The sequence below is a fragment of the Hordeum vulgare genome, chromosome 7H (assembly GCF_904849725.1).
Source record: "Hordeum vulgare subsp. vulgare chromosome 7H, MorexV3_pseudomolecules_assembly, whole genome shotgun sequence".
NCBI classification, from domain to species: Eukaryota; Viridiplantae; Streptophyta; class Magnoliopsida; order Poales; family Poaceae; genus Hordeum; species Hordeum vulgare.
This window is the reverse complement of record NC_058524.1, coordinates 533,656,589-533,728,677: the sequence shown is the minus strand read 5'-3', so window position 1 is coordinate 533,728,677 and position 72,089 is coordinate 533,656,589.

Below are 72,089 nucleotides of genomic sequence, written 5' to 3'. Positions count from 1 at the left end.
CTCTAAGTTTTGAGTTGAAAGTGTGATGATCATCATTATTGGAGCATTGTCCCATGTGAGGAAATAAAAGAGGCCAAAGAAGCCCATAAAAAAAGAGGCCAAAGATCCCACCAAAAAAATGAGAGAACCAGAGAGAAGGGACAATGCTAACACTTTTTCCACACTTGCGCATTTTGAGCACCATGATCTTCATGATTGAGAGTCTCTCATTTTGTCACCACCATATAGCTAGTGGGAAATTCTCATTATATAACTTGGCTTGTATATTCCAATGATAGGCTTCCTGAAAATTGCCTTAGGTGTTCGTGAGCAAGCAAGTTGGATGCACATCCACTAGTTTTGTTTAAGAGCTTTCACATACTTGTAGCTCTACTGCATCATTTGTATGGCAATCCCTACTCATTCACATTGATATCTATTGACGAGCATCTCCACAGCTCATTGATATGCCTAGTTAATGTGACTATCTTCTCCTTTTTGTCTTCCAACTTCCACCACATTCCACACCATCTATAGTGCTATAACCATGGCTCACGCTCATGTATTACGTGAGAGTTGAAAATGTTTGAGAAAGTAAAGGTGTGAAACAATTACTTGGACAATACCGGGGTTGTGCATGATTTAAATTTGTTGTGCAATGATGATAGAGCATAGCCAGACTATATGCTTTTGTAGGGATAACTTTCTTTTGGCCTTGTTATTTTGAAAGTTCATGATTACTTTGCTAGTTTGCTTGAATTATTATTGTTTCCACGTCAATAGCAAACTATTGTTTTGAATCTAATGGATCTGAACATTCACGTCACATAAGAGGAATTACAAAGGACACCTATGCTAGGTAGCATGAAAGCATCAAAAATTCATTCTTATCACTTCCCTACTCGAGGACGAGCAGGAGTTAAGCTTGGGGATCCTTGATACGTCTCAAACGTATCTATAATTTTTGATGGTTTCACGCTGTTATCTTGCCTTCTTTGTATGTTTTATGTATCTTTTTATATATTTTGGGACTAACTTATTAATTCAGTGCCAAGTGCGAGTTCTTGTTTTTTCCGTGTTTTTGACTCTTTTCAGATCTTATTTTGGAACGGAGTCCAAACGGAAGAAAAACCCGGAAATCATTTTTCCCGAACGGAAGAAGTCCACGGGGCTTTTGGGCCAAGCCAGGTGGTCTCTAGGGAGCCCACAAGCCCCCACTCCGCCACCAGGGGGGAGGCGGAGGTGGGCAGGCTTGTGGCCTCCCTGACCGCCCCCTGACCTAGGACTTGCGCCTATATATTCCCAAATATTCCGCAAAAAATTAGGGGAGCCTCGAAAATACTTTTCCGCCGCCGCAAGCTTCCGCTTCCGCGAGATTTCATCTGGAGACCCTTCCCGGCACCCTGCCGGAGGGGACTTTGGAGGTGGATGGCTTCTTCATCATCATCATCGCCCCTCCAATGACTCGTGAGTAGTTCACTTCAGACCTACGGGTCCGTAGTTAGTAGCTAGATGGCTTCTTCTCTCTCTTAGATCTTCAATACAAAGTTCTCCATGATCTTCATGGAGATCTATCCGATGTAATCTTCTTTGGCGGTGTGTTTGTCGAGATCCGATGAATTGTGGACTTGTGATCAGATTATCTATGATATATATTTGAGTCTTTGCTGATTTCTTATATGCATGATTTGATATCCTTGTAAGTCTCTCCGAGTCTTGGGTTTTGGGAGAAGTGCTTGGTTTTGGGTTCTGCCATGTGGTGACCTTTCCCAGTGACAGTAGGGGCAGCAAGGCACACATCAAGCAGTTGCCATAAAGGGTAAAATGATGGGGTTTTTATCATTGGTTTGAGATTATACCTCTACATCATGTCATCTTGCTTAAGGTGTTACTCTGTTCTTATGGACTTAATACACTAGATGCATGCTGGATAGCGGTCGACGTCTGGAGTAATAGTAGTAGATGCAGAAAGTATCGGTCTACTTGTTTCAGACGTGATGCCTATAGAAATAATCATTGCATAGATATCGTCACGACTCTGCACAGTTCTATCAATTGCTCGACAGTAATTTGTTCACCCACCGTCTACTTGCTTCCATGAGAGAAGCCACTAGTAAACACTACGACCCCTGGGTCTATTCACATCCATCGTTTACATCTCCGCTTTTACTTTGCTTTGTTACTTTGTTGCTTTCAGTTCTCACTTAGCAAACAATCTATAAGGGATTGATAACCCCTTCATAGCGTTGGGTGCAAGCTTTTGTGTTTGTGCAGGATCTTGAGATACTCTTCCGCCGGATTGATATCTTGGTTCTCAAACTGAGGGAAATACTTATCGTCACTGTGCTACATCACCCTTTCCGCTTCGAGGGAACACCAACACAAGGCTCCAAGGCCACGGGGGAAATCCTTTGCATACTTGCCTAGGAAGTCCCTTAAGGCATAGCCGTAGCTGAAGGATTCCTCGTGCCGTCGACACCACTAGCGCCATTGCAAGGGATACACAACAAACATCAATGATGCATATTGAGGGCACAAAAATTCTGGAGTTGAAATAAGATTAAAAATGAAATGGCTTTGTAAGAGATGAGTATTCGTCGAGAACCCTTATACTTTATAGATATAGTCTAGTTTGTACAGGAAGTGCATCCTGTTTTGGCCGTAACCCTTCCAACTTTTTAGCACATGCCATGTGGGTGAAATGATGATACCATGCCAAGTTTCAGACTTTTCAGATTTGATCTGTAGCGCTTTTCAATTTCAGGGTCATTTAGCTAAAAAAATCATTTAATGCATGAAAAATAGCAAATGAGGTGAGAAAGGGATGAAAATTTATGAGGTGGCTTTGAATGATGCATATTGGGGGCACAAAAAGTCTGGAGTTGAAATAAGATTAAAAATGAAATGGCTTTGTAAGAGATGAGTATTCGTCGAGAACCCTGATACTTCGAAGGAGATAGTCCAGTTTGTACACGAAGTGCATCCTGTTTTTGCCGTAACCCTTCCAACTTTTTATATGAACGAGATACATAATGGTTCTTCGCGTTTCAAATGCCATAACACACACATATATATAGCCGGAAACTCACTAAGAAGAAAGTGATGACAGTGAAAGTCGGTCACATCCGAGATTGGGATGTTGGGGTATAAAAAATTTTCTTCGCGTGTGTCCCTTTGCACCATAACCATGGACAATCTTCATCATTTCATAGGATGCTTGGGTCAGTATTCTATGGGGACCCCACTTACGAGTCGAGATCACCGAATGAACATGCTCAGTGATCCCAGAGATCAATGCTCACCGAACACACATATACTGAATAATAAGAGTTTTACATCCAAGTACCGAATTATTACATCACATGACCGATTGGTCAAGTTCGCAAGGTAGGGCCGAAGGCCAAATCATACTGATACAACTAATAGTGGAAATCATAGGGCTAAGCGGGTGCCCATGCCATTAAGCCTACACCGACAGGCATTCTGACTAGGACGCGTCCTAGTTCGCAGGGGCTTCTCCGAAGACGTACTCATCTCCAAACTCCGGTCCTTCCTTGTCTAGTCAATAATATAACCAGTGGCAAGCCAATGAGTACTTTGAATGTACTCGCAAACAACCCATGATATGAACAATGAAAGTGAAGGATAACAATAACATGCATCTTTGGTGGAATTCTACTTGGTGGTAAATGTTCATGAATATGCATCAAGATAAAGAATTACTTTTGTAGAATAGGTTACAGATATCAAAATATCTGCCACGGGCTGAACCTTTCGGGTTCACCCAATATGCTAGGTCACCGAACTCGGTCATATCATTTCTTCCATAATAACACCATGTAACACATACGCACACATATATCCGGTGCACCACTTCACCAAAAGAGGCCACCCAACTCATCGTCACCCTCGGGCATTAGTGGCACCCGACGGGATTTTCATAAATATTTGATTCATACCAACAACCAACTCTAGCTTTACTTGTCAACATGATACTAGCATGACCCTCATAGGTGGTAGGATCAAGCTTAATGGATGTGTTCCAGCGGAGCCATCGGTAACATCACATCAATGATTTACCGGTACTTATTATCATATGCAAGTGAAATATTTGCTACAATAGCATGCATCATAACATATGCTCAAACATGGTCAAAGGGCTGCTTGCCTTGGTCAGCTAGGTATCCGGGGTCTTCGAGGTCTTCCGCTCCGATTCCCTCGTCACACGTATTTTCTATCGTCGACAAAAGAATAAATAAGAAATAGCTCACTCAAAAAGAGATCACAAAGTTATTTTAAAAATGTTGGTTATTTCTGATAAATCTAAGTTCTTATTTTAAAAAATATTTGCTTCTGATCCCAATGAAGGAATATTTTTAAAATCAACTAAACAGAAGCAAAACTATTCCAATTTAATCCTTTTTATTATTATAAAACAGAATAGTTGATGAAAAATTGAACCAATAGTCCTATTAAATACTACATATTTTTAGAAGAATATCAGTGGAAATTTTTTATTTTTACACTAGTTAAATATTTTTATAAAAAACTTTGATAATCCAGTTTAAAAACAAAATAAAAATGGGCTACAGCCCGTGGCCTCGCTTGGCCTGGGACTGGGCCGGCCCAAGGGTCAGCCAACAGCCTGCCCAGGCGCGCGTGTCGTCAGGTTTGTACCTGACATGCGGGGCCGTGCGGTCAGCAGCTACGGCAGCGAGGGAGAGGGGGTTGGGACACCGACAGCTAGGACACACATGTCGGGTTCGTCTCCTACCTCTGGCCAGAGAGGAGGAGGAGCACGCCGGTGAGGCTACCGACGTCCTCGGGCCCCAACGAAGATGGAAATGGGTCCGACTCGTCGCCGCCTACCTGCTGGTGGCCGGAACAACGACGGAGAGGCTCAGGTTAACCGGCGACGAGGAGGCCGCGGTGGAGGAGTTTCGGGAGATGGTTGGGAGGGTAGCTAGGGGCACGGATAAGCGTGGAAAAGTTGGGGGAAAGCTTCCTAAGGTCAAGGGAAGTGGTTTGGTGGGTCGAGGGACGCAGTAGCCGTTGTGTAGCCGGAGATCGACCGGAGCTCCGAGGCGGAGGGGCCTCGGGCAGTCTCGAGCACCGGGGCTCTGCTGGCTTCCTGGGTGGCTTGGGAGGTGCTAGTGGTTGAGGCGATGTTGTGTGAGGGGTGCTAGAGCGAGGGGGAGGGCTATAAATAGGCCCGCGACGGTGAGCCAACTCGGGAGCGCCGGTGACTCACCGTGGCGCGCATGGGGGTGCAGAGAGGAGCTGTGGTCGAAACCACAGTCTCGGGATGTGGTTTTGGACTGCCATAACCATCTGCAATAGAGGGAGAGAGAGAGGAGTCGAGCATCAGTGGTCGCGCAACTCTAGCCGGTTCTGATGCGCGCGGGTTATGCGTCGCATAAGCTCTAGCGCGGGAGAGGAGGGGCCCTGATGGTCACTTGATGCAGAGGGGTTGTCGGGGAAGAGGTTGGCCACATCAGGGGAGGCTGGAACTGGCTGAGAACGTCGCCCCCACCTCGGTGGCTTCCTGTAGCGCGCCCAGAGCGCAGTTTTGGCATGCCATGGCATGCTGGTGCGCTCTGAGGTGCTTTGGATGTGTCTAGCATCTCCTCGGCACTTACTGGGATGATGCTAGCCGTTGAAGTCCCGTGTGAGCTTCAGTTGGTCAAGGGAGAAAAGAGAAACAGGTGTTGTCAGCTTTGAGGTGAAGCTTAGAATGGATATTTTGGCATTTCTACTTTGAACCAGAGAGGGGCCAGTTGACTGGGGCTGGGCATTGATACTAGCCACCTAACCTGAGAGTTTGGAGCAAAGGGGTTGGGTTTAGCTATGGTTAAAGGGGCTTGTACCCATGTGTCAGAAGGTGCTCGACAGTGGTTTGGGGTGGTTGCACCCCACCACGGGATCTGCAACTTAACAGGTTTGGGTTTGGTGCTAAAATATGGGGTTTTACCAAGTTTGAGCTGCATTGGACAAGTTCAGCTTGGTAAACTTGAAAACTTGACCATTTGACCAGATATGTCCCTTCCGAAGAGAGTGTGGGCAAACTAAGTCCCACAAATCCCAATTTTTGGTGTGGAACCCTCAATTGAGGTATTATGCACTCCTACAAAGTTTCAACATCATTGGACCAACTTTGCTATGTAGAGTTGTTCTAACTTCAATCTGGACACAAGGGGTTTTGCAGTTATTTGGGGTTCTTATTCACCTTGGATCAAGGTGAAACTTTATGTGGACACCAAATATGGCTTAGGGATACCACTGGAATTTTCTAGGATTTTATTGAGAATGTTTCCTTTGGAAATATTTCAACAGGTCAAAACAGACAGAAATGGTTTTCAGGCTTTTACTCAACAATAATAATATAATTAGGGGTTAAAAATCTTATGTATGGGAACTATATGTCCTTCTGATCATCCCCAAATTTAATCAGATTTTTCTAAGGTAGAACATTTTTTCCATATAGGAATACCATTTCTGGCCTCAGAAATGGACATGCAAATAAATTAAGACAACAATTTACAAAATATTTATTTTGTGGTTTTGGAGCACTAAAATAAAGCTAAAATCAGATCACGAACTTTGGGTGAGAACACTCCTTGCCATCAAGGGCATGTAGTGCAACGCAAAGTAGGGTTTTACCTTAATCAGAAATAGGAAAAGGTTTTGGAAACAATTCAATATTGTGAAATGGCGTTTTTATAATCACATGATCAAACACACAAGCATACAATGACAATCATGGCACTCACAACATTAGTTTTGAAAAAGCTTTAACAAGCTCAGATTTTTGCATTACACACAAAGTGGTAGTGAAAACAGGGTGTGACAGACCTATCCCCCTTACAAGAATCTCGTCCCCGAGATTCCTAAGCTAAGTGCTAACAAGGTCCGGAAACTCAGATCGGAGATAGTCTTCACGCTCCCATGTTGCTTCGGCTTCGGTGTGGTTGCTCCACTGAACCTTGAAATACTTGATGGTGCGGCTTCTGGAGCAATGCTCTGTTTCATCCAGGATGCAGATCGGCTTCTCGCGGTAGGTGAGATATGGCTGAAGGTCCATGGCCTGGTGGTCAATGTCCTTGTAAAGATCGGGATGGTTTGGCGCTTGAAGACACTTCCGAAGTTGTGACACGTGGAAGACGTTGCGCGCACCCGAAAGTTCCGGAGGTAGCTCCAACTGGTAAGCAACTTCTCCACGCCTTGCCGTGATCTTAACAGGTCCAATGAACCCTGGAGCAAGTTTCCCTTTAGCATGGAAACACTTGGTTGCCTTGAGAGGGGTGACACGGAGGTACACCTGCTCTCCGGGAATGAACTCCACATCTCTGCGGTGAGAGTCCACATAGCTCTTTTGTCGCGACTTGGCTGCTTTTAGGTTTTCTCGGACAAGTTGCACCTTCTCTTTTGCCTTGTGCAAAAATTTCGGCCCAAAAATCAGCCCTTCACCGGTTTCGGACCAGTTGAGCGGGGTGTGGCACTTCCGTCCATACAACACTTCAAATGGGGCTATCTGGAGACTGGACTGGTAGCTGTTGTTGTATGAGAACTCAGCGAAGACGCAAGCGCGAAGCATATCTTCGAGTATCTGGTTTACTCTCTCCGTTTGTCCGCCCGTTTGCGGGTGGAAAGCGGTGCTGAAAGAGAGCTTGGTTCCGAGGGCTTCTTGGAACTTCTTCCAAAATCTTGAGGTGACCTGCGTGCCTCCATCAGATACAATCTCCTTGGGAACTCCGTGAAGGCTCACAATACGCTCAATATAGAGACTAGCCAACTTGTTCCCATCATAAGTGGTGTTGACTGGAATGAAATGGGCCACCTTGGTCAGATGGTCGACAATGACCCATATAGAGTGATGGCCTCTGCTAGACCTTGGTAAGCCGGTAACAAAGACCATGCCTATCTTGTCCCACTTCCATTCTGGCACCTGGAGAGGTTGTAGAAATCTAGTAGGTTGCTGATGCTCAGCCTTGACTCGCTGGCACACATCGCACTTGGCAACATAAGACGCTATTTCCCTCTTCAGGCCACGCCACTAGAATCTTCCTTGGACATCTTGATACATCTTGGTACCACCGGGGTGAATAGAGTAGGGTGCATCATGTGCTTCCTGTATGATCAAATCCTTGAGTTCAGCCTTGTTGGGTATGCATAAACGCTTCCCAAACCACACTACTCCTTGTTCATCCACTGAAAATCCTAGGGCCTTGCCTTCTTGAATCTTCTTCTAGATGCCTTCAATGCTCTTATGACCCTTCTGGGCCTCCTTGATATCATCAACCAGTGTCGATTTGACTTCGAGGTTACCTAGGAATCCTGCTTCCACTAACTCCAATCTGAAGTTCTCCATTTCTTCATATAAGGCGGGTTGCCTTACCTTGAGCATGACGTTCAAGGTGCTGGTCTTCCTGCTTAAGGCATCAACCACTACATTGGCCTTACCGGGGTGATATTGAATGCTGAGGTCGTAATCATTGATTAACTCCAACCATCTTCGTTGCCTCATATTCAATTCCCTTTGGGTGAAGATATACTTCAGACTTTTGTGGTCGGTGTATATTTCACATCGTTTCCCCAGAATGTAATGTCGCCATGTCTTCAGGGCATGTACTACTACTACCAACTCGAGGTCATGGGTGGCATAATTCTCCTCATGTGGGCGCATTTGTCGTGACAGATACGCCACAACTCTGCCGTCCTGCATTAGAACCCCACCGAGCCCGGTTCTGGAGGCATCACAATATATCACAAACTCCTTTCTGATATCTGGAGTGGCCAATACCGGGGAGATAGTTAGTCTCTTCTTCAACTCTTGGAAGCTTGCTTCACACCCCGGCGTCCATTCAAACTTCTTGCCTTTCTTCAAGAGCTGAGTCATGGGTCGGGTGATGCGGGAGAATCGCTCTACAAACTTGCGGTAATATCCCGCGAGTCCGAGGAAGCTCCTGACTTCCTTCACATCAATTAGTGATTCTCTGTTGGTCACCGTAGTAATCTTGGAGGGATCAACTGCCAATCCACTTGCCATCATGGTATGACCCAAGAATGCAACTTCGTTCAGCCAGAATTGGCACTTGCTGAACTTGGCATAGAGTTGATGCTCTCGAAGCTTTTCCAATACTAAGCTCAAGTGTTGCTCATGTTCTTCTTCGGATTTGGAAAAGATTAAGATGTCATCAATAAATACGACGACAAACTTATCCATGTATTCCATGAATACCTTGTTCATGAGGTACATGAAGTAAGCTGGAGCATTGGTCAATCCAATAGACATGACAGTGCATTCTTATAGATCGTACCGGGTCACGAACGCAGTCTTGGGTATGTCCTGAGGTCCGGTCTTCAGTTGGTAATACCCAGATCGGAGATCGATCTTGGAAAATACCTTAGCTCCATTTAACTGATCAAACAAGTCTTCAATCTTGGGGAGTGGATACTTGTTCTTGATCGTGACCTCATTGAGAGAACAGTAATCGACGCAGAGTCTGATAGTCCCATCCTTCTTGGACACGAATAGAACAGGTGATCCCCAAGGTGACGTACTCGGTCGAATGAACCCTTTCCTGAGTTGCTCATCCAGCTGCTTCTTCAGCTCCGCTAGCTCTTCAGATCCCATGCTGTAAGGCTTATTATAGATAGGCCTTGATCCGGGCATGAGCTCAATGATGAACTCGATGTCTCGGTCGGGAGGCATCCCTGGTAGCTCATGAGGAAAGACGTCCGGGTACTCATAGACTATTGGCACTTGATCGAGTTCCACCTTTGACAGGTTGTTAACCCGCAGTACTCGAGTGGTTACTGGCTCAGAGACATACTTGACTTTGACCCCTTGGTCTCTTGTCATGGTAATAGCCCTGTTGGCACAGTCGAAGATGCTCTGATGTTTGGCCTGCCAATCCATGCCGAGAATTACTTCTAGGCCTTGCGACTTAAGTACAATGAGGTCCGCTGAGAAGCTTATCCCATTGATAACAATTCCGACCTTCCTACATCCTAGGTTGGTCCTCAACACTGCTCCCGGGGTTTGAATTTCCATCTGCCCGCGCAGCAGAGTAGGCTTTAAACCACATTTTTTCGCAAATCCTTGTGTAACAAAAGAATGCGAAGCACCACAATCAAACAATACTGTTGCTGGGGTGGAGTTGACGAGGAACGTACCAAGAATGTAGTCCGGGGTGTTCATGTGCCTCTTCTGCGGAGATATGATTAATCCGCCCCTGCGGTGATACTGCTGATTGCAGGGAGCTTGGTTCCTGCCTGGTGCTCCTTGGCCTTGATTTTGCGCATTGGGGCGCGGTGCGTCGGGCTTCTTGTTGGGACACTGTCTGGAATAGTGCCCTGTCTGTCCACATCCGAAGCAGGTAACTTCTGTTGGAAGATTGGTCTTGACTCCGCTGTTGTTTGGTGGGTTGAATGCTGGCTTGGTGTTCGCTTGCTACTGAGGCTGGTAGTTCTAGGGAAACGTTGGAGTCTTGTACTGTTGTTCTTGAAAGTTGGTTCTTGGTGGAGCTGACTTCCATGGGCATGGCTTTGAGTTACTCGGTCCTCCACTACCCATTAGCTTCGCTTACGGGTGTCGTCCATAGCACGACGCTTATCCTCCAACATAAGGGCCTTATTAACCAGGTCACTAAAGGTCCGGCATTCACAAACAACCAGCTGATACTGGAGTGACTGATGTAGTCCTTCCATAAAGCGTTCCACTTTGGCGGCCTCAGTGTTGACATCTTCTGGTGCATACCTTGACAGGAGGTTGAACTTATGCAAATACTCCTTGACGGATCCACTGCCTTGCCTTAAGGCTCGGAATTCCCGGTTCTTAATGGTCATCATTCCAGGAGGAATGTGAGCACCGCGGAATCCATCTTTGCACACAACCCAAGTGATGACTTGTCCTGCTCGCATGATCTGAAATCCATCCCACCAAGCTACGGCTGTGCCTCCGGGACAATGAGAAGCATAGAGGACTTTCTCACGATCATCAGTGCATTTGACCAACACAAGGAGGTGTTTGATACGGATCCAGTCATCGGCATCCAATGGTTCAGTCGTCTCCGTGAATATGGGTGGCGTAGTTCGTATGAACTCAGAGAGAGTAGAGCGACCATTGTCATTCCCTTTTTGCGATGGGTTGTTCACCAAGGCTTGAGCCTACTGCTGAATAGCGACATTGTTGGCTTGACGTTCCAGTCGAAGAGCTTGAAGGAACTGAGCCATAGTCAAGATTTCAGGAGGAGGTGTGATACGTCCATTTTGCATCATGCTTTTATGTTGATATTTATCGCTTTATGGGCTATTATTACACTTCACGGTACAATACTTATGCCTTTTCTCTCTTATTTTATAAGGTTTACATGAAGAGGGAGAATGCCGGCAGCTGGAATTCTGGTCTAAAAAAGGAGCAAGTTTGAGATACTTATTCTGCGCAACTCCAAAAGCCGTGAAAATCAACGAGGAATTATTTTAGATTTTATAAAAGTACTGGGCAGAAGAAGTACCAGAAGGGAGCCACTAGGAGGCCACAATCCTGCCAGGCGCGGCCTACCCCTTGGCCGCGCCTAGGTGGCTTGTGGCCCCTTGTTGCCCCTCTGGCTCCCATCTTTTGTTATAAGGAGGGTTTCGTTCCAGAAAAAATCAAGAGGAGGCTTTCGGGAGGAATCGCCGCCGCCACAAGGTGGAACTTGAGCAGAACCAATCTAGAGTTCCGGCAGGGCCGTCCTGCCGGGGAAACTTCCCTCCCGGAGGGGGAAATCTTCACCATCCTCATCACCAACACTCCTCTCATCGGAGAGGACTCATCAGCATCAACATCTTCATCAGCACCATCTCATCTCCAAACCCTAGGTCATCTCTTGTAACCAATCTCCGTCTCGCGACTCCGATTGGTACTTGTAAGGTTGCTAGTAGTGTTAATTACTCTTTGAAGTTGATGCTAGTTGGATTACTCGGTGGAAGATCATATGTTCAGATATCTAATGCTATTCAATACCTCTCTGGTCATGAACATAATTATGCTTTGTGAGTAGTCACTTTTGTTCCGGAGGACATGGGATAAGTCTTGCTATAAGTAGTCATGTGAATTTGGCATTCGTTCGATATTTTGATGCGTTGTATGTTGTCTTTCCTCTAGTGGTGTTATGTGAACGTCGACTACATAACACTTCACCATTATTTGGGCCTATAGGAAGGCATTGGGAAGTAATAAGTAGATGATGGGTTGCTAGAGTGACAGAAGCTTAAACCCTAGTTTATGCGTTGCTTCGTAACGGGATGATTTGGATCCACTAGTTTAATGCTATGGTTAGACTTTGTCTTAATTCTTCTATCGTAGTTGGGGATGCTTGCGAGAGGGGTTAATCATAAGTGGGATGTTTGTCCAAGTAAGGGAAGCACCCAAGCACCGGTTCACCCACATATTAAACTATCAAAGTAGCGAACGCGAATCATATGAACATGATGAAAACTAGCTTGACAGAAATTCCCGTGTGTCCTCGGGAGCGCTTTACGTCCTATATGAGTTTGTCCAGGCTTGTCCCTTGCTACAAAAGGGATTGGGCTACTTTGCTGCACCTTTGTTACTATTGTTACTTGCTACGTGCTACGAATCATCTTATCACACAACTATTTGTTACCGATAATTTCAGTGCTTGCAGAGAATACATTGCTGAAAACCACTTGTCAGTTCCTTCTGCTCTTCGCTGGGTTCGACACTCTTACTTGTCGAAAGGACTACGATAGATCCCCTACACTTGTGGGTCATCAAGGTGGTGGCGGTGGAATAACGTCTTGCTGCTCGTGGTGATCTCCAGCTTGAGCTTCCCCTCCGGTTCCCTGCTGCTGACCTGAAGAGACAGAGCCGGGGTTGCCGAAGGTGCTGTTGCGAGTTGCATTCACCATCCTGTCACGGGAGTAGACAGGTCAATTTGCCAAACTGGCCGAAATCATAAGGGATCATGCTCTAGTAAAGAGGGATCTGGTGCGGTGCTAGTGTAAACATAATTTTTAACCCAAAGGTTTCTGAAAAAGTTCAATGCTTTAGATTAAAACAAGCGATGTAGTCGCTTACAAGCTGCCTAAGGCAGAATGCGACTTGCATCCAACATGCTTAGACAACACTCATAGTTCGCTTGAACCGATACATGAACTCCTACGCTCGGGGAGTAACTCCTAATTGCCTACGTTGATAATATTAAGAGGCAAACTGTGCGGTCTCATAGGTGGGTTCTCTGGGATCTTCGTCTTCATCTTCATCTTCATCTTCATCATTACTTCCCTCCTGTAAAGGAGTAGGAGAAGGAAGCGGTACATCATGGCGTCTCTTGGTTGGCAATGCAGAAAAGAGTTCGGTGTACTCTTTCGCGGTCAGGCGGTGACTCTGAAGAGGAGTGGCCTGAAGTGGTGGTATTTGCTATGGCAACAAAAGTCCTTCCCCGGCAGTGGTGCTAGAGATCCTTCTGTCGTCTCTTGAGCTTGCGTTGGTTTTTCCCTTGAAGAGGAAAGGGTGATGCAGCACAGGAGCAGTAAGTATTTCCCTCAGTTTGAGAACCAAGGTATCAATCCAATAGGAGAATCTCGTCAAGTCCAGAGTACCTACGCAAACACAAAAGAGCTTGCACCCAACACTTTAAAGGGGTTGTCAATCCCTTCAAGATTGTTTGCAAAGTGAGATCTGAAGGCGGAAAGTGCAACGAAGTAAAAAGTGTAAGGCTGAAAATATGGTGTGGAGTAGACCCGGGGGCCATAGTGTTCACTAGAGGCTTCTCTCAAAATAGCAAATATCACGGTGGGTGAACAAATTACTGTGGAGCAATTCATAGAACCGTGCAAAGTCATGACGATATCTAAGGCAATGATCATACATATAGGCATCACGTCCGAGACATGTAGACCGATACTTTCTGCATCTACTACTATTACTCCACACATCGACCGCTATCCAGCATGCATCTAGTGTATTGAGTTCATGACGAACAGAGTAACGCCTTTAGCAAGATGACATGATCTAGAGGGATAAACTCAAACCAATGATGTAAACCCCATCTTTTTACTCTTGATGGCAACAACATGATGTGTGCCTCGCTACCCCTTCTGTCATTGGGTGAGGTCACCGCACGGTATGAACCCAATACCAAGCACTTCTCCCATTGCAAGAATCATAGATCTAGTTGGCCAAACAAAACCCACAACTCGAAGAGAATTACAAGGATATGAAATCATGCATAAGAGAGATCAAAAGAAACTCAAATAAGATTCATAGATAATCTGATGAGAAATCCACAATTCATCGGATCTTGACAAACACACCACAAAAGAAGATTACATCGGATAGATCTCCATCAAGATCATGGAGAACTTTGTATTGAAGATCCAAGAGAGAGAAGAAGCCATCTAGTTACTAGCTATGGACCCGTAGGTCTATGATGAACTACTCACGCATCATCGAAGAGGTCATGGTGTTGATGAAGAAGCTCTCCGTATCCGAATCCCCCCTCCGGCAGGGCACCAGAACGTGCCCAGATGGGATCTTGTGGAGACAGAAGCTTGCGGCAGCGGAAAAGTACTTTCGATGATTTCCTGATTTTTTGTGGAATTTTTGGGGATATATCGGTGCAAAACCTAGGGCAAAGGGTGTCCAGGGGGGCCACAAGCCTGAGGGCCGCGGCCTCCCCCCTGGCCGCGGGGTGGGGGCTTGTGGGGCCCCTGGGTCCCCCTGCCTTGGCTCTCAAGTCTCCTGATCTTCTTCCGTTACGGAAAAAATCTTTTCGGGGATTTTATTCCGTTTGGACTCCGTTTCAAAATCTCCTCTGAAAGGGGTCAAAAACATGGAAAAAAACAGGAACTGGCACTTGGCACTGAGTTAATAAGTTAGTCCCGAAAAATATATAAAAGGCATGCAAAACATCCAAAGTTTGACAAGATAATAGCATGAAACCAACAAAAATGATAGATACGTTGGAGACGTATCAGTATTCCTCCTCAGAAGGCGATGCCAGATTGTCCTTCGAGTGCTCCTTCCTTCTTCACCTTGCGGTACTTCATCTTCTTCATGCGGAGTAGATCCTTGACTTGGTGCAGTGCTTGGCGAATCCTTGTTGACTCCTTGATCAAAAGGTGCATCAAAGTGTCGGAGGAGAGACTCAAGTAGGTCTGAAACCTCAGTGGTGTCCCGTTCTCAGAAGATGGGTTGAGTGTCCATCTCCCGTCTATCCCATCCTTAATGAAGGATAGGTGACGAGTAGATGGCGCGTCAGCCATCTCGGGAAGGATGTCGAGGAGTCGCACGAGCGCCTCTCGTGTTGCTGTCTCCACTGTCAACATCAGATCCTCCATCTGTGGTCCTTCAAAGAACCAGCTAGTCGGGGAGTCATTAGCCTTCACTATCATGTCCACGAGATACTCCTTAGTGTCGGCGTTGACCCAGTGCTCGTGGTAGAGGAAGATGGGCGTGCGGCGTTGATACGTCTCCGCCGTATATACTTTTCCAAACTCTTTTGCCCTTGTTTTGGACTCTAATTTGCATGATTTGAATGGAACTAACCCGTACTAACGCTGTTTTCAGCAGAATTGCCATGGTGTTTGTTTTTGTGCAAAAATAAAAGTTTTCGGAATGACCTGAAAATTTACGGAGAATTTTTCTGGAATAAAAGAAAAATACCTGCGCAAAGATCCACCGGAGGAGGTGAGCCAGCGGGCCACAAGCCCAGGGGGCGCGGCTACCCCCCTGGCCGCTCCGTGAGGGCTTGTGTGGACCACGTGGCTCCATCGCCTCCAAACTCAGCTCTATATATTTCGTTTTGCCCGGAAAAAAAATCAGGGAGAAGGATTCATCGCGTTTTACGATGCGGAGGCCCCGCCACGTCCTATTCTTTATCTGGAGGGCAGATTTGGAGTCTGTTTTGGGCTCCAGAGAGGGGAAATCATCACCATCGTCATCATCAACCTTCCTCCATCGCCAATTCCATGATGCTCTTCACCGTTCGTGAGTAATCTCATCGTAGGCTTGCTGGACGGTGATGAGTTGTATGGGATCTATCATGTAATCGAGTTAGTTTTGACGGGGATTGATCCCTAGTATCCACTATGTTCTGAGATTGATGTTGCTACTACTTTGCCATGCTTAATGCTTGTCACTAGGGCCCGAGTGATATGATTTCAGATCTGAACCTATTATGCTGTCGCCAATATATGTGTGTTTTAGATCCTATCTTGCAAGTTGTAGTCACCTACTATGTGTTATGACCTGGCATCCCCGGAGTGACAATAGCTGGAACTACTCCCGGAGATGACCATAGTATGAGGAGTTCATGTATTCACCAAGTGTTAATGCGTTGGTCCGGTTCTTTATTAAAAGGAGAACCTTAATATCCCGTAGTTTCCATTAGGACCCCGCTGCCACGGGAGGGATGGACAATAGATGGCATGCAAGTTCTTTTCCCTAAGCACGTATGTCTACATACAGAATACATGCCTACATTAGATTGACGAACGGGAGCTAGTTACATATCTATCCGCGTTGTAGCTTTTACATGATGAATCACATCCGACATAATCATCCATCACCGACCAATGCCTACGAGTCTTTTACTACTGGTCCTTGCTACGTTACTTTGCCGCTACTGCTGTTACTTTCTACTGCTGTCATTACTGCTGTTACTTGCTACTGTTGTCACTACTGCTATTACTTGTTACTTTGTTGTTACCTGCTGCAAGACTATTTTCTGGCGCCATTGATACAACAAGTCAGGAATAGCCTGTCGTCAACAGACCTTTTTCTGGCACCGTTGCTATCATACCACTTTGCTACTGATACTTTGCTTGGAGACACTAATCTTTTAGGTGTGGTTGAATTGACAACTCAGCTGCTAATACTTGAAAATATTCTTTCGCTTCCCCTTGAGTCGAATCAATAATTTTGGTTGAATACTCTACCCTTGAAAACTGTTGCGATCCCCTATACTTGAGGGTTATCAAGACATTTTTCTGGCACCGTTGCCAGGGAAGCACAGCTATATTCTCTGAGTCACTTGGGATTGACGTCTTCTGGTCACTATGAGGAATCCGAAAGATCCAAGAACTGAAATCTTGCCTTCCACTACGAGGACAGGTAAGGAACTGCCATCTAGCTGTGCACTTGATTCACCTTCAGTTATGAGTAAGTTTGCGACATCGCCTCCTGCTAGAAATCTTGATATGTCGTCTGTGCTTGATGATGCTACTTCTGCTACCCATGATGCTTATGATGATGCTATGCTTGATACTGCTTTGCCTGGTGATGCTATGCTGGATACTGCTTTGCCTGATGATGCTATGCTTGATACTACTTTGCCTGATGATGCTATGCTTGATACCGTTTTGCCACTAGGTGCATTCCTTGATTCCCAAATTGCTAGATTTTCTGCTAGATGTGATGATACCTCTGAAACTGCTGATACTATTGAAGTAGAACGTGCTATTTTCCAGCTAGAACTATCTGTCCTATGCCTGATATGCCTGTTATGCCTGATCGCTATGTTATGGAGGGAGAGATAGCTGAGGACTTTCTTGCGTCAGGATAGTTATGTTGTTGGGAAATTACTGCTCAAGTGGAAAGAAAAAACTCTGAACGCTAGGATGAAATACGACCCAAAGTTTGCTACTTCGCCTATCTTTGTGACCGATAAGGATTATGAATTCTGTGTCGACCCTCAGTTAATTACTCTTGTTGAATCTTATCCTTTTCAAGGTTATGAGTCTAAAACGGTCGTACCCGATCTTACCAAATTGCACGATATAGCCACCCTATTCACGAGTGAGGAAAAGATCTGCCACTACTATATCCTCAAGTTGTTTCCTTTCTCGCTAAAGGATGATGCTAAGACTTGGTTCACTTCTCTTGCTCCTGGTTGTGTGCGTAGCCCCGAGGGTATGGTCTACTACTTCTCTGAAAAATACTTCCTTGCCCATAAGAAGCAAGCTGCCTTGCAGGAAATATACAACTTTGCTCAAGCTGAAGAAGAGAGTCTCCCACAAGCTTGGGGGAGGCTTATCCAGCTACTGAAAGCTTTGCGTGATCACCCTCTTGAGAAGAATGAAATACTTGATATATTCTATAATGGACTTGCCGATACTTCAAAGACCACCTAGATAGTTGTGCCGGTTGTGTTTTTAGGGAACACACTGTAGAACAAGCTGAGATTCTACTGAATAACATCTTGTGCAATGAGAATGGTTGGACTATTCCCGAACCACCTCCTAAGCCAACTCCAAAGAAAAGAGGTATTCTATTCCTCAGTCCTGAAGATATGTAAGAAGCTAAGAAATCTATGCGAGAGAAAGGCATTAAATCTTAAGATGTCAAAAAACTACCACCTATCGAAGAGATCCATGGTCTTGATAACCCGATACAGGTAGTAGAAGTAAATTCTCTGCGTAGGTTTGATGAGAGTTATATTCCTTTTGATAAACCTGCTAGCCTATGCCTGGATGAATTTGATAACTTTGTTGCCAAACAACAAAGTTTTAATGATTATGTTAGCAGACAATTGGAACGGAATGCTCGTATGCTTAGTCATTTAAGTGCTTGTGTGGACAGAAATGTCAATGATCTTAAGCTCCTGAGTAAACATGCCTCTATGGTTACTACTCAAGTAGAACAAGTACTTAAAGCTCAAAATGACTTGCTCAATGAGTTGAATGACAATTTTGTCAGAGTCGTTACTAGAGGCGGTAGAATGATCGAGGAACCTTTGTATCCTGAGGGTCATCCAAAGAGAGTTGAACAACATTCTCAAGGAGTTAGGACCGATGCACCTAGTCATCCTAGAAAGAAGAAGAAAGATGATACGAACTTGCACGCTAGCAACCCTGTTGCTGCTACACCTGAGAGTCCAGACGATGTCTTTGTCTATGATGCTGAAAGACAATCTGGTGATGAACATGAGCCTAATGATAATATCAATAGTGATGTTCATGTTGATGCTCAACCTAGCAATGATAAGGATGTGGAGATTGAACTTGTTGATCTTGATAACCCACTACCTAAGAACAAGAAATACTATAAGAATGACTTCATTGCTAGGAACCATGGGTTCAGAAACCCATGCCCTTTCCTCCCAAACTATCCAAGAAAAAGGATGATGAGGATTTTGAGTGATTTGTTGAAATGATCAGACCTGTCTTTCTGCAAATGCGTTTGACAGATATGCTCAAAATGTCTCCGTATGCTAAGTACATGAAAGATATTGTGACTAATAAGAGGAGGATACCTGAGGTTGAGATTTCCACCATGCTTGCTAATTATACTTTCAAGGGTGGAACTCCTAAGAAACTAGGTGATCCCGGTGAGCCCACTATACCTTGCTCCATTAAAGGTAACTATGTTAGTACTGCTTTATGCGACCTTGGAGCCGGTGTTAGTGTTATGCCTCTCTCTCTTTATGGTAGACTTGAACTGGATAAGTTGACACCCACTGAAATCTCTTTGCAAATGGCCGACAAATCAACTGCTTTCCCTATCGGCATTTGCGAGGATGTGCCTCTTGTGGTTGCCAATGTCACTATCTTAACGGACTTTGTTATCTTGGATATTCCTGAGGATGATGCCATGGCGGTCATCCTCGGAAGACCCTTTTTAAACACTGCAGGGGCTGTTATATATTGCAACAAAGGCAATTTCACTTTCCATGTCAACGGTAATGAGCATACGGTGCACTTTCCGAAGAAACAATATCGAGTACATTGCATCAACGCTATCGAAAGAACTTCATTGATTCTTATTGGGATCTTTGAATGCCCTATACCTCGTGTTAAGATGAAGTATGATTTGCTTGTTGGGGAAATACATATCCCCATTGAGGTAACCTAGTGACTATTCGAAAATTCTCCGTTCTCTTTTGCGATTCGAAAAGGTTTGCCGAGGAGACTTGATCAACCTCATTGACGGATTTCCTTTCGATAACCATGAGATGGATGAATCGAGGAGTCACAAACCTCTGTTCCAATCTTTCACTTTAGGTTGCTTAGAAGAAAAATGATAGATTTAGTTTAGTTTTCCCTGTTTTCTGTCTTAGCGTCCGGTAGGAAAGTACCCGAAAAATAAGAGTTCTCCGAACATCCTGAAAATTAAGTATGATTTTTACTGGAATTTTTGAAAAATTATGAGATAAAGAGCTTGTCTGGGGGCTGCAGTAGTGGGCCACAAGCCCTTGGGGCACGGGCACCCCCCTGGCCGCGCCACCCAGGCTTGTGGGGCCCACAGGCACCCCCTCCACTCATTCTTGCTCTCATCTCATTCTCCTACCTCCAGAAAAAAACGGTTTCGCAGCTCAAACCAGTGTTCTTGCTCCTCTTGCTGGGATTTTCGATCTCTTTGCTCAAATCACCATTCTCCGAACTGTTTTGGGGAAATTACTCCTTGGTAAGTGACTTCTCCATTGTTCCAATTAGTTTTTGCTCTAGTGCCTTATACTTCACATATTTTTGCTACCTTGGTGACCATGTTCTTGAGCTTTGCATGCTAATTTTTGCTGGTCCCAAGTAGTTTTGGTGCGTAATATGGCCTCTAGGCACTTGTGAGAGTAGTTGCTACAAGTTTTGTTGAGCCTTGTTCACTTTTCCTTAGAGTCACTAAAAATTTCAGAAATTTTCAGAGATAGAAAAGGGAAAAGATGAGGAGGTTCTTAAGAGGATCTTCAAGCCGTGACCCCAAGGATGATGCAAGTGAGAAGAAGCCCAAGTAACTGGTCCCTCGAGTCGCAGAAGTTCGAGCGTGTGAGTGGCCAAGCGACGTGTTCTTATGCGCCGCTGGACTTTATGAGGACTTTTATTACTTGGTGGAGAACGCAGGCCTTACCGCCTTCGTTGAACATAAGTGTCCGCAATACCTCCTCCTCACTAATATCTTTGTACAAAGCTTTAACTTCTATCCAAGGAAGAATCCTCCTATGGTTGAGTTCAAACTTTATGATATCCCCCAGTGCATGTGACTCCGGGAATTTTGCAATGTTTGCAAATTACCCTACGTTGGGGATATTCATGAACCTCGTCCAAGGGACTTGGAAGCTTTCATCGATACAATTACTGTAGGAGAGGAAAGAGGAGTGTCTTGCGCTAGACCTGCTAGCATTCATTTTCCCGTGCTTCGGTACTTCTCATTATTTGTGGGAAAATGTTTGATTGGTCGTGGGAAAGCTGGGTCCCTTAGTTCCCCAGATCTTGCGGTCTTGCGCGAAGCCCTTTATAATGATAAAACTTATAGCTTGGGCGCTATAGTAGCTCAACGGTTGAACTCGAACCATTCTAAGGGCATTGTCTATGGAGGTATCTATGCTACTTATCTTGCTAGACACTTTGAGATACCTATTAGAATAGAGGTTGAAGAAGAGATTCTTCTTCCCGAGAGATATCTAGATTACGATAGCATGGTTCGCCATGACTTTCTTGATAGAGATATAAATAGAAGGATGATTTATAACCTGGTATTTAGTCAGGGTACTCGTGAGACTATTACTTTGCCTGCTCCTTCTTTGTTCAATCTTCATGAAGGCAGGTACATTATTATGCCCTTGGACATCTACGCATATTGGGGCCTAGCCCAACCACGGGTGCCCTTGCCCGAGCCACCAGTCGAGTACCAGAGCCAGTTTATCAGTGGGAGCCAGAAGAGCTCACACAGCAGTGGCATCCTCAGTCCACTCCGGAGTACCCCGGAGCTGGTTATTTCCCTCCTTGGGAGTAGACCAACTTAGGACAAAAGCCCAAGCTTGGGGGCGTACGTGTTCTCACCGACTTTACATTCTTGCTTATGCTTTCACTTTCTTAGCCGGTGTTCACACTTTGCCACTGTATCATGCATGTTAGTTTATTTTCTTTTTCTAGTTTTCTTTTCGTGTGTTTGTCTAGTTTGAGAAAAACCAAAAAGATTTTTTTTCTTCTTCTTGCTTGTTGGGAGCTTTCCTGTGTAAATAGTTTTCTTTTTCTTTGGGTCAAGGTAGAAGACCATGGTTACAATGTTTAGTGGCTCTTGCATGCATACCAATTTAGGTGTCATAGAGCCATATTACTTTGTCTTCTCCTTTGTGTTTGCCTGCAGATTCCAGCTTTATTCCAAATGCACGAGCACGCTTATTATTGTTCACATCGTTCGGTCGTGCAAGTGAAAGGCAATAATGACGATATATGATGAAGTGACTGAGCCTGGAAAAGCTGGTATGAACTCGATCTATTTTGATTTGTAAATATGACTAGCTCACTGTTCCTAGTTCAGCTTTGTTGTGAGAGAAACATGTTTGCAATGACAACTTAGAGATCATAGTTGTTTATGCCATGCTTACTTAGCTAGTAGCTTATATTGGTTTGTCTTGGATGCCCACATGAATGCTGAGATGACTATGATGTGGTATGATAGGATGGTATCCTCCTTTGAATGATTCAAGTGGCTTGACTTGTTGCATGTTCACGCATGTAGTTGAAACAAAATCAACATAGCCTCTATGATGTTCATGTTCATGGTGATTTATGTCCTACTCATGCTTGCACTCAATGTTAGTTAATCTCAATGCATTTTGATGACTGTTGTCGCTCTCTAGTTGGTCGCTTCCCAGTCTTTCGCTAGCCTTCACTTGTACTAAGCGGGAATACTGCTTGTGCATCCACTTCCATAAACCCAAAGTTGTTCCATACGAGTCCACCATACCTACCTATGTGCGGTATCTACCTGCCGTTTCAAGTAAATTTGCATGTGCCACTCTCCAAACCTTCAAGAAATAATCTGTTTTGCATGCTCGAACCGCTCATGTGGTGACAGGGGGCTATTGGTATCTTCCATGCTAGGCGTGTTATCCTCGATATGTGTTTATTCACTATCATTCACGAGAAAAGGTGCCGGTAATTGGAATTCCCAGTTCCATGCTCAAATCAAAAAGATAATTGGAAACAAAACTCCCCCAGGATGGATGTTGGTATGGACGGTACCCGAGGATTTGGCTAGCCGTGGAGTGTGATTGATTGGTAGTGGGGGAGTCAAAACTTTACTTTTCTGTTTGGGAACTGCCTATAGCATGTGTAGCGTGGAAGATGTTGAGAACTCTTAGTCATTGCGTTGACAATGAAAGTATCCCACCCGAAATTATTATCTCTGTTTTCAAAGCTTGAGCTCTAGCACCTCTACAAATCAATGCTTCCCTCTGTGAAGGGCCTGTCTATTTATGTTCCTGTTGAGTCATCCTCCTCTTATAAAAGCACCAATTAGAGAGCACCTCTGTCGTTTTTATGCTTTGCTTTTAACTATGTTGAGTATGACTGTGACTGGATCTTCATTGCCATGAATTACAATGTTTAGTCAGCCCTTGGTCTTTGAAGGTGCTTTGCATTTATGTTTTGCATTCTCAGAAAGAGCCAGCGAGATTCCACCTGTTCGTACTGCTTCCTGTTGTTTTGATTGAAGTGTTGACATTTGAGGCTTATTATTATTTGCTCGCTAGCTGATTATGCCATTGATATGAGTTTACCACGAGACCAAGATGTCATTTGCTTATGTGGTTTGCTTGTGATCTTGTTGAAATTCCGGTTATGAGTTAGACATAGTTGCAACAAGAAGATCAAACAGAGTTCTTCAAAGTTTTTCTTTTGTCTTTCAGTTTGTCAACTGAATTGCTTGAGGACAAACAAGGATTTAAACTCAGGGAAGTTGATACGTCTCACTCGTATCAACTTTTTCAAACTCTTTTGCCCTTGTTTTGGACTCTAACTTGCATGATTTGAATGGAACTAACCCGGACTAACGTTGTTTTCAGCAGAATTGCCATGGTGTTGTTTTTGTGCAGACATAAAAGTTCTCAGAATGACCTGAAAATTTACGGAGAATTTTTCTGGAATTAATGAAAAATACCTGCGCAAAGATCCACTAGAGGAGGTGAGCTAGTGGGCCACAAGCCCAGGGGGCGCGACCACCCCCCTGGCTATGCCGTGAGGGCTTGTGGGGCCCACGAGGCTCCACCGCCTCCAAACTCAGCTCTATATATTCCGTTTCGCCCGGAAAAAAAACCAGGGACAAGGATTCATAGCGTTTTACGATACGGAGGCGCCGCCACCTCCTGTTCTTCATCTGGAGGGCAGATCTGGAGTCAGTTCTGGGCTCCGGAGAGGGGAAATAGTCGCCATCGTTATCATCAACCTTCCTCCATCGCCAATTCCATGATGCTCTTCACCGTTCGTGAGTAATCTCATCGTAGGCTTGCTGGACGGTGATGAGTTGGATGAGATCTATCATGTAATCGAGTTAGTTTTGACGGGGATTGATCCCTAGTATGCACTATGTTCTGAGATTGATGTTGCTACTACTTTGCCATGCTTAATGCTTGTCACTAGGGCCCGAGTGCCATGATTTCAGATCTGAACCTATTATGTTGTCGCCAATATATGTGTGTTTGTGATCCTATCTTGAAAGTTATAGTCACCTACTATGTATTATGACCAGGCAACCCCGGAATGACTATAGCCGGAACCACTCCCGGACATGACCATATTATGAGGAGTTCATGTATTCACCAAGTGTTAATGCATTGGTCCGGTTCTTTATTAAAAGGAGAACCTTAATATCCCGTGGTTTCCATTAGGACCCCGCTGCCACGGGAGGGATGGACAATAGATTTCATGCAAGTTCTTTTCCCTAAGCACGTTTGTCTACATACGGAATACATGTCTACATTAGATTGACGAACGGGAGCTAGTTACATATCTCTCCGTGTTATAGTTGTTACATGATGAATCACATCCGGCATAATCATCCATCACCGATCCAATGCCTATGAGTCTTTTACTATTGGTCCTTGCTACGTTACTTTGCCGCTACTCTTGTTACTTGCTATTGCTGTCATTACTGCTGTTACTTGCTACTACTGTCACTACTGATGTTACTTGTTACTTTGTTCTTACCTGCTGCAAGACTATTTTCTAGAGCCATTGATACAACAAGTCAGGAATAGCCTGCCGTCAACAGACCTTTTTCTGGCACCGTTGCTATCATACCACTTTGCTACTGATACTTTGCTTGCAGAGACTAATCTTTCAGGTGTGGTTCAATTGACAACTCAGCCGCTAATACTTGAGAATATTCTTTCGCTTCCCCTTGAGTAGAATCAATAAATTTGGGTTGAATACTCTACCCTCGAAAACTGTTGCGATCCCCTATACTTGAGGGTTATCACGCGTACTTGGCACTTCTCGAGGCTATCACTCAAAAGTAGAGGAAAGCCCGTCTCTAGAAGCGTCTCAGGTACGGCGGCCATCTACAAGATGTAGAGGAGAGGGTTAGAAAGTTTTTAGTGGGTGCCGAATCTCTGGTTATGCTCTACGTGCACCAGTCGTCTCGGCTATCGTCCATGCTACCTAAGGCTTCCTACAGTCAGGATGACTCTGATACCAGCTCTATGGGGACCCCGACTTACGAGTCGAGATCGCCGAATGAACGTACTCAAAGATCCTAGAGATCAATGCTCACCGAACACATATGTACTAAATAATAAGAGTCTTACATCCAAGTACCGAATTATTACATCACATGACCGAATGGTCAAGTTCACAAGGTAGGGCCTAAGGCCAAATCATACTGATACAACTAATAGCGGAAACCATAGGGCTAAGCGGGTGCCCATTGATGGGGTTATAGTCCTAGGGTAGAGTCATAGGCCTGCCCTGAAGGTCCAACCCAAGGACTACCCCTCATAAGGGACAAGGCCCTTAGTCAGTTCCGACTGAACTAAGGAGTTCCCTTCATCCAGTCGGTAACGGATCCTCGACCGTCTAGTCGTAGATTAGCATTAGGAGTTTATCAAACTAACCGACTGGATTCCACTCTGTGCATCGTAACCCCCCTGGAGGGAAACGGTCAGACGTTTCCATGTGCCTTTATTAGCATTGAAGACGTACGTTACCTTTAACGTAGGCATTTATTCGCCACTACTCCACCCCTGTGCACCGAACCGTTGTGGAAGGCAGCGCACTCTATATAAGCTACCCTCCCCCACTGGTGCAGGGGTTAGCAATTCACTGTATTCTATATTCCACTGGACAACAAGCTCCCTGAGCACTGAGACGTAGGGCTATTACCTCCACCGCAGAGGGGCCTGAACTCATACAACCTCGCCATAGCTAAGACTCTACCCATCCTTTCGTACCCTACACATCTACTGTCAGGTTTATACCCACGACAGTTGGCGCCCACCGTGGGGCAGGCGTCTAAGCGAAATCCGGCGAGTTTGCGACTACATCATTTCGTCATGTCGTCCGGTGGAGATTCGAGCATGGGTCATGATATCTTCTTCGGAGCTCTCTCCTTCATCGTCGACGATTCGGCATGGCTTCGGGACGCCCCTCTCGATGTCGAGGCGCTTCCCCGCCGCGGGGCTACGCACTTCCGTGCCGGCACCCGCGGCATTCTTCTTCTCCGACAGTCGGCTCCGGTGTCGACCTACACCGCCGTCCCGCGCCGCAACAAGCGGTCCCGCCGTCCACGGCTCTAGCGTTGGGTGCAACACGCCCAGGCGCGCCAGAACGCGTCTTCACAAGTGGCGGTTCTAGAGTCGGTTGTGGTTGCCCCGCCGTCCCAGCGCTCGGACTCGGTTCCGACTCAGTTTCCTTCCGAGTACGCGGGTCGCGGGCCTGCAGCAGAAGTACACATGGCCAACTCCCATGAAGATCCCCATCAAGTTAGCCGGAACGAGCACAAGATCGGCGAAACGTCCGGCGCGCGTCGTCCGCCTCGCCGTTCTGCCAGTCGGCACACTCGGCGGAGCAACGTGGAATTGTTCCGCACACCCCTCCTCAACTTGGCTGCGGCTGCCAAGATAGCCGATTCCCTTCAGCGGACTGATTCAGAAGCTGGCAGGGGGATCGAGCAAATCCGCGCCCTGTTGCACACGACGCAACAGCAAAATTCGGCTGTCTCCCAGTCGCACAACAGGATCCACAATAGTTCTGTTCATGCGAATACGCATCGGTCAGTTCATAGCCCTGGTACTCATCAGCGACACAGATGAGGCAGCCGTTCCATAAATCCCGAAGATCGTCGCCGTTCATGCACCCCTCCGCGGGGTGGGCCCTACGGGCCCCGACATCATGATGATCGGCGTTCAGTCGGTGGCACTTACGACCCAAGGCCCGACGCGAGAGGGCATATCGCCCAGCGGAGGGTCGACAGGGGCCGAGCCCACCACGATGGTTACGATATTGACCGTCCGAGTGGAAGCAGGACAATCGTTTCTGGTCCCGAGTGTTTCAGTCGAGCCATCCGTTCGGCTGACATCCCTCCCAACTTCCGATTGGCGACGGGAATTAGCAAGTTTACAGGAGAGTCCAAGCTAGAAACGTGGCTGGATGATTACCGAGTGGCAGTACAGATCGGAGGAGGAGACGACCATGTCGCCATGAAGCACCTCCCTCTGATGCTCGACGGCTTGGCGCGAGCGTGGCTAAACCAGTTGGCCCCCTCAAGCATCTACAGCTGGGCAGATCTGGCCCGAGTGTTCATCAGGACCTTCGAAGGGACATGCAAGCGCCCTGCTGGCCTCGTGGAGCTCCAGCACTGCGTCCAGAAGCAGAATGAGCCCCTGCGTGATTTCGTTCAGCGTTGGACAACTCTCTACCACACGGTGGAGAACGTCATAGAGCATCAAGCAGTCTGCGCATTCAAGGCAGGCGTGCGGTACAGGGATCTGTACCTGAAGTTCGGCCGAACAGGCGACATCTCCATGAGCAAGATGATGGAGATAGCAACACGCTATGTAAATGGCGAAGAAGAGGACCGCATCCGAAGCGGCAAGCACAAAACAGTCGTCGATGGAGATGGGAGTAACACTCGGAAGCAGAAGCAGAAAGCTCCATCCACTCCGCAGGCAGAAGCTGCAGCCGTAACCAATGCCAAGTTCAAGGGCAAAGGGAAGGCTCAGTTCACCCCCAAGAAGAAGCAGTTCAATAACCCCATCCTGGACCAGCCATGTACGGTTCGTACGAAGATGGATGAAGAGGGTAACCCCATATATGCGAAGCATACCACTCGACAGTGTCGCCTCCTGATCCAGGGGTTCAGCGAAGGGCAACCGAGTGAAAAGGACAATGAACAGGATGAGGAGGAGAAGGAGGATCCGTTCCCCCAAGTCCATGCAACACTGATGATTTTTGCTGACGTTGAGAGCAAGAGTCGACTGAAGCTGGTGAACAGGGAGGTGAACATGGCCACCCCTACCAACCCCAAGTTCCTCAAATGGTCTCAGACTGCGATCACCTTGGACCAGTCGGATCATCTAGCACACGTACCCACCCCAGGGAGACAGGCTCTGGTCGTCGACCCGGTGGTGGAGGGAGTCCGACTACGCAAAGTCCTCATGGACGGCGGGAGTGGCTTGAACATCATGTACGCCAACACTCTCAAGGGGATGGGCATTCCGATGTCCAAACTCAGGGAGAGCAGCATGCAGTTCCATGGAGTCGTCCCTGGACGAAACGCCAAGTCACTCGGCCAGATCGCGTTGGACGTCGTTTTCGGCTTCGACAAGAACTTCCGCAAGGAAAAGCTGACGTTCGAGGTGGTAGACTTCCAGAGCGCTTACCACGCAATTCTAGGCCGCCCGGCGTATGCGTGTTTCATGGCCCGTCCATGTTACGTATACCTGAAGCTGAAGATGCCAGGCCCAAAAGGTGTGATCACCATCGCTGGCAATCGACAGCGAGCCGAAGTGTGTCTGCAGCAGGGATCAAGAATCGCCGACCAGCAGATGGCCGTCCTCGAGCTTGACGAGTACAAGAAAACAGTTGACCCCGCTGATTTGATGCGTTCGAAGAAACCAGCTTCAGAGTCCGCATTTCAGTCGGCGGGAGAGACGAAGAAGGTCAACATCCACCCGACGGACGACACTGCTGCCCCGACGAACATCTCGACCACCCTCGATCCTAAATAGGAAGCCGAGCTCACCCAATTCCTCCGTGAGAACTGGAACATCTTCGCATGGAAACCCTCTGACATGCCTGGTGTACCCAGGGAGTTGGCTGAGCACCGACTGCATGTGGATCCCACCGCTCGGCCTGTCCGAGAACGCCTGCGTTGGTCCGCCGCGCATAAGAGGAAGGCAATCGGAGAAGAGGTAGCCAAGCTTTTGGCAGCCAACTTCATTCGCGAGGGTCACCACTCCGAGTGGCTCGCCAATGTTGTCATGGTTCCCAAGAAGGACAAGTCGCTCCGAATGTGCATCGACTTCAAGCACCTCAATAAGGTCTGCCCGAAAGACCATTTTCCGCTCCCCCGCATCGATCAAATTGTCGATTCGCCTGCGGGTTGCTAGCGTTTGTCATTTCTTGATGCCTACTCGGGCTATCATCAGATCCGTCTGTATGGCCCCGATGAATTAAAAACAGCCTTCATCACCCCATTCGGGTGCTTCTGCTACATCACTATGCCATTCGGTTTGAAGAATGGAGGAGCTACCTTTATGCGCATGATCCAAAAATGCCTCCTCGACCAGATCGGTCGGAATGTGGAGGCGTATATGGATGATATCGTAGTCAAGTCACACAAAGGTTCCGACCTGCTGACTGACTTGGCAGAAACATTCGCCAACCTTCGTAGGTACGATATCAAGCTCAACCCTGCCAAATGTTCATTCGGCGTTCCCAGCGGAAAGTTACTCGGTTTCTTCGTTTCCGAACGAGGGATCGATGTCAACCCCGAAAAGATCGGGACCATTGTTCGAATGGAGAAGCCGGTCAGAATACACGATGTTCAATGGCTCACAGGTTGCCTAGCGGCTTTGAGCAGGTTTATCAGTCAACTCGGCGAGAAAGCACTTCCTCTGTACCGACTCATGAAGAAATCAGATACTTTCGAGTGGACAGACGAAGCCCAAGTCGCATTCGACGACCTCAAAGTCCTACTTTCCACCCAGTCGGTTCTTACTGCTCCGCTCAGTAAAGAGCCCCTTCTTCTGTATATCGCGGCTACAAAACAAGTCGTCAGCACTGTTCTTACAGTCGAACGAGAAGAAGAAGGCAAAGCATACAAAGTTCAACGGCCAGTGTATTACGTCTCCGAAGTCCTGACTCCTTCCAAGCAGAGGTATCCCCACTATCAAAAACTTATCTACAGGATTTACATGACTGCGAAGAAGGTAGCCCATTATTTCCAAGACCACTCGGTGTCTGTTGTTTCTGATGCCCCGTTGTTGGAAATCCTCCACAATCGGGACGCATCAGGCCGAGTGGCGAAGTGGGCAATGGAGATGTTGTACTGCGATATCAAGTTCGAGGCCAAGAAAGCTATAAAGTCTCAAGCCCTGGCTGACTTCATAGCAGAATGGGTAGAACAACAGCAACCGACCCACATCTACTCGGCTCATTGGACAATGTTCTTTGATGGGTCCAAGATGTTGAATGGCTCCGGCGCTGGCGTTGTGATCGTATCGCCAAAGGGCGACAAACTCAAATATGTAATGCAGATACACTTTGATTCCTCCAACAATGAGGCAGAGTATGAAGCTCTCCTTTATGGACTATGTATGGCCATCGCACTCGGCGTCCGTCGCCTGATGGTCTATGGCGATTCGGATTTGGTGGTTAATCAAGTGATGAAAGAGTGGGACGTCAGGAACCCCACCATGACCACATACTGCAATGCAGTAAGGAAGCTCGAGAAGAATTTTGAAGCTCTTTAACTCCACCATGTTCCGCGACTGAAGAACCAAGCAGCTGATGAGTTGGCAAAACTCGGATCCACTCGGAGACCAGTCCCGAGTGACGTCTGCCTCGAGCACCTCCACCATCCCTCAGTCAAAGAAGATCCTTTCACAGAGGAACCAGTACAACCAAAGAGTTCGACAGATCTGACTGAAGTCGACGTACCTGCTGTGGTTGATCTGATCATGGAGATTCTTGCTGTCATCCCCGATTGGACTGTGCCGATCATTGGATATATCCTGAGGCAGGAATTACCAGAAGACGAAGTCCAGGCCAGGCAGATAGTCCGCAGGTCGAAGTCGTTCACTGTCATTGATGGCCAGTTGTACAAGGAAAGCGTTTCATGCGTTCTTCAATGATGCATCTCCCCAGAGGAGGGACAGCTAATCCTGGAAGAAATTCACTCGGGAACCTGTGGTCATCACGCCTCTTCGAGAGCAATCGTCGCCAAAGCATTCGGAGTTGGTTTCTTCTGGCTGCAGGCAAACGAAATGGCTAAAGATATGGTCGACCGATGTGAGGGCTGTCAGTTCTACTCCAACAAGTCCCACAAGCCAACATCTGCATTGAAGACAATCCCTCTTGTGTGGCCGTTTGCGGTATGGGGATTAGATACAGTCGGTCCATTCAGGACAGGCCAAGGAGGATACACACATCTGTTGGTGGCAGTCGACAAGTTCACAAAATGGATTGAAGCCAAGCCCATCAAGAAGCTCGACGCCCTAACAGCCATCAAGTTTGTCAGGGACATCATCTCCAGATACGGTGTACCTCACAGCATAATCGCGGACAACGGGACAAACTTTGACTCGGAGAGATTCAAAGGTTTCTGTGCAAGCCAAGGTATCCGAGTGGATTTTGTATCCGTGGCACATCCTCAATCCAATGGACAAGCAGAGCGGGCGAATGGACTTATTCTGCAAGGTTTGAAGCCCCGACTCCTGTGAGAGGTGGGACATGCCGCTGGCGCTTGGGTCACCGAGCTGCCTTCAGTGCTTTGGGGTCTCCGCACAACCCCGAACAGATCTACAGGGTGATCACCGTTCTTCCTCGTTTACGGAGCATAAGCATTCCTTCCGAGTGACTTGCTTCACAATGCTCCACGAGTCGAACTCTTCTCCGAAGCTGAAGCAGAACAAGCAAGGCAAGACAGAGTGGACCTTCTAGAGGAGGAGCGCGAGATGGTATTGACTCGCTCAACTATTTATCAACAAGATCTGCGGCGTTTTCTCGCACGACACGTCAGAAGTCGCACGTTCCAAGCAGGCGACCTGGTGCTCCGAGTGGATCAACAAAGACCTCACAAGTTGGCTCCTGCCTGGGAAGGACCCTTCATCATCTCCAAGGTGGCGAACAACGGAGCATACAGACTCTACAACATCGACAGGGAGACAGACGAGCCGCGAGCATGGAACGGAGATCTCCTGAAGCGCTTCTACACGTGACCGCCGACAGAAGCAATGTAAAGAACAAGTATTGGTGAAATAATATAAAGCAGATTGAGCTTTTGCAGATCCAAAATTCTTCCGCGGTCGCAGACTCCGGTCTAAAAAAAAACTTAGCTGCGATCCCGAATCGCCTAAGTATTAACTTTCTCCGAGTGTGCACTAAACGTCGCACTCGGGGACTTAGCTGCGATCACGAATCGCCTAAGTACTAACTTTCTCCGAGTGTGCACTAAACGTCGCACTCGGAGACTTAGCTGCGATCACGAATCGCCTAAGTACTAACATTCTCCGAGTGTGCACTAAACGTCGCACTCGGGGAATTAGCTGCGATCACGAATCGCCTAAGTACTAACTTTCTCCGAGTGTGCACTAAACGTCGCACTTGGGGACTTAGCTGCGATCACGAATCGCCTAAGTACTAACTTTCTCCGAATGTGCACTATACGTCGCACTCGGGGACTTTGCTGCGATCAAGAATCGCCTAAGTACTAACTTTCTCCGAGTGTGCACTAAACGTCACACTCGGGGACTTAGCTGCGATCAAGAATCGCCTAAGTACTAACTTCCTCCGAGTGTGCACTAAACGTCGCACTCGGGGACTTAGCTGCGATCACGAATTGCCTAAGTACTAAATTTCTCCGAGTGTGCACTAAATGTCGCACTCGGGGACTTAGTTGCGATCAAGAATCGCCTAAGTAATAATTTCTCCGAGTGTGCACTAAACATAGCACTCGGGGACCGAGCCGCGATCAAGAATCGCCTCAGTACAAATTTCCTCCGAGCGTGCACTACTCGTCACACTCGAAGACCTAACTGCGATCAAGAATCGCTTAAATGAGAAAGATTCTTGCGACTGTATCCTACAGATACACTCGGGGACTCAGCAGACCCTCATTGAGGCTCATGTAGATGTCAAGACCACTGACAATTACATGAGTAGCAGACCCTCATTGAGGCTCATGTAGATGTCAAGACCACTGACAATTACGTGAGTAGTAGACCCTCATTGAGGCTCATGTGGATGTCAAGACCACTGACAATTACATGAGTAGCAGACCCTCATTGAGGCTCATGTGGATGTCAAGACCACTGACAATTACATCAGTACCAACTCGCTCCGAGTGCGGCCTGGCCGTCACACTCGAAGTCTTAGCCGCGATCATGAATCGCCTAAGTACTCTATTACCTTCCAGTGTATCTTACAGATCCACTCAGAGACTCGGCAGACCCTCAGAGAGGCTCATGCAGCTGTCAAGACAACCGACACTGACATGCTCCGCATGTTTGCCATTGGCTGCATCAAGAAACGCCAAACAAAAACTCGAGCCAAAATTGCAGCAGCAGAGCAAAAGATTTGATTTAAATTCGAAGTTCACCTTAAGATAGTTGACTCGGTGTGGATCAAGCTTACCCGCACCGAACCAAGAATGTGACGGACAACAGAAGTGGCCAAAGTTTCTTACAACCAACACTCGGCATACCGAGGTAAAAGTTTTCTTAAGCGTCGTCCGGATTGGCGCTAGGACTGGAGGGCTCCACGAATGTGTCCAGGTCGATCCCGTCGGCGATGCGGGTGGCACTCTCAAGGAAGGTTTCCATGAAGTCTTCGAATCGAAGTTTCTTCGTGTTGCCGACCTTCAACGCTTTCAGCTTCTCTTCGCGCACCTCCTTGCAATGCACCCGGGCCAGGGACAGCGCAACGTCTGCACCACAGCGAGCCACAGACTTCTTCCATGACTGCACTCTGTTTGGGACCTCCTCCAGCCGAGTCATCAAGCCTTCCATCTCATACCGAGACTCGTCTTCAGGCCAAAGCTCCTTGTCGATCCGGCTGACGACTTCTCTCAGTCGACCGATGAAAGGCCCAACTTTGCCCAGGCGAATGTGCGCTCGGAGCAGATCTCGATTGGCGTCCTCGCCGAGTGGAAAGTTCTCGCGAATCAACCGCTCCACGTCAGCTGCTTCAGCTTCAGCGTCCATGCAAAAATCTGCAAACACAGGACAAGCAAACAATAAGCGCCGAGTGTAATGCACATACCACAAGCACTCGGAAAAACAGGACTTACCACCCAGACGCGTTATCATCTCCTCGGCCCAATCTCTGACGTATTTTTCCTGCGCTATACACCGCTTGTTCAGCGCATTCATTTGCCCCATCACCTCAGACCTATGCGGCTTCATCTTCTCAACTTCAGCAGTCAGTGCCTTGTTTGCTTCACGGGCCTGCTCCAACGACTTCTCTCGTTCCACCAGAACATCCTTCATGCCATCCATTGCAACCAGTGCCGCATCCAGCTCACCAGCAAACTGAACCTTTTCAACCCTAAGAGTCTCGTACGCTGTCCCCATCTCGCAAGTTTTCTGCCAGCCAGCGCCAAGAGATGATCAGACAAATCCAACAATAAAAAGTCTAAGTTCTTCAGACCCCTGCCGACGCAAGCAGTCGACAGCGGTCTTGGGGACTACACCCAGTGGGTTCAATGAGAGTGACCCCACTGGCTCGAAACTCAAACAGGTCCGCCCTATTGAGCTACATGACAACACCTACGCCTACGAGGCAAATATTACCCGACCTGAGTAAAATTACTCTCGGGGACTCTTGCAGTAGGTGCACTCCGAGTGCACCAACTGTTAGCATTCGACCAGATTAATTATGGATCTAATCAAGTCAAAGACAATGTGTATAAAGACAACTGCCGGTGCAAGCACTCGACAGAAGTCTCGGGGACTACACCCACTGGGTTCACTAAGAGTGAACCCATTGCAAACATCATACGATATCCAAGCACACCCAGTGGGTTACAAGAGAAAAGTAAATACTTACTAGCCCACTTATTCAGATATCGTCCAGCAGCTCCAAGCTTCACTGGTACAGGGATGCGATGGAGTCGTACGCCTTCTTGGCTTCTCCCGCCATCAGCTCCGCCTGCACCATGGCCCCCTTGGCCGCTCCCACCTGATCCTCTGGGAGGCGCTGGACGTTGTACTCGACATTCGACGGGCCTGGCATCGTTGGAGGCTCCTTGGGCATCCCAAGACCCGCTCCAGTCGGTTTAGCAGCAACCAGCGCCGTTTCAGTCGACGGCATCGCCTCAGTCGGCGGCACGTCCGCGGCGAGAGCAGTAACTGGCGGAACAGCCTCAAGGACAGGCACCGCAGCTTGCTCAGTTCTCCCCTGGTCACCCTCATCCACATAAATCACCCCTGCCAGATCGAACGGCGTGAGGTCTCAGAAAAAGAAAGGGGCAAGACCGAAGACAGAATTCGCGATGGGATAATGTAAAACTCTCGGAATCGCTACAACGCACCTTGCTGGGACGAGACGGCGTTGTCCATGTCCATGGGGTCATCCCCCTGGCGTGCCGGAGAGGTGGCGGAGGTAGCAACTCTGTCGAGTGAAATTCATTCAACCAATAAACAGGAGTCCAATCGAATATCAGAAGAAGTTAGAAGAACAATATACTTACGTCGAGGTGACGGGAACGGTGACCCTCATCCGTGGCAAAGCCTTCCGAGGTTTAGATCCGCTTGGTTTGGCCACCTTGGAAGGCTGACTCGCAAGTTCAGTAGCAGCGACCTTGGTCCTCTTGGTGCTCCGGGCACTCGGACCCCCGGGAACAGTTGACGGGGCACTCGGAACTGTAGGAGCAGTTGGCGGAGCACTCGAGGACGCTGGAAGGGCGGAGAGAGCTGCAGGTTCATGTCGGCGCTTGGTTCGATGCTCTGGGGCAGGGGTGGCGAGTCTTGCTCTTCATCTTCCCCCTCCTCTTCACTAGACTCTTCCTTCGTTTCCCCAGTGTCGGAGACGTACTCGACGCTCTCCACGCTGCCCTCCTCCTCCTCCTCGGTCGGGTTCCCGTTCGAGACAGGGGAAAACCAGTTGGTCCACTTCTGCATAAAATACAGTCGGTGACATAAGGCGTCAGACAGAGATTCAAGAAAGCGATAAAACTAAGACAATTACGTGCACTCGACAAGTGGTACTCACCTCATTCGGAGGAGGGTTGTCCGTGCAGAAAGCCCTCACTCACCGGGACCCTTTGGGGTTCTCGCAGGCGCCTGTGATCTGGAGCACCCACGATGCCACCTTCTCCTTGGTCACGCCCAAGACGTTGGTCCGAGTGGAGTCTTCGGGCCCCGTGTAATGCCACATGGCGTGGTCGCGAGCCTGCAGTGGTTGGATGCGCCGACCGAGGAAAACCTCCAGCAAAACTATGCCGGTGACTCCCCTTTTGACGACATCTACGAGTGCGTCGACCAGAGGCTGGATGTCGATCTTCTTCGGCTTCGTGAGCACAAGCTTCTTAGGCGGAGCGGGTCGATCTAAGCTAAAAGGAGGCAACCCTGTCGTGGCATTCGGGCAGGCAACGTCCTGGCAGTAGAACCATGTCGACTGCAAGTTCCTAACCGACTCACTCAGCTGAAGAGCAGGATAACTACTTCTACTCTTCTTCTGGAAACCTAAGCCTCCGTAGAGCTGGAGAAGGTGTGTCTTATCATCCGACTGGTGAAGTCGTTTGATAGTTTGGGATCTAGCAGAGAAAATATGTTTGAAAAGCCCCCAATGGGGGGGACAGCCGATGAAGCACTAGCACAAGACTATGAAAGCAGAGAGGTGAGCTATAGCATTCGGGGGAAAGTGGTGAAGCTGCGCCCCGAAGTGGTTCATTATGCCTTTGAAGAAAGGATGCGGGGGCAGGGAGAAACCTCGATATACGTGGCTGAGCAGCAGGACGTGCTCCCCCTCCCGGGGCGCCGGCTCGATCTCATTCTCCGCCGGCAACCTCCACGACTTGTGCCCGATCACCCGTGCTCCACCAGCTCCAGCAGATCCCCCTCGGTCACCGTGGAGGGGAGGAAGTCCCCCTGGATCCACCCTGCCGGCAACGCTCGCTGCCGCCGCTGAGCAGGAGCCGCCGCCTTCCCCATCTTCTTCTTCGTCTCCAGCTTGCTAGTCTGTCCCTTGGTCATGGCGGAAGCTGCGGGTCCGCGGAGGAGAAGGAAAAGGAAGGAGCTTGGGTGCGCAGGAGGAGGCGAGAGGAGCGGAGCAATCAAAGGCAAGAGATCCGGCGAGCGTAACGAGAAAACCCTCGCCGCTGAGGTTTAAGTAAGGTTCCGACTGGGTCACTGGCAGGTGGCCCCAAAACCTTATCCCCCGACCAACCGCGGCGATATCAGTGGAGAAGATGAAGGAGCGGGAATCGCGGCATCAGGCGCTACTCGAGCGCGATGTCGTCATCCCCGCTGAGCGCGCGGTAACCGAAATTTGAGGATCCCGGAAAATCCGCCGCTGTGAATTGACTTGTCAGGGGGAGGAGATACCCTGGAAGCACTCGGTTTCCGACAGTTTGTTCCACCAATTCTTCCACTCGGATCGTTGGTCAGAAAAGATAAAATGGATCGAGGCAAGCAACGCCAAAGTCAAATCCGTTCCAGTCGGATCCAAACTTCAAGCATCGCTTCGTCGTTCCAACCCCAATCCATTCGGGGACTAATGATGGGGTTATAGTCCTAGGGTAGGGTCATAGGCCTGCCCTGAAGGTCCAACCCAAGGACTACCCCTCATAAGGGACAAGGCCCTTAGTCAGTTCCGACTGAACTAAGGAGTTCCCTTCATCCAGTCGGTAATAGATCCTCGACCGTCCAGTCAAAGATTAGCATTCGGAGTTTATCAAACTAACCGACTGGATTCCACTCTGTGCATCGTAACCCCCCTGGAGGGAAACGGTCATACGTTTCCATGTGCCTTTATTAGCATTTAATACGTATGTTACCTGTAACGTAGGCATTTATTCGCCACTACTCCACCCCTGTGCACCGAACCGTTGTGGAAGGCAACGCACTCTATATAAGCCACCCTCCCCCACTGGTGCAGGGGATAGCAATCCACTGTATTCTATATTCCACTCGACAACAAGCTCCCTGAGCACTGAGACGTAGGGTTATTACCTCCACCGCAGAGGGGCCTGAACTCATACAACCTCTCCGTAGCTAAGACTCTGCCCATCCTTTCGTACCCTACACATCTACTGTCAGGATTATACCCACGACACCCATGCCATCAAGCCTACACTGGCAAGCATTCAGACTGGGAAGCGTCCTAGTTCGTAGGGGCGTCTGTGAAGACGTACTCATCTCCAAACTCCGGTCCTTCCATGTCTGGTCAATAGTATGACCAGTGGCAAGCCAATGAGTACTTTGAAGGTACTCGCAAACAGCCCATGATATGAACAATGAAACTGAAGGATAACAATAACATGCATCTTCTGCGGAGTTCTACTTGGTGGTAAATGTTCATGAATATGCATCAACATAAATAATTACTTTTGAAGAACAGGTTACAGATATCAATATATCTACCACGGGCCGAAGCTTCCGGGTTCACCCAATATGCCAAGTCACCGAACTCGGTCATATCATTTCTTCCATAATAACACCATGTAACACATACGCACACACACACTTGGTTTATGCGGAAACAACAGGACGTATATTAAGCAGTATTAACCAACTGTCCTTGACCATGGACACGGCTATTCGAATAGTTTTACACTCCGCAGAGGTAGTACGTTGGACCCACAAGATCCGGGAAACTTCCGTGTCATCCACGACTTGCGGTGTATAACATACCCGAGGTAAGTACCCCGATCAATGCCTTTCCCCAAACGATACTAGCCAAAGAGGTCCACTCGATTGGTACCCAACCCACATGTTGTATGTCTTTCGAGCACCGACTCTGGACAGTATCAACCATGCGGGGACCAACGGTGTGCCTGGAACACGTAAAAACGGCATAGTCGCCCTACCTGGCACGACCCCATCACGAGAGTGATCACATATCACTCCCGCCACTAGTAATGTGGCTCTTTTCTAGCACCGACCAGAGTAATCAACATAGCCCCTTCCCATAAGGGGTAACGTGGTTGTACATGTAAGGTTCAAACGGTCAACACATTAAAAATATAATCCCATTTCCGAAACCATACGCACACAAATATCCGGTGCACCACTTCACCAAAAGTGGCCACCCAACTCATCATCACCCTCGGGCATTAGTGGCACCCGACGGGGTTTTCATAAATCTTTGATTTATACCAACAACATGCTCATGCTACTGTTACTCTAGCTTTACTTGTCAACATGATACTAGCATGACGCTCATAGGTGGTAGGATCAAGCTTAATGCATGTGCTCCGGACGAGCCATCGGTAACATCACATCAATGATTTACCGATACTTATTATCATATGCAACTGAAATATTTGCAACACTAGCGTGCATCATAACATATGCTCAAACATGGTCAAACGGCTGCTTGCCTTGGTCAGCTAGGTATCCGGGGTCTTCGAGGTCTTCCGCTCCGATTCCCTCGTCACACGAATTTTCTATCATCGACAAAATAATAAATAAGAAATAGCTCACTCAAAAATAGATCACAAAGTTATTTTAAAAATATTGGTTACTTCTGCTAAATCTAAGTTATTATTTAAAAAAAAATTGCCTCTGATCCCAATGAAGGATTTTTTTTAAAATCAACTAAACAGAAGCAAAACTATTCCAATTTAATCATTTTTATTATTATAATTTTACACTGGTTTGAACCTGCGGTCAGCGGCTGCGGCAGCGAAGGAGAGGGGGTATGGCCACCGATAGGTGGTGCACACCTGTCGGGTTCGTTTCCTACCTCTGGCCACAGAGGAGGAGGAGCACGCCGGCGAGGCTGCCGACGTCCTCGGGCCACAACGAAGATGGAAATGGGTCCGGCTCGTTTCCGCCTACCTGCTGGTTGTCGGAACAACTACGGAGAGGCTCAGGTTCACCCGCAACGATGAGGCCGCGGTGGAGGAGTTTCGGGAGATGGTCGAGAGGGTAGCTAGGGGCACAGATAAGCTTGGAAAAGTTGTGGGAAAGCTCCCTGAGGTCAAGGGAAGTGGTTTGGTGGGTCGAGGGACGCAGGAGTCGTCGTGTAGCCGGAGATCGACCGGAGCTCCGAGGCGGAGGGGCCTCGGTCGATCTCGAGCACCCGGGCTCTGCTGGCTTGCTGGGGTGGCGATGTTGTCTGAGGGGTGCTAGAGCGAGGGGTAGGGCTATAAATAGGCTCGCGACGGTGAGCCGACTCGGGAGCGCCGGTGACTCATCATGGCGCGCATGGGGGTGCAGAGAGGAGCTGGGGTTGAAACCACGGTCTCAGGACGTGGTTTTGGACTGCCAGAACCATCTGCTATAGAGGGAGAGAGAGAGGAGTCGAGCATCAGTGGCCGCGCAACTCTGGTCGATTGTGGTGAGCGCGGGGCACGCGTCGCACAAGCTCTAGCACGGGATAGGAGGGGCCCTGATGGCCGCTTGATGCACAGGGGTTGTCGGGGAAGAGTTTGGACACCTCGGGGGAGGCTGGAACTGGGCGAGAGCGCCGCCCCCACCTTGGTGGCTTCCTGTAGCGCGCCCAGAGCATAGGTTTGCCATGCCACGGCATGTTGGTGTGCTCTGAGGTGCTTTAGACGTGTCTAGCATGTCCTGGGCACTGGCTGGGATGAGGCTAGCCGTTGAAGTCCCATGGGAGCTTCGGCTGGTCAAGGGAGACAAGAGAAACAGGTGTTGTCAGCTTTGAGCTAAAGCTTAGAATGGAGATTTTGGCATTTCTACTTTGAACCAGAGAGGGGCCAGCTGACTGGGGCTGGGCATTGATACTGGCCACCTAATCTGAGAGTCTGGAGCAAAGGGGTTGGGTTTAGCTATGGTTAAATGGGCTTTTACCCATCTATCAGAAGGTGCTCGACAGTGGTTTGGGGTGGTTGCACCCCACCACTGGATCTACAACTTAACATGTTTGGGTTTGGTGCTAAAACATGGGGTTTCACCAAGTTTGAGCTCCATTGGACAAGTTTAGCTTTGTAAACTTGAAAACTTCACCATTTCACCAGATATCTCCCTTCCAAAGAGAGTGTGGGCAAACTAAGTCCCACTAATCCCATTTTTGGTGTGGAACCCTCAATTGAGGTATTAGGCACTCCTGCAAAGGTTCAACATCATTGGACAAACTTTGCTATGTAGAGTTGCTCTAACTTCAATCTAGACAGAAGGGGTTTTGCAGTTATTTGGTGTCCTTAATCGCCTTGGATCAAGTTGAAACTTTATGTGGATACCAAATATGGCTTAGGGATACCACTGGAATTTTCTAGGATTTTATTGAGAATATTTCCTTTGGAATTATTTCAAAAGGTCAAAACAGACAGAAATGGTTTTGAGGGTTTTACTCAATAATAATAATATAATTAGGGGTTAAAAATCTTATGTATGGAAAATATATGTCCTTCTGATCATCTCCAAATTTAATCAGATTTTCTAAGGCAGAAAAGTTTTTTTCCATATAGGAATACCATTTCTGGCCTCAGAAATGGACATGCAAATAAATTAAAAAAACAATTTACAAAATAATTATTGTGTGGTTTTGGAGCACTAAAATAAAGCTAAAATAAGATCTCCAACTTTGGGTGAGAACACTCCTTGCCATCAAGGGCATGTAGTGCAACTCAAAGTAGGGTTTTACCTTAATCAGAAATAGGAAAACGTTTTGGAAACAATTCAGTATTGTGAAATGGGGTTTTTATAATCACATGATCAAACACACAAGCATACAATGACAACCATGGCACTCACAACATTAGTTTTGAAAAAGTTTTAACAAGCTTGGATTTTTGCATTACAGAGAAAGTGGTAGTGAAAACAGCGTGTGACATCTTCACTGTGAAGGGAGGAAGTTCTTGAAACTTTTCATAATCTTCTGACATGTCTGTCTTGTCCTCCACTCCCACGATGTTTCTTTTCCCTGAATGAACTATTTGGCACTTTGGCTCATTGTATGATGTATTCGCTTCCTTACCTTTTCTTTTTCTCGGCTTGGTGGAAATGTCCTTCACATAGAAAACATGTGCCACATCATTGGCTAGGACGAATGGTTCATCTATGTACCCAAGATTGTTGAGATCCACTGTTGTCATTCCGTACCGCGGGTCTTCCTTTACCCCGCCTCCTTTCAGATTGACCCATTTGCACCGAAACAAAGGGACCTTCAAATTGTTTCCATAGTCAAGTTCCCATATCTCCTCTAAGTAACCATAATATGTGTCCTTTCGCCTATTGTTGGTGTTTGCTGCATCAAAGCGGACACCGCTGTTTTGGTTGGTGCTCTTTTTATCTTGGGAGATCGTGTGAAATGTATTCCCATTTATCGCGTACCCTTTCAAAGTCGATATAGTCGAAGATGGTGACTTGGCCCGCAAGTACAGGTCATCTCCAACTTTAGGGTCATGCATGAGACGTGTTTGCAACCAACCGCTGAATGAACTTATGTGTCATGCAAATATTCTTTGTCATGTGCATCACGTCTATTGCAGAGCGGACCTCTAGGACTTTCCAATAAGGTAGGTCCCAAAATATAGATTTCTTCTTCCACATGGGTGTGAGTCCGTCAAAGCCTTTCGGAACCGATTGTCCCCGAGGACCCTTTACAAAAAATACTTTTAAATCCTTAACCATAGGAAGTATATGATCACCAGTATGGTGGGAAGGATTCTTCCAGTAATCTGCCTGACCTTTGAAATGCTTTCCTTCTTTTATTAAGAGATGCTTGATTGGAAGAAATCGATGATGTACTAAGTACACATTCTTCTTAAATGTATCCAAGTATATACTTTAGGTATCATCTAGACAGTGCGTGCATGCGTGGTATCCCTTGTTTGTCTCTCCTGAAAGGTTACTAAGAATAGGCCAATCATTGATGGTTACAAACAACAAGGCTCATAGGTCAAATTCCTCATGTTTGTGCTCATCCCACACATGTACACCTTTGATAGCCCACAGCTGTAAAAGTTCTTCAACTAATGGCCTCAGGTACACATCAATGTCGTTGTCGGGTTGCTTGGGGCCTTGGATGAGCACTGACATCATAATGAACTTCCGCTTCATGCACAACCAAGGAGGAAGGTTATAGATACATAGAGTCACGGGCCAGGTGCTATGATTGCTTCTATGCTCCCCAGAAGGATTAATGCCGTATGCACTTAAACAAACCAACAGTTCCTTGGGTCATCTACAAAGTCCAGCCACTCTCTCTCGATTTTTCTCCACTGCGACCCATCTGCGGGTACTCTCAACATCCCGTCTTTCTTACGCTCGTCTTTGTGCCATCGCGTCAACTTGGCATGCTCTTTGTTTTGGAACGAACGTTTCAACCGCGGTATTATAGGAGCATACCACATCACCTTGGCAGGAATCCTATTCCTAGGGCGCTGGACCTCAACATCTTCACCAGGGTCATCACGCTCGATCTTATACCGCTCGGCACCACATACCGGGCATGCATTCAAATTCTTGTTCTCCTCACCGCGGTATAGGATGCAGTCATTACGGCATGCATGTATCTTCTGCACCTCTAATCCTAGCGGGCAGATAGTCTTCTTTGCTTCGTACGTACTGTCGGGCAATTCGTTGTCCTTTGGAAGCATCTTCTTTAACAATTTCAGCAACTTTTCAAAACCCATGTCAGATACACCATTCTCTACCTTCCATTGCAGCAATTCCAGTGTGGTACCCAGCTTTGTCTTGTCATCTTCGCAATTTGGGTAGAACTATTTCTTGTGATCCTCTAACATGTGCTCCAACTTCAGCTTCTCCCGTTCACTTGCGCAGTTTCTCTTTGCATCAGGAATGGCCCAACCAAGATCATCACCGGGCTCATCTGGTGCCTCTACTTCAGCTTCTTCCCCCATTGTAGTACCATCATATTTAGGGGACGAAGGATAGCCATCATCATCCTCTTCTTCTTAATTCTCTTCCATTAGAACCCCTCTTTCTCCGTGCTTGGTCCAACAGTTATAGACGGACATGAAACCAGACGTAAACAGGTGGACGTGAATTACTTTTGACTTAGAGTAAGTTTTATCATTCTTACAGACAGTACATGGACAACACATAAAACCATCCTGCTTGTTTGCCTCATCCGTACGCAGAAAACTCTGCAAGCCATTAATGAACTGGGGAGAGCGTCGGTCTTCGTACATCCATTGTCGTTTCATCTTCATTACACAAGACTGAAAAGATCAAATTAATACAAGTTCACACAGAAGGTTCATACACACTTATTCTCATAAGACAACATACAAGAGTTTCTAGCTAAAGCATTTAAATGCAACAACAAATGCGATCAAGATTACAACTAAGGTAACAATTGATCCAACAACATAGTGAAACCAAGCCTCTTTATTAAGGGCATAATTTCTAATCCTTCTAATCTTCAAGCGCATTGCATCCATCTTGTGATCATCGACGACTTCGGCGACATACAACTCCAATTTCATCTTCTATTCTTCAATTCTTTTCAACTTTTCTTTAAAATATTCATTTTCTTTTTCAACTAAATACAAGAGGGTCGGATGCAATTTCCGCTTCACACACCTCCTAGATAAAAATATCTATGTCAACTTGATGGGCATAATTGTCATATAAACCAGACATGCAACAAATAGTTATAAAAGAGAATATACGACATCTGAATCATAAACCGAACGAGGGATGAAGGGGATTGATATCAAGACCATGACACTATGTATTACAAAATTATACAGGTCAGCAAACTATATAAATTATACAAAAAAATGGAATAAAAAGGATAAGAACAAGAGGATAACCAAGGTGGAGCCGACGACGGGATGGTGGGGGCGATCGACGGTGGTTAGGACGGAGACGGGAAGGCACTAAGTAAACCAAACCTACACATATGCAAACTAAGAAGTTAATTTGAGCCCAAATTGCATATAAATCAAATAAACTCCGACATAATTACTCCAAAACTAAAACCCACAAATCACTATACTTATAGAGCATTACAGAAGTCGATCTAGCAATGAGAGATGAAAGGACAAAGTTGCTAACCTTTGTGAACACTTGGAGAGATTGGGTGCCTCAAATCTTCAGAAATCCTGGTGAAAATTGGAGGGTGAGCTCGAGTAACGGGAAGAACAGAGGAGAGAGTGTAGAAAAAAGACCAATGAGCTCGGGCTGGATGAAGGGGTTTATATAGGAAACTCTTTAGTCTCGGTTTGTATAATGAACCAGGACTAAAGGTCCACTAATAGCCCCAGTTTGTGATACAAACCGGGACTAAACGTGCTAGTGGGAGCCCCTGCCTGACAGATCACTGCCACCACACCTTTGGTCCTGTTTGTGACACAAACCGGGACTATAGGTCCAAATCAAACCGGGACTAATAATGCCCGTGCCCACCGACGATTTATAGCCGTTGGAACCGGGTCTAATGGTCATATTAGTCCCAGTTCAAAACCAAACCGGGACTAAAGGGTCAAACGAAAGGCATGTTTTCTACTAGTGACTGGATCATCATCACACTGATGCCCCGGGATGGCCGAGCTTATTTCTTTGATTCCAGGAGAGAACCTAAGAAGCCATGGACTAATTTGAAGAAAGTTCTCAATGTTTCTCTTCTTATGTGTCATATATCCGACCGTAATAACATGCCACATTCATAGTATAAATTTAACTCTAGCTTATGTTGTCGGCAGAAACCGAAAGGCAAAACCATGCACATGTCTGGCTGCTATGCCATGGTCTTGATGGATGACTATGTGTGGAGGACCACTGTTAAGAAGTGATTTAATGTTGCAGAAATGGTCCGAAGATAATGAGAAGGAAATTAATCTAACTCACTTTTGGACAGAGCAGGAGCGCCTTCATAGAGTGCTCACGAATATCATCAATCGCCATGTAGTGATTGATGAAGGGATGTTCTACCGCGGGGAAGAGAGTCAAGAAGAATGAGACATTAGAATGAAACATCAACATGGGGATATACATGCTCCTTTCTAGTCTATTAAACCATGAAAAACATTAAACTATGTCACAATGATTGTTACCTTGTGATCTCTACTTAATGTGTACGGGTGTCATATGTCTACATATTAACCTTGTGATCTTTTCTATATGTATATATTTTGAATGTTAGTGTGTGCTAAAAATAATAGATGGGACAGCTAAAAGACTTGTGGGAGGGGGTCTTCTATGCGGTGGACATGCTCTTTGTGGACACGGGAAATGAATCGCAAAGAGAAACTCAAGGAGGCGATCTTAGCTTGGGTCAAAAGTGTTCCATTGTCCCATTGTTCTCTCCGAACGATTGAGAAGATTGCACATAGGCGGTTCACTGATCTTGCAATATGCATCCTTGTGGAGGCGACCCCAGATGAGAGGCTGAGGATCTAGCGAGGTATGAGTCCAACAACCATACCCATGCCCGCTGAGGCTGTGAAATGGGCTCTTCCAGAGGCCAAATCTTCAATTCCAGAGCAAGTGGCCCGTTGGTCTCCGTTCTTTCCATCAAGTACTAATTCATGTAGTATGTGCGACAGCTATTAACGATCTTCTTGTTGAAAATCGGCCGACACTTAGTTCACTCACATAAATTCTTATTAATTATTATAATGCACTTGTTATATTTTATAACTACTACCTTTTATTAATCTGAAATCATTCTAATGTGGTCTGTGTATGTGAATCAAGGTTTAAACGGGAATTTATTATGTATCAAATGCAATATGATGATATGATCCTGTGCAAACAACAATAGCAGTGGAGAGCAGTTGAGACTGACCACCATGATGACCCACAAGTATAGGGGATCAATCGTAGTCCTTTCGATAAGTAAGAGTGTCGAACCCAAAGAGGAGCAGAAGGATCTCACAAGTGGTTTTCAGCAAGGTAAAATCTGCACACACTGAAATTGTTGGTAACAAGTGATTGTGTGGTCAGATGATTCGTAGCAAGCAACAAGTAACAAAAGTAGCAACGGTGCAGCAAAGTGGCCCAATCCCTTTTGTAGCAAGGGACAAGCCTGGACAAAATCTTATAGGAGGAAAAATGCTCCCGAGGACACACGGGAATTTCTATCATGCTAGTTTTCATCATGTTCATATGATTCGCGTTCGTTACTTTGATAGTTTGATATGTGGGTGGACCATCACTTGGGTACTGCCCTGACTTGGACACGCATCTCACTTATGATTAACCCCTCTCACAAGCATCCACAACTACGAAAGAAGAATTAAGACAAAGTCTAACCATAGCATTAAACTAGTGGATCCAAATCAGCCCCTTACGAAGCAACTCATAAACTAGGGTTTAAGCTTTTGTCACTCTAGCAACCCATCATCTACTTACTACTTCCCAATGCCTTCCTCTAGGCCCAAATAATGGTGAAGTGTTATGTAGTCGACGTTCACATAACACCACTAGAGGAAAAACAATATACAACATATTAAATTACCGAACGAATACCAAATTCACATGACTACTATTAGCATGACTTATCCCATGTCCTCAGGAACAAAAGTAACTACTCACAAAGCATAATCATATTCATGACCAGAGAGGTAATGAGTAGCATCAAGGATCTGAACATAAACTCTTCCACTGAACAATCCAACTAGCATCAACTACAAAGAGTAATCAACACTACTAGCAACCTTACAAGTACCAATCGGAGTCGCGAGATGGAGATTGGTTAAAAGTGATGATGTGGGTTTGGAGATGAGATGGTGCTGAAGAAGATGTTGATGGTGACGAGCCCCTCCGATGAGAGGAGTGTTGGTGATGACGATGGAAACGATTTCCCCCTCCGGGAGGGAAGTTTCCCCGGCAGGATCGTCCTGCCGGAGCTCTAGATTGGTTCTGCTCAAGTTCCGCCTCATGGCGGCGGCGAAACCACGAAAAAGCTCCTCCCTCATTTTTTCCTGGAGAAACCCTTCATATAGCAAAAGCGGGGGGCAAGTGGGCTAGCTGGGTGCCCACAAGCCCCATGGCGCGGCCTGGGGGGTGGCCGCGCCGTGCAGGCTTGTGGCCACCCCCTGGCGCAGCTCTGGCGCTTCTTCGGCCCAATATTTTTGATAAATCGGGAAAAAAATCCTCGTTGATTTTTACGTCGTTTGGAGTTGCGCAGAATAGGTATCTCAACTTTGCTCCACTTTCAGGCCAGAATTCCAGTTGCTAGCATTCTCCCTCTTCATGTAAACCTTGCAAAATAAGAGAGAAAAGGCATAAGAATAGTACCGTGAAATGAAATAACACCCAAAGAAGCGATAAATATCAACATGAAGACATGATACAAAATGGACGTATCAACTCCCCCAAGCTTAGACCTCGCTTGTCCTCAAGCGAAAGCCTAGCTCAACAAATATGTCCACATGTTTAGGGAGAGAGGTGTTGAAAAAACAAGATACGAACATGTATGCATCATGATCAAGATCAGAACAGCAATACCAACATATAATCTCTCATGCTAAAGTGATAATTCCTTCACAAAGTTAAGCATGTATCAAAAACCATACCGAGAAGTAACAACCGATAGCCTTTAGTCATTGAAGCAATTGCAATTTATCACAACATCAGAAAGAGTCAAATAACAACTTGTAAACAAAATCCACAAACTCAATCATTCTTTCATTCTCTACAATTGCTACAACTCACATGGTACTCATGAGATCAAAGTTTCAGCTGGACACAGAGAAAGATAGGGGCTTACAGTTTTGCCTCCCAACTGCTTACCTCAAGGGTAATGTCAACAATAATAATTCATGAATACTTACCTCCAAGTTGACATATGAATATAGATCTTTCCCAAGCATATGACGATAGCCAAGACAAAGGAGAAATACGGAATTGGTGAAGATCACCATGACTCTTTCAAGGGAAAAAAGTAAAGGTACAAGATAGGCCCTTCGCAGAGGGAAGCACAGGTTGGCATGCGCTTTTGAGGTTTGGATGCGTGTCCTCTTAGTGTGGAGGAACGTCACTTTATATTGCCTCCTGTGGTAAAGAACTTTATTATGCAGTCTGTCGCTTTTATGTCTTCCTCATCACAGGTTCGTATAAAGCTTATTTTCCACACACTAATAGATCATACATATTAGAGAGCAATTTTTATTGCTTGCACCGATGACAACTTACTTGAGGGATCTTTTTCAATCCATAGGTAGGTATAGTGGACACTCATGGCATAATTGGGTTGATGGTTTATGGATGCACAAGTAGTATCTCTACTTAGTGCAAGATGTTTTGGCTCATATGAGGTGGAAGCAATCGTCACATCCTAAGGGATCTCTAATCATATAAGATTGTTCAGAGCCAAGCAAACACAATTCATTATGTTGTCTTCCTTGACCAACATATACTTCTAGGCATGCAATAGTTATACTTATATGAGTGTTCACAATCATAGATGGTGTCAGAGATGATACATTTATATGTGAACCTCTCCTTCTTTGTCACTTCCTATTATTTGCAACAATGACCAAGGTCTACGTTTGCCTACCCTCAACAAGTTTCAATCCTCATTCTTTTTATATGTGAAGCCATCACTTCCCATAAGATCATTACATGATCTTTCATGCTTTTGTTCTATTCCCACTCTTTTGATCATGGAAAGAGGCAAATCCCTTCAACTAAGACACTCTTTATTATATGGCTCACGAGCTCGAATACATCGGGCGTGACACAAAGCAAAACTCAAGACTAAAACACTAAGACTTTTAATCTACTAGAGAAAAAGAAAACTGAAAAGGAAAACTAAAAACAAAGGTAAAGGCAAAAGATGTGATGGTGATATTATACTGGGGCAACTCCCCCAAGCTTGGCAAAAGCCAAGGGGATTGCCCATAACAATGCTCAGTTGTCTTCCTTTGGCGGTAATGGTGGAGTTGTTGCAACATGAGTTTGATCCTCCGTCTTCCAAGGCATAGGTGCTCCATCATGGAAAGATGAACGAGTCTCCAGAATCCTCAAATCTGCAGCAAACCGTATTGATTTAAATCTATACTCATACTCATAGTTTTGGTTCTGCAGGTCATAGATCTGGGCCTGGAGTTGATCAATCCTGTCATAGAGCCTGGAGAGGTGCTTCCCAATGTCATTGGCATCAATCATGTGCTTGTTGGTGAACTCCGTGATCATCATGTGGTTGGCATTGAGTCCACGCTCCACCATCCCTTGGCACTTGAAGACTTGTTGTTCCATTGCTTCGAGCCTCGCCTCCACGCTTCCAGTCTTCTTGGACCCCTCAACATCACGGATGTGCAACATCCCCTCACGCATCTCGATAGATTGACGGTGTTGCAGCACTCCCGTGAGGTAGGGATTGATGACCTTCTCGAAGATCTTGTCTTTCGGAGCTTTTGGGGAAGTCATAGCGATCTAGATCTGCAACAGAAATAGGCTCGGAACGAAAAATAGAGGAAATCTGCGTGATGCAGGGGGCAGACCAAACGGGAGTATATATAATGCTTTTTTTCAGACCAGAAGGAGTACCCCACACGAAAACGGAGTCCGGAGGCGCACGAGGTGGCCACAAGCCCTCACGGCGCGGCTAGGGGGTGGGCCCGCGCCGTGCAGGCTTGTCGCCTCCTCGCGCACTTTCTGGACTACTTCCAATTTTTGTATTTTTTCAAATAATCCAAAACGGAGAAAATTTCCTACTCGAAAAGTTTTGGACTCTATTTTCTTACCGAATCACATACCTCTTCGTTTTCGGAGTCTGAAACAGGCTGATAAATGTCCCTTAGGTATTCTTCCGGAGTTATGGTATTGATGATATTGCTTTCAACATTTATGGGAGTACGTGAGATATAATGCTTGATTCTCTGCCCATTTACCACTCCCGGACAATTACCTTCCGTGTTGTTGATCTTGATAGCACCGAAACGATATACTTCCTCAACAACATAGGGACCTTCCCATTTACAGAGAAGCTTGCCTGCAAAGAATCTTAAACGAGAGTTATATAGCAAGACATAATCACCTACATTGAACTCACGCTTTTGTATCCTCTTATCATGCCACCTCTTAACCTTCTCTTTGAACAGCTTGGCATTCTCATATGCCTGAGTTCTCCACTCATCAAGCGAGCTAATGTCAAATAACCTCTTCTCACTGACATGTTTGAAATCAAAGTTGAGCTCTTTGATTGACCAATAGGCTTTATGCTCTAGCTCAACAGGTAAATGACATGCTTTACCGTACCCATTTTGTACGGAGACATGCCCATGGGATTCTTATAGGTAGTTCTATAAGCCCACAGTGCATCATCGAGCTTCTTAGACCAATTCTTTCTAGACCTGTTGACAGTCTTTTGCAGAATCAGTTTAATCTCTCTATTACTTAGCTCTACTTGACCACTGGAATGAGGCTGATAGGGAGACGCAATTCTATGGTTGACATCATACTTAGCAAGCGTTTTACGGAAAGCTCCATGAATGAAGTGTGAACCACCGTCGGTCATTATATATCTAGGGACTCCAAATCTAGGGAAGATAACTTCTTTCAGCATCTTGATAGAGGTGTTGTGATCAGCACTACCAGTGGGGATAGCTTCTACCCACTTAGTGACGTAATCAACAACAACTAAGATGTGAGTATACCCATTGGATTTTGGAAAAGGTCCCATATAATCAAAGCCCCGGACATCAAATGGTTCAATGACAAGTGAATAGTTCATAGGCATTTCCTGACGTTTGCTAATATTACCTATTCTTTGACATTCGTCACAAGACAAGACAAATTTACGGGCATCCTTGAAGAGAGTGGGCCAATAGAAACCTGATTGCAATACCTTGTGTGCAGTTCTATCTCCCGCATGATGTCCTCCATAGGCCTCGGAGTGACACTTCTGTAGGATCTGTCCCTGTTCATGTTCAGGTACACAACGTCTAATAACACCATCTACTCCCTCCTTATAAAGGTGAGGATCATCCCAAAAGTAGTGTCTCAAGTCAAAGAAGAATTTCTTCTTTTGCTGGTACGTGAAACTAGGTGGTATGTATTTGTCAACGATATAGTTTGCATAATCAGCATACCACGGTGCACTACGTGAAGCATTGATGACGTTCAATTGCTCATCGGGAAAGCTATCATCAATAGGTTGTGGGTCATCAAGAACGTTCTCCAACCTAGACAAGTTATCTGCTATTGGGTTATGGCACCCTTTCTATAGACAACGTGCAAATCAAATTCTTGTAGCAAGAGAACCCATCTGATAATTCTAGGTTTAGTGTCCTTCTTCTCCATGAGGTACTTAATAGCAGCATGATCAGTGTGAATAGTGACTTTGGAATCAACTATGTAGACCTGAACTTTTCACATGCAAACACGACTGCTGAAAATTCCTTCTCCGTAGTAGCATAGTTTCTCTGGGCACTGTCTAGGGTTTTACTAGCATAGTGAATAAGATTCAACTTCTTATCGACTCTTTGCCCTAGGACAGCACCAACAGCATAATCACTAGCGTCACACATGATCTCAAAAGGTAAGTTCCAATCAGGTGGTTGAACAATAGGTGCAGTTATCAAAGCCCTCTTAAGTATTTCGAAGGCTTCCTCACAACCATCGTCAAAGAAAAAAGGAATATCCTTTTGCACGAGATTGGTAAGAGGCCTAGAAATCTTAGAGAAGTCTTTAATGAACCTTCTATAGAAAACACCATGACCAAGGAAACTTCTTATACCTTTGATATCTGTGGGGTATGGCATTTTCTCGATTGCATCAACCTTAGCCTTATCGACTTCAATACCTCTCTCAGAAATTTTATGTCCTAAGACGATGCCTTCATTAACCATAAAGTGGCAGTTCTCCCAATTCAAGACAAGATTGGTGTCTTTACATCTCTGCAAGACTCGATCAAGGTTGCTGAGGAAATCATCAAAGGAAGACCCGTAAACGGAGAAGTCATCCATGAAAACCTCAACAATCTTTTCACAAAAGTCAGAGAATATAGCCATCATACATCTTTGAAAGGTGGCAGGTGCATTACATAAGCCAAAAGGCATACGTCTATAAACAAAGGTACCGAAAGGGCAGGTGAAAGTGGTTTTCTCCTGATCAGATTGTGCAACTGGTATTTGGGAGAAACCAGAATAACCGTCTAGAAAGCAGAAGTGTGTGTGTTTGGACAACCTTTCTAGCATTTGATCGATAAAAGGCAAAGGGTATTGTTTTTTCCTAGTGGCTTTATTCAATTTCCTAAAATCGATCACCATCCTATAGCCAGTAATAATCCTCTATGGGAGCAATTCATCCTTATTATTAGGGACAACGGTAATGCCTCCGTTCTTAGGGACGCAATGCACCGGACTAACCCAATCGCTATGAGCACTAGGATAGATAATACCCGCTTCCGGAAGCTTTAGGAATTCTTTTCTTACTACCTCTTTCATCTTAGGATTCAATCTCCTTTGATGATCAGCAACTGGTTTGAAGTCAGGATTGGTTTTATTCTTGTGCTGGCATAGAGTGGGACTAATGCCCTTAAGATCATCAAGAGTATATCCAATAGCATCACGGTGCTTTCTCGGAATTTTTAGTAACTTGTTTTCTTCATGCTCTGAGAGGCTAGCACTAATAATAACGGGATATATCTCTTTTTCATCAAGATCGGCATACTTAAGAGTATCACGCAACCGTTTAAGCTCGAACATAGGATCACCCTTGGGTGGGGGTGGATCCCCAAGTAGTTCAACACGCAAGTTATTCTTAAGGATAGGATATTGTTCTAAGACAACTCTATCTATCTCATCCCTTTCATCCATATGAATATCATTTTCATGCTCAAGCAAGTATTGCTCTAAGGGATCATTAGGAGGCACGGCAATAGAGGCTAAGGAAATAGTTTCATCCCTACTAGGCAACTCCTTTTCATGAGGTTGTCTACCAAACTTAGAGTAATTGAACTCATGTGACACACCTTCAAAACCAACAGTGACAGTTTGCTTCTCACAATCAATATGAGCATTGACAGTATTGAGAAAAGGTCTACCAAATATGATGGGACAGAAGCTATCTTGTGCGGTAGCAAGAACGAGGAAATCAGCAGGATACTTCGTTTTACCACACATGACTTCAACATCCCTAACAATTCCCACAGGGCAGATAGTATCTCTATTGGCAAGCTGAATAGTGACATCAATAGGTTCTATCTCAGAGGTGCAATCTCATCTTTGATTTCATCGTATAAGGATTCAGGTTTTGCACTAACACTAGCACCCATGTCACATAAACCATGATAACAATGATCGCCTATCTTAACAGAAACAACAGGCATGCCAACAACATGCCTATGTTTGTCTCTAGCGTGAGGTTTAGCAATTCTAGGAGCATCTTCACAGAAGTGACTATTATGTCCCTCAACTTCTTCAGACAGAAGATCTTTGATAATAGCAATGCTAGGTTCAACTCTAATTTGCTCAGGGGGTGTAGGTGTTCTAATATAACCTCTACGTATCACAGTTGAAGCTTTAGAATGATCCTTTATCCTAACAGGGAAAGGTGGTTTCTCAATGTAAGCACTAGGAACAACAGGATCATTATAGGCAATGACTTTCTCTTCAACTGAAGTGGGTTTTACTACATTGACTTCTAAAGGAGGACGATATTTAAACCACTTCTCTTTGGGGAGATCAATATGAGCAGCAAAGGATTCACACAATGAAGCTACTATCCCAGAGTCAAGTCCATACTTAGCGCTAAAATCACAAAAAGTATTTGTCTCAACAAAGGATTTAACGCAATCAAACATGAAATTCATACCTGACTCATTACCTTCTTCAAGCTCCCAATCTTCAGAGTTGCATTTAATTCTCTCCAATAAATTCCATTTGAAGTCAATATCTCTCTTCATAAAAGAATCAGTACAAGAAGTGTCAAGCATGGTGCGATCATCATGAGAAAGCCGAGCATAGAAGTTCTGAATGATAATTTCTCTCGAGAGCTCATGATTGGGGCATGAATATAACATTGATTTAAGACTCCCCCAAGCTTGAGCGATGCTTTCTGTCACGAGGCCAAAAATTATAAATATAATTCCAATCACGATGTACTAAATGCATAGGATAAAACTTTTGATGAAATTCCAATTTCAAGTGATTGTAGTCCCATGATCCAGTATCATCACATAGCCTATGCCATGTCAATGCCTTATCATTTAAAGATAAAGGAAAGACCTTCTTCTTGACCTCATCCTCGGGCACACCTGCAAGCTTAAATAAACCACAAACTTCATCTACATAGATCACATGCAAGTCTGGATGTTATGTTCCATCTCCTGTAAAAGGATTAGCCAGCAGTTTCTCAAGCATACCCGAAGGAAATTCAAAGAAAATATTTTCAGTAGGTGCAGCAGGTTGAGGAGAAACTATTTTTGCTTCCGTTCGAGGTGAAGATACCCCGAACAAGCCCCTCAAAGGATTAGTACCATAGTGACAAGTGACAACAAATTTCAGCACACTATATGAATGTTTCCTTACCAAGTTTCACTTACCAAAGGCGCTTCACTCCCCGGCAACGGCGCCAGAAAAGAGTCTTGATGACCCACAAGTATAGGGGATCAATCGTAGTCCTTTCGATAAGTAAGAGTGTCGAACCTAATGAGGAGCAGAAGGATCTGACAAGTGGTTTTCAGCAACGTAAAATCTACAGGCACTGAAATTGTTGGTAACAAGTGATTGTCTGGTGAGATGATTCGTAGCAAGCAGCAAGTAAAAAAAGTAGCAACGGTGCAGCAAAGTGGCCCAATCCCTTTTGTAGTAAGGGACAAGCCTGGACAAAGTCTTATAGGAGGTAAAACGTTCCCGAGGACACATGGGAATTTCTGTCATGCTAGTTTTCATCATGTTCATATGATTCGCGTTCGTTACTTTGATAGTTTGATATGTGGGTGGACCGGCGCTTGGGTACTGCCCTTATTTGGACAAGCATCCCACTTATGATTAACCCCTCTCACAAGCATCCACAACTACGAAAGAAGAATTAGGACAAAGTCTAACCAAAGCATTAAACTAGTGGATCCAAATCAACCCCTTACGAAGCAACGCATAAACTAGGGTTTAAGCTTCTGTCACTCTAGCAACCCATCATCTACTTACTACTTCCCAATGCCTTCCTCTAGGCCCAAATAATGGTGAAGTGTTATGTAGTTGACATTCACATAACACCACTAGAGGAATAACAACATACAACATATCAAATTACCGAACGAATACCAAATTCACATGACTACTATTAGCATGACTTATCCCATGTCCTCGGGAACAAAAGTAACTACTCACAAAGCATAATCATATTCATGACCAGAGAGGTAATGAGTAGCATCAAGGATCTGAACATAAACTCTTCCACCAAACAATCCAACTAGCATCAACTACAAAGAGTAATCAACACTACTAGCAACCTTACAAGTACCAATCGGAGTCGCGAGATGGAGATTGGTTACAAGTGATGAACTAGGGTTTGGAGATGAGATGGTGCTGATGAAGATGTTGATAGTGACAAGTCCCCTCCGATGAGAGGAGTGTTGGTGATGACGACGGCGACGATTTCCCCCTTCGGGGGGGAAGTTTCCCCGGCAGGATCGTCCTGCCGGAGCTCTAGATTGGTTCTGCTCAAGCTCCGCCTCGTGGAGGCAGCGAAACCACGAAAAAGCTCCTCCCTCACTTTTTCCTAGACGAAACCCTTCATATAGCAAAAGAGGGGGGCAAGTGGGCCAGCAGGGTGCCAACAGGCCCCCATGACGTGGCCTGGGGTGGTGGCCGCGTCGTGCAGGCTTGTGGCTACCCCCTGGCGCCCCTCTGGTGCTTCTTCAGCCCAGTACTTTTGATAAATCGGGAAAAAAATCCGCGTTGATTTTTACGGCGTTTGGAGTTGCGCAGAATAGGTATCTCAAGTTTCCTCCACTTTCAGGCCAGAATTCCAGTTGCCGGCATTCTCCCTCTTCATGTAAACCTTGCAAAATAAGAGAGAAAAGGCATAAGAATAGTACCGTGAAGTGAAATAACAGCCAAAGAAGCGATAAATATCAACATGAAAACATGATGGAAAATGGAGGTATCACACCACAACGGCGCTCACATCCTGTGGCAGAAAAAAACTACAGCCCTCCATTGCTCCTGCCCCAACAGTGGTGGGCTGGCGCAGGCTACTGATAGCGTTCTAGCAGTAGTAGGAGGTCAGTGGCGGGCGGCCCTCGGTGCTTTGCCGGCCAATGCTGGTTTATCCCCACCCGCCACTGCTATGTATTCCTGTAGTAGTGTATCCGTGTATTAAGGTTGCGGGTGTGACAATGCGTTATGTGACAATGGAGGGATGGCCGATGGTTCGAGGCATGTCATATGTGTGGCGATGACATGCAACTATTTTCAATGCATCATTGGCTGGGCTGCAACCATCATCGCGGGTTTGATTTTGGAAGATCTCTTATTCAGACCTAACAGGCGGCATCGGCCAGTCACTCAAGCTTCGAATTGTTGTGGGCACTAAAGTATTTTCATGAGGATTTCTACCTTTAGATCCCGATCATCTTATAATGAGGGGGATGATCGTGGCGGTTGGAGAACTTGGGCCGCAGATCTTAGCTCCCGCTTAGATCCGTCGATGGTGCACCCCGTGGTTGTACGACGCCGGGCTTGGGGCTGGTGCTGAGCTCATCTGCGGGCCCTAGTGGTCTTGGCACGAAGTCAACCTTTTTAAATGTGATAAGTCCACTTTTATCTCGTCATCATCGATTTCCCAACTTCTCCTTCTAGGAAAATCAAGGAATGACGTATATGGCGCTCTTTGGACACCTAGTTTGGATTGCGTGCAGTCATGTGCACTAGTAATATTAGCATAACCAAATTCATCGGGGTATCGCAAAGCTCTATTATTTTTGATACCTTGGTACATGTGTGCATCAAGATTTTTAAGGGATCAACACATGTGGAGAATGCAATGGTGTGATTGAAGGACCTGCAAGCGGCGATGGCGGGGTCTTTGAGGCGATGAAGATTTTTTCACATGCAGTTGTTCACACTTGGCTTGTCGGATATGTTCATGTCCAGACCGGGCACGAGTTCTTATGAGCCTAGTGGTCCGTGACTTGTATTAATAGCATCAACAAGTGTTGGTGGCAGCTTTGGATGATTTCTTTGTTGGTGATGCTCCTTTGAGTACCGAGTCGTGATTTTCAGGATGAAAACCCAAGTTCTGCCCTTTATTGGTTGTGCTTGTCAATATACATGTTGAAGGCATTGATTTAAGGAAGCAACATGGCATTGTTTTTGAGAGCGTGGTCTTTCCTGAGGGTGAAAACCTGTTGGAAATATGAGCGATTTACCAAGTGAATTTACTAGCAAAAATAATATAAAAACGACGACTACCATAGCAAACATATGATAATTCATGCAATTATAGAGAAAATATGGAAGTTTCATACGAAAAGGTGAACACGAACGGAACATATCTAGTAAAGAAACTACAACAAGAAGTTGAGTCATGAACTCAAACAAGTAGAATACGAGAACATACTGAGTTGCAGCTGCAGCAGCAGCGGTTTTACTGTTGTCGTCTGAAACGTCTCCATCGTATCTAGTTTTCCAAACTCTTTTGCCCTTGTTTTGGAATCTAATTTGCATGATTTGAATGGAACTAACCCGGACTAACGCTGTTTTCAGCAGAATTGCCATGGTGTTGTTTTTGCGCAGAAATAAAAGTTCTCGGAATGACCTGGAAATTTACGAGGATTTTTTGTGGAATATATAAAAAATACTGGCGCAAGAATCAACCGGAGACGTGGAGCGAGGAGCCCACAAGCCCAGGAGGCGCGGCCCCCCGGCCGTGCCTAGCAGGCTTGTGGGGCCCTCGGGGATCCGCCGCCTCCAATTCCAGCTCTATTTAGTCCCTTTCGTCCGGAAAAAAAATCAAGGAGAAGAGTGCATTGCGTTTTACGATACGGAGGCGCCGCCACCACCCGTTCATCCTCTGGAGGGCAGATCTGGAGTCTGTTCTGGGCTCCGGAGAGGGGAGATCGTCGCCATCGTCATCACCAACCTTCCTTCATCGCCAATTCCATGATGCTCTTCACCGTTCGTGAGTAATCTCATCGTAGGCTTGCTCGATGGTGATGGGTTGGATGAGATCTATCATGTAATCAAGTTAGTTTTGATGGGGACTGATCCCTAGTATCCACTATGTTCTGAGATTTATGTTGCTACTACTTTGCCATGATTAATGCTTGTCACTAGGGCCCAAGTGCCATGATTTCAGATGTGAACCTATTATGTTCTCGTCAATATACGTGTGTTCTTGATCTTATCTTGCAAGTTGTAGTCACCTACTATGTGTTATGACCCGGCAACCCCGGAGTGACAATAGCCGGAACCACTCCCGGAGAGGACCATAGTATGAGGAGTTCATGTATTCACTAAGTGATATTGCTTTGTTCCGGTTCTTTATTAAAAGGAGAACCTTAATATCCCTTAGTTTCCATTAGGATCCCGCTGCCACGGGAGGGATGGACAATAGATGTCACGCAAGTTCTTTTCATAAGCACGTATGACTATATACGGAATACATGCCTACATTACATTGACGAACTGGAGCTAGTTACATATCTCCCCATGTTATAATTGTTGCATGATGAATGTCATCCGGCATAATTATCCATCACCGATCCAATGCCTACGAGTTTTCCTACTGGTCCTTGCTACGTTACTTTGCCACTGCTGCTGTCACTTCTGCTACTTTTACCGCTACTGCTGTCACTGCTACTGTTACCGTTGCTACCATTGCTATCACACTACTTTGCTACTGATACTTTGCTGCAGATACTAAGTCTTTCAGGTGTGGTTGAATTGACAACTCAACTGCTAATACTCGATAATATTATTTGGCTTCCCCTTGTGTCGAATCAACAAATTTGGGTTGAATACTCTACCCTCGAAAACGGTTGCGATCCCCTATACTTGTGGGTTATCAAGACTATTTTCTGGCGCCGTTGCTGGGGAGGCATAGCTCTATTCTCTGAGTCACTTGGGATTTACGTCTGTTGATCACTATGAGGAATCCAAGAGATCCAAAAACTAAACTATTGCCCTCAACTACGAGGACGGGTAAGGAACTGCCATCTAGCTCTGCACTTGATTCACCTTCAGTTATGAGTAAGTTTGTGACACCACCTCCTGCTAGAATTTTTGATGTGTCGCCTGTGCTTGATGATGCTACTTCTGCTATCCATGATGCTTGTGATGATGCTTTGCTTGATACTGCTTTGCCACTAGGTGCATTCCTAGATGCACAAATTGCTAGAGTTGCGGCTGAATGTGATGATCCTTCTGAGACTGCTGAAATTATTGAAGTAGAACCTGCTATTTTACCTGTTAGAACTAGCTCTCCTAGATATGAATTGCCTGATATACCTGAGGGTTATGTTATGGAGGGAGAGATAGCTGAGGACTTTCTTGCTTGTAAGGATAGCTATGATCTTGAGAAATTACTGCGCAAGTGGAAAGAAAAATCTCTGAACGCTAGGATGAAATACGACCCTAAGTTTGCTACTTCGCCTATCTTTGTGACCGATAAGGATTATGAATTATCTGTCGACCCTGAGTTAATCACTTTGGTCGAATCTGATCCTTTTCATGGTTATGAGTCTGAAACGGTTGTAGCACATCTTACTAAGCTACATGATATAGCCACCCTATTCATGAGTGAGGAAAAGATCCACCACTACTATATTCTTAAGTTGTTTCCTTTCTCGCTAAAGGATGATGCTAAGACTTGGTTCACTTCTCTTGCTCCTGGTTGTGTGCGTAGTCCCCAGGATATGATCTACTACTTCTCTAAGAAATATTTTCCTGCCCATAAGAAACAAGCTGCCTTGCAGGAAATATATAACTTTGTGCAAGTTGAAGAAGAGAGTCTCCCACAAGCTTGGGGGAGGCTTGTCCAGCTGCTGAATGCTTTGCCTGATCACCCTCTTGAGAATAATGAAATACTTGGTATCTTCTATAATGGACTAACCGATGCTTCTAGGGACCACCTAGATAGTTGTGTTGGTTGTATTTTCAGGGAACGAACTGTGGAACAAGCTGAGATTCTATTGAATAATATATTGTGCAATGAGAATGCTTAGACTATTCCCGAACCACCTCCGAAGCCAACTCCAAATAAAAGAGGTATCCTATTCCTCAGTCCTGAAGATATGCAAGAAGCTAAGAAATCTATGCGAGAGAAAGGCATTCAATATGAAGATGTCAAAAATCTACCACCTATCGAAGAGATCCATGGTCTTGATAACCCGACACATGTAGTAGAGGTAAATTCTCTTCATAGATTCGAGAGTGATATTCCTTTTCATAAACCTTCTAGCTTATGCTTAGATGTATTTGATAACTTTGTTGTCAAACAACAAAGTTTCAATGATTAGGTTAGCAGACAATTGGAACAGAATTCTCGCATTCTTAGTCATTTAAGTACTTGTGTCGATAGAAATGTCAATGATCTTAAGCTTTGAGTAATCATGCCTCTATGGTCACTACTCAGGTAGAACAAGTACTTAAGGCTCAAAATGACTTGCTCAATGAATTGAATGACAATTCTGTTAGAGTCGTCACTAGAGGTGGTAGAATGACCCAGGAACCTTTGTATCCTGAGGGACATCCCAAGAGAATTGAACAAGATTCTCAAGGAGTTACCATCGAGGCACCTAGTCATCCTAGAAAGAAAAATAAAGATGATAGGAACTTGCAGGCTAGCAACCTCGTTGCTTTTACACCCGAGAATCCAAACGATGTCTCTGTTTCTGATGCCGAAACACAATCTGGTGATGAACATGAGCCTAATGATAATATCGATAGCGATGTTCATGAAGATGCTCAACCTAGCAATGATAAGGATGTGGAGATTGAACCAGATGATCTTGATAACCCACAACCTAATAATAGGAGATACGATAAGAATGACTTCACTGCTAGGAAGCATGGTAAAGAAAGGGAACCATGGGTTCAGAAACACATCCCTTTCCTCCCAAACCATCCAAGAAAAAGGATGATGAGGATTTTGAGCGATTTGTTGAAATGATTAGACCTGTCTTTCTGCAAATGCGTTTGACAGATATGCTCAAAATGTCTCCTTATGCTAAGTACATGAAGGATATTGTGACTAATAAGAGGAGGATACCTGAGGTTGAGATTTCCACCATGCTCGCTAATTACACCTTCAAGCGTGGAACTCCTAAGAAACTAGGTGATCCCGGAGTGCCCACTATACCTTGCTCCATTAAAGGAAACTATGTTAGAACTGATTTATGCGACCTTGGAGCCGGTGTTAGTGTTATGCCTCTCTCTCTTTATCATAGACTTGAATTGGACAAGTTGACACCCACTGAAATCTCTCTGCAAATGGCCGACAAACCAATTGCTTTCCCTATCGGCATTTGCGAGGATGTGCCTGTTGTGGTTGCTAACGCTACTATCATAACAGACTTTGTTATTCTGGATATTCTCGAGGATGATGCCATGACGGTCATCCTCGGAAGACCCTTTTTAAACACTGCACGGGTTGTTATTGATTGCAACAAAGGCAATGTCACTTTCTATGTCAATGGTAATGAGCATACGGTGCACTTTCCGAAGAAACAATATCGAGTACATTGCATCAATATTATTGAAAAAACTTCATCGATTCTCATTGGGAGCTTTGAATGCCCTATACCTACTGTTAAGATGAAGTATGATTTGCTTGTTGGGGATATTCACATCCCCATTGAGGTAACCTAGTGACTATTCGAAAATTCTCCGGTTTTATGTGATTCAAAAAAGTTCGTTGATACGTCTCCGTCGTATCTACTTTTTCGAACTCTTTTGCCCTTGTTTTGGACTCTAATTTGCATGATTTGAATGGAACTAACCCGGACTAACGTTGTTATCAGCAGAATTGCCATGGTGTTGTTTTTGCGTAGAAATAAAAGTTCTCGGAATGAGCTAGAAATTTACGATGATTTTTTGTGGAATATATAAAAAATACTGGCGCAAGAATCAATCGGAGAAGTGGAGCGTGGAGCCCACAAGCCACCAGGCGCGACCCCCCTGGCCGTACCAAGGAGACTTATGGGGCCCACGAAGCTCCACCGCCTCCAATTCCAGCTCTATTTAGTCCCTTTCGTCCGGAAAAAAAATCAAGGAGAAGAGTTCATCGCGTTTTACGATATAGAGGCGCCGCCACCACCTGTTCTTCCTGTGGAGGGCAGATCTGGAGTCCGTTCTAGGCTCCGGAGAGGGGAGATCATCGCCATCGTCATCACCAACCTTCCTTCATCGCCAATTCCATGATGCTCTTCACCGTTTGTGAGTAATCTCATCGTCGGATTGCTGGACGGTGATGGGTTGGATGAGATCTATAATATAATCGAGTTAGTTTTCATGGGGATTGATCCCTACTATCCACTATGTTCTGAGATTGATGTTGCTACTACTTTGCCATGCTTAATGCTTGTCACTAGGGGCCGAGTGCCATGATTTCAGATCTGAACCTATTATGTTCTCGTCAATATATGTCTGTTCTTGATCCTATCTTGCAAGTTGTAGTCACCTACTATGTGTTATGACTCGGCAACCCTGGAGTGACAATAGCCAGAACCACTCCCGCAGATGACCATAGTATGACGAGTTCATGTATTCACTAAGTGTTAATGCTTTGTTTCGGTTCTCTATTAAAAGGAGAATCTTAATATCCCGTAGTTTCCATTAGGAACCCGCTGCCACAGGAGGGATGGACAATAGATGTCATGCAAGTTCTTTTCATAAGCACGTATGACTACATACGGAATACATGCCTACATTACATTGACGAACTGGAGCTAGTTACATATCTCTGTGTGTTATAACTGTTGCATGATGAATACCATCAGGCATAATTATCCATCACCGATCCAATGCCTACGAGTCTTTTCCTAATGGTCCTTGCTACGTTACTTTGCTGCTACTGCTGTCACTGCTGCTACTGTTACTCTATTGCTACTACTGTTGTTACTGTTGCTACTGCTGCTATCACACTACTCTGCTACTGATACTTTGCTGTAGATACTAAGTCTTTTAGGTGTGGTTGAATTGACAACTCAACTGCTAATACTTGAGAATATTCTTTGGCTTCCCCTTGTGTCGAATCAACAAATTTGGGTTGAATACTCTACCCTCGAAAAATGTCGCGATCCCCTATACTTGTGGGTTATCAAGACCTTTTTTCTGGCGCCGTTGCCGGGGAGGCATAGCTCTATTCTCTGAGTCACTTGGGATTTACGTCTGCTGATCACTATGAGGAATCCGAAAGATCCAAAAACTAAAGTCTTGCCCTCTACTATGAGGACAGGTAAGGAACTGCCATCTAGCTCTGCACTTGATTGACCTTCAGTTATGAGTAAGTTTACGAAACCACCTCCTGCTAGAAATTTTGATGTGTCGCATGTGCTTGATGAAGCTACGTCTGCTGTTCATGATGCTTGTGATGATGCTATGCTTGATACTGCTTTGCCACTAGGTGCATTCCTTGATGCAAAAATTGCTAGAGTTGCTGCTAGATGTGATGATACTTCTGAAACTGCTGAGATTATTGAAGTAGAACCTGCTATTTCACCAGTTAGAACTAGCTCTCCGAGATATGAATTGCCTGATATGCCTGAGGGTTATGTTATGGATTGAGCGATAGCTGAGGACTTTCTTGCTTGAAAGGATAGCTATTATGTTGAGAACTTACTGCGCAAGTGAAAAGAAAAATCTTTGAACGCTAGGATGAAATACGACCCGAAGTTTGCTACTTCGCCTACCTTTGTGACCGATAAGGATTATGAATTCTCTGTCGACCCTGAGTTAATCACTCTGGTCGAATCTGATCCTTTTCACGCTTATGAGTCTGAAATAGTTGTAGCCCATCTTACCAAACTGCACGATATAGCCACCCTGTTCACGAGTGAGGAAAAGATCCGCCACTACTATATCCTTAAGCTGTTTCCTTTCTCGCTAAAGGATGATGCTAAGACTTGGTTCACTTCTCTTGCTCCTGGTTGTGTGCGTAGCCCCCAGGATATGATCTACTACTTCTCTGAAAAATATTTCCCTGCCCATAAGAAGCAAGCTGCCTTGCAGGAAATATACAACTTTGCGCAATGATACGTCTCCGTCGTATCTACTTTTCCGAATTCTTTTGCCCTTGTTTTGGACTCTAATTTGCATGATTTGAATGGAACTAACCCGGACTAACGCTGTTTTCAGCAGAATTGCCATGGTGTTGTTTTTGTGCAGAAATAAAAGTTCTCGGAATGTCCTGCAAATTTACGGAGAAATTTTGTGGGTTAAAAGAAAAATACATGTGCAAAGATCCCCCGGAGGGGGCGTGCTAGTGGGCTACAAGCCCCTGGCCGTCGGCCACCCCCCTAGGCCGCGCCGTGAGGGCTTGTGGGGCCCACGTGGCACCACCGCCCCCAAACTCAGCTCTATTTATTCCGTCTCACCCGGAAAAAAATCAGAGAGAAGGATTCATCGCGTTTTACGATACGGAGGCGCCGCCACCTCCTGTTCTTCATCTGGAGGGCAGATCTGGAGTCCGTTTGGGGCTTCGGAGAGTGGAAATTGACGCCATCGTCATCATCAACCTTCCTCCATTGACAATTCTATGATGCTCTTCACCATTCGTGAGTAATCTCATCGTAAGCTTGCTGGACTGTCGGGACCCCGATCCTAAGCCATAGGAATCCAGCCTGTAACACATCGCATCTCTTTGTGGTCTCACGCACGGTTAACTCCACGGCTGCAGCCTTACCTTAGCCGGGACCGTTTGCGTCTTTTGACTCACGTATGCGATCGTGTCGCTAGCATTCCAATGTCAAAGAACCCGGATCAACATGTCTAGTCATAAACCAAAGTGGCAGTTCCGCACAAGGACAGGCATACATGACCCAACAAAGCAGGTGTCGGTCATCAACGAACGTAGAAGAGTCGTAGCAAGCTACAAGGACTCCATTACGTCGCGTGACATTTCCCCAAAGGGGACAAACACAGCAGCTAAGAAGGACACATGCCGGTCAACCAATGCGTCCGGAGCAGTAGCGAACTACCAAGGCTCGTTGGATCACAAAGGGGCATTTCCTTGTAAGGAGTTCTACTAAAGTTCACGACTACGTATTCGAACCCCATACATATCAAGTAAGACACACGTACGCATGGCATACCGATATGTATAGATACATCGATGGCATCACAACATAACCATAAACATACAAGCTTTATTTAAGAGGCTCGGAAGAGCCACACACATATTATTACACATTAAGGGTCTCACGACCCATAATATCAGTCACACAATACAAGCCAGCGGAAGATTTATAAGCTGTCTGGGTACAGACAGAGCAACTAGAAGGCACATGGCCTGACTATACTACAGAGCCGACGTAGGGCCAGATCGTAGCTGGGACACCAGCTACTCGTCGTCGTCGATGTCTACGAAGAACCCTCCATTAGGGTCATTAGCAACCTCTGCAACATGATTAAGCAAACATGAGTACGAAGGTACTCAGCAAGACTTTAGGATGACTAACTACTCATGCAAGGTATCAAGAAGGTATTGTGGGGTTTCATGCGGGAAGCCAGCATTTGACTCGTGGCTAGACAACTTGCTTTTGAAATTAGTTTTGACAACTTGATTTCTCGCACACGAGTCCACTAACACCACAACAATACACCATCGTGGAATCATTCCGTCTCCATACGGAAATGCCGCCCACGACACTCAGGCTTATCTTGACAATTTTAGGAGTAGCCATTGAAGTTATCTATGAACAACATATGTCTCCAAGTAGTCCATATCCGTGGACGCGGCTATTCGAATAGATCATAACCCTGCAGGGGTGTACTTCGTCACACACGCTCCCGCCACTTATCGCCATGTGCACGTCATGCACCTCGGCAACCGTCAAGCGGAAGCCCAGCGAGGGAGTCGGCCACGACCGTTAACCACACTAGTACCTAGTCCAGGTTTATCGCCTATCTGAGAGTAACCCGTACGGAAGTCCGGCCGAGGTTTCCGCCACGGCCTCAAACGATGTGCGCAGGGTTCCCAAGCCCACCATCTGGGTGCCACTTGGTACACCGTGCCACTGCCTACCGCATCACGGTCCACCTCTCAGGTCAGCACCATGCACGGCCTCCAGCATTTCTATAAACACCAGAAACTACTTGCAACTCTTGGACCGAGTACTACGCGATTAATAGGCCGAGCGGGGTCATATTTCAGGGACCAGCATGTGGTAGTATCTAGTCTTGTATTACATACATGGAACTCAGTTCCTAAGGACGGTTCCGATGAAACAACCCGCCATGTACTCCTACACAGCCTTTCACCGGTACCTTTACCAAATCAAGTTCAACACACGACCTTTGCTTACCGAACACATTCCACATTTCTGTTCATCTCCCAGATGAAAGACCATACACAACTCTAAGCATAGCATGCATAGCAGGATAAGGCACATTATAGCTGAAGCAACTACCAGGTATGCTAGGTTGCAAGGTTCGGCTATTTACTGTGACAAGGTAAAGTCATGCAAAGGAAGTGGGTCCAACTAACGTGGCAAAAGCAGTTGAAGCATTTGATCCTAATGCATTAAATAGGTGCAGGAGCAGGAACATAGGTGTTATCGGGATGATCAAAAGGGGTGCTTGCCTTGTTGCTCAGAGGAGGAACGATATCCGTCGGGCGGATATTCGGTGGAATCCGGGGGTGCGGAGCCTACCGAAATGAACGGCAACATTCAATAACAACCATATGCAATCAAAATGATGCATGAGCATGGCATGAGAATGCAAAGTGATAAGTTATTATAATCAAGATGTTTTAGGTTTAGAGTTGATTTGAATCACATTCGAATAGCAATTCAAACGGGTATTCCCGGATACCGGTTTAATTGATTCGACCTGATGCTCAGATCAACCTAATGTTAACATGCATGAAATGTCATGTTATGGTACTGATTTACATCTAGGGCAGTGTGTGATCATTGCATTTATAATGAAATTTGGATATTTTTTGCAAATTCCATTTATAAAGTGATTAAAAGAATTGAATTATTCCTTATTTCACAATTTAGGGTTCTGTAACTTTTTCAAACATAGCTGAAAATAGCATAATCAGAATCCTTGAATTTTTCTTATACTTTTTCATATATAAATTATTTTCATTGGAGTTACAGATTAATTTCTATGATTTTTGCAATTTTTAGCAATTTCCTGAATTATTTTTATACTGGAAATTCCATTTATTGCATCAGGCTGACGTCAGCAGGTCAGCCGACCTGTGCAGGTCAAACCTGACAGGGGGGCCCCACTGGTCAGTCTCTCTGGGGCTAATCCCGCGCTGACCAGCCCCTAATTGGGGTTTGACCAGGCGTGGGGCCCTTTGTCAGCGACTCAGAGGAGGGCGATTAGGCCCTAATGGCCGGCCACATCGACAGCCACCGGAGGGTGGTCGCCGGCGACCAAACCCGCGGCGGAGGGCTCGCCGGAGGCGACCTAGACGGCGCTGCACAGCACCAAATCGCACGCGGATGGCAGCTACAGCAAGCTCGCGAAGCGACCGATCTGGCAGGACCAACTGGGGAGGCTAGGGTCGCCGGAAGAGGCGTCGGCGACGAGCCGGAGCGGCGGCCGAAGCTCGGGCGTCGTCGGGGGGCTTGAATCAGAGGGATCCACGCTTAGATCTTAGCTGCTACGGCATCTACGCGTCGCCCTGGAGCTTCTGGTGCTCACGGGAGGACGAGCTGGACATCGGAGGGCTACCGGCGACGAGCGGCAGCGGCGGTGCTTGTCGGGCTCCGGTGGAACTAGGGCTAGAGGAGGGGATCGACGGGGAAAGCTTAGGGAAAACCACCGCATGCTCACAGGGAGAGTAGCGCAGGGCTCAGACGGCTCGGGGGAGGCCTGGGGGCGACGAATCGACGGGAGAGGTCCGGCGGCCGGAGGAAGAAGACGACGGCGTTGCGGGCGTTGCAGGGCTCGAGGGGACTTCGGCTTCTGCAGAGACGACCAGGGCGACGAGGCGGAGCTAATGGCGTGCTCGCGGAGGAGATCCTATGGCCAGGGGCACGGCCAGCTCGAGCTCGAGCTCGGCTCTATTGGCGGCAGCAGGGAGAAGGAGGGGATCCGAGCGGAGGGGAAGAACCGAGGCGGGGAATGGATAGGGGAGGCTCTGGGGAGCTTATCCCCATCGTCGCCAGCGCGAACCGGCGGCTAGGCAGGCACGCAGGTGCGTGGCCGCGCCGGAGGAGGCGGCGGCCACCTCCTGCTGCCTACTGGCGCGGGGAAGGGGACGAGCGGCGAGATGGGCTGGGCCTGGCGTGGGCGTCAGGTAAGTCTTTTCCTTTTTCTTCTGCTTTTGTTTTTCTGTTTTGCTATTTATTGCTTTGCTAATTATTTCAGCTCCAAAACAAAAAGTAAAAATTAATTTTGACCTCCTGAAATATTTGTTATAATATCCCCACTCATTTCCAAGACTTTCAACATTTTTGGAAAATTATAGATTCTGTTTTCAAATTTTTAAATTTGAAACCAGTGGCTTTTGCATTTATTAAAAATGCTTGAAGTGTCAAGGAAATAGTTTTCTCCAATGCTCATTTACTTTCATGATTTATCAGAAAGTTTGAACATTTCTTGAGGCCATTTTGGGTTCATTGTTTTTGAACTAGTTGAATTTTCCTTTAATTGAAATGGTGGCTAGGGTTTTGAGTTTTTCCTTTGCCACTTTGTTGGTTTTGTTGAAACTTCTTAGATGCAAATGCAAAGAAGACATGAGCACAATGCTATCTAGCTTAAGGTTTAGGGATGTGACAACTCACCCCACTCAAAAGAATCTCGTCCCGAGATTTAGAAGTCGTCGGGAATAACGCAGGATATTCAAGTCGGAGACGATCCTCTCTTTCCCAAGTTGCCTCCTTTTCAGAATGATTTGACCATTGAACTTTAAGAAACTTGAGATTTCGACGTCGAGTGGTACGCTCAGCTTGATCAAGAATACGCACGGGGTATTCTCGGTAAGAAAGGTTATCTTGGAGATCAAGCATTTCGTGGTCCACTTCACGGATAGGATCCGAAAAGCAACGCCTGAGTTGCGAGACGTGGAAAACATCATGAACCTTGGAAAGATGCGGAGGAAGTTCCAACTGGTAGGCAACTTCTCCTCGTTTGGCAAGAATGCGAAAAGGTCCAATGTAACGAGGAGCCAACTTGCCCTTGATACCGAAACGATGGGTACCCTTCAAAGGTGTAACCCGAAGATAAGCCTTCTCGTCAACGTCAAAGGTCACAGCCTTATGATGACGATCATATTGGCTCTTTTGACGAGACTGGGCTGTTTTCAACTTTTCACGAATAATGCGAACCTGCTCTTCTGCATCCTGGATCATGTCCGGGCCAAAGAGTTGCCTCTCACCGGTTTCTGACCAATTAAGAGGTGTTCGACATCTTCGTCCATAGAGAACTTCAAAAGGGGCTTTGCCCAAGCTTGATTGATAACTATTGTTATAAGCGAATTCGGCGAATGGAAGGCACTTCTCCCAATTCATACCGAACAAAATAACACAAGCTCGGAGCATATCTTCTAGGATTTGATTCACTCTTTCTACTTGACCACTTGACTGGGGATGGAAAGCAGTGCTAAAAGATAAGTGAGTCCCCATGGCATTCTGAAAACTTTCCCAGAAGCGAGAAGTAAAGATACTTCCACGGTCCGAGTTAATTTCCAGGGGAACACCATGAAGAGACACTATTCGAGAGATATATAACTCCGCTAGCTGGCTAGATGTTATACTCTCACGAACAGGAAGAAAATGAGCCACTTTGGAAAGACGGTCAATGACCACAAAGATAGCATTGTTTCCTTTCTTGGTCTTGGGAAATCCGGTAATGAAATCCATGCTAACTTTATCCCATTTCCATTCAGGAATAGCTAAAGGTTGAAGGGTGCCAGCAGGCCTTTGATGTTCTGCATTAACTCGACGACAAACGTCGCAGTTAGCAACGAACTCAGCAATTTCTCTCTTCATCCTAGTCCACCAGAACCTGTGGCGTAGGTCCTGATACATCTTAGTACTACCGGGATGAATGGTGAGAGGAGAATCATGAGCCTCCTTAAGGATTAACTGCCTTAGATGTGGGTTCTTAGGAACCACTAAACGATTCTGAAAGAACACCACACCTTGATCATTCATGGAAAATTCTTTAGCGTTTCCGCTAAAAATATTCTCCTTGATCCGTGATATACCATTGTCACGCTTTTGGCTAGGTATAATTTGATCCTTAAGAGTAGGCTTCGCCACCAGGGTAGAAAGGAATCCTTGAGGAACGATATGAAGATTCAACTTCCGAAAGTCCTCATGGAGAAGTGGTTGACCTTGTTGTAGCATCAAATTGTTACAATAAGATTTACGACTTAGTGCATCGGCCATAACATTGGCCTTCCCCGGGGTGTAAGTTATCCCTAAGTCGTAATCCGAGATCAACTCAACCCACCGTCTTTGCCTGAGATTCAATTCCGGCTGGGTGAAGATATACTTCAGACTTTGGTGATCAGTGAATATTTCGCAACGATTACCCAGGAGGTAATGTCGCCAAGTTTTTAGTCCATGGACCACAGCTACAAGCTCAAGGTCATGTGTGGGATAATTATCCTCATGTGGACGCAACTGTCGAGATGCGTATGCGATCACATGACGATCTTGCATGAGAATGCAACCTAATCCTTGTCGCGAGGCGTCGCAATAGATAACAAAGTCCTTAGAAAAATCTGGTGGTAGCAGCACAGGTGCGGAAGTCAGGCGTCTTTTCAGTTCCTGAAAACTATGCTCACACTGTGGTGTCCACTCGAACTTTTTATCCTTCTTGAGGAGTTCAGTCAGAGGCTTTGCAACCTTGGAGAAATTCTCGACGAAGCGGCGACAATAGCTCGCTAGACCAAGAAAACTCCTAACTTGCTTAACCGATTCAGGTTGAGTCCAATCAAGGATAGCTTGAACTCTCTCGGGATTGACAGCAATACCCTTACCAG